Source organism: Cyprinodon tularosa, unplaced genomic scaffold (assembly GCF_016077235.1).
Source record: "Cyprinodon tularosa strain WSP-4 unplaced genomic scaffold, ASM1607723v1 ctg764, whole genome shotgun sequence".
Classification (NCBI taxonomy): domain Eukaryota; kingdom Metazoa; phylum Chordata; class Actinopteri; order Cyprinodontiformes; family Cyprinodontidae; genus Cyprinodon; species Cyprinodon tularosa.
Genome location: NW_024039523.1, coordinates 1 through 70,338, shown reverse-complemented (window position 1 = coordinate 70,338; position 70,338 = coordinate 1). Strand labels below are relative to the sequence as shown.

Sequence of the window (70,338 nt, the reverse complement as noted above, 5' to 3'; positions counted from 1 at the left end):
TCCTCCTATAGAAATGGCCACCATGATCCACGGGCCAATAAGATCCTAAATGTTATGAGCGCTGCAAATTGTTTGCGTAATTTCAGCCTTGAGAGCTGTACTATTGGTGACCATCCATAGGAGACGAGGAATCGTGCCAGCATGGTTTGAAAATGGTCGCAAGAACAAAGCTCAGTACGGTTAACTGGTCCAAGCTCGGTCCGAACCTGCGCGGATCGGACTCAGATGACGGCGTGGATCAGTTGGGCGGCGCGGATTGGTTTAAGATGGGTGATGGAAATGGGGCACAAGGTGGAGAATCAGGAACCAAAAAGCTAAAGAACTGCAAACGGCAATAAACGGAGCTCAGGGAAAATGAACTATGAACTACTGGATATGCTGGATAGCTCTCACTGAGATAGAGTCCAGGTCTATTGTAGTCAGACTATGCAGCCATTCAGCAGCAATTCCCTGGGTCTGACAGGAAGAGAGACGCCGTTACAAAGTAAAACACTTTGGGGAAAATACTAAATAAAATCTGTTAATCAGTTTGGAGTCACACAGAGCGAATATAGCAGGAAGGACAGACTGGACAGAAACAATCAATGAAACATTTTAAAAAGCAGAATAGTGGACCTATAATAGGAGCTCAGGAGGACAGGAAATAGTTACAATAGAGAGTGTCCTTTAAAACAAGGAGGGACAGCAGAGAGAGCAGCTTATCACTCTCCTCCAGGAAAAAAAAAAACCTTTGGAAAACTTCAGGAGAACAGAAAACAGATCTATAGTGAAACAGTGATCCTCCAAAAAGCAGCTCATCATTTTCCCCTTTCTGGTAAACAGAAAAAGGAAAGCTCAAGCTCAAGCTTAAGCTCAGGAGGATTTAGAGAAACCAATGAACCTAACAGTCATGTTTTTGTACTGTGGGAGGAAGGAGGAGTTCCGGGAGAGAACCCACACCTGCTCAGGGAGAACATGCAGACCCCATGCAGGAAGACCGCGGGCAGGTACACAAACCCAGAACCTTCTTCTTGCATTATATCCTACTCCCTATTTATACACCAATAACTGCCTCTGCTACAGATAGCAGAGGCGTAGCCGCCATGTTTCCCCGCCGTGTGTTTTCTAGCAGAGCTGCTGCAGTCATATAAGCATCACCCTCAGAGGTTCCCGCTGGATGGTTCTGTCCTGGAAGCTGTGATGCCCGTTGGTCCCTCAGCAACACTACCCACTCCTAAGCTGATGCTTCCAACCACGCACAACAATTCTTGTCCCCTCCATCTCCAGCAGGGTTCTGTTGTCATGGTTTTACTAGCTGCTCATCAGAGTGCCGCTGGGAGCTGCTAAATGCCCCTTATTATGGTTTCTGACACACATGGAGAAATGCTCCCACTTTATGTCATACAATGGCGGATAAAACTGAAGAGTGGCCAAATAGAGCTAGAGAATGCCCTTATCTGGATTTACCAATTAGTTCAGAGGCGTTCAATTCCTGAACCACCTGCTTGAAGAGCTGCACGCTGATGAGAGTCGCTTCCAGACTAATTTTCTTCTTAAGTGAGCCGAGTTTGATGACTCACATAGCCCACAGGACACCAGGACAAGGTGGAACCTCTCACTGATTGGCTGCTGTCAAGCAGGAACAGTTCAGATTTTCCAGCTGAATAATCATAATTGAACTTTATTGATCTCATTTTGGAGAAATTAACTCTCTGCATTTAACTCATCTTGGGGAGCAGTGGGCTACCATCGTGCAGCGCCCAGGGAGCAGTGTGGGGTTATGGGTTTTGCCCAGAGTGCAGGCTGTGGGGATTGAACCGGGTGTTTGGAACCTTCCCAGAGACCCAGCACACTGCTCAACCCACTAGGCCAACTCATAGGCTGTATAACAAGTATGGACCTCCCAGCCTCTCCAGGAGGGGAGAAAGTGCTGAGGAGGAGAGTCTGGCTACTATCCCAGCCTAGCCTCAGGAGGAGCAGCGCTGTTTGGGTCGTGGATCAGAGGACCGGCTCTGCATGCTGCTTCACATGAGTTCTATAGACTAGGGAAAGGCCTTGAGCCAACATGACACCCTTCCCGTCTAGGCCTACAGCCTGCAATGACTGGCAGCTCCTCCGAGTCTGAGAACATGGTTCTGGATCTGAAAAAGGAGGCTGGTCCCTTAAGGTTGGAGGAGACTCTCTGCCTGAAGTGGAGGAGTTCAACCACTGGGTTCATCAGTGAGGGGAGTTAAACAGATGGACCGGTGTTCTGTCAGACCAGCATACCTATAGTCAATACTCAAGAAGTCAGATTTGCATTTATCCCTTTACCTCAATGGGATTGTTTCCCTTTAGTCACATAGGGGAAAAAAAACAATTTAAGGTCAGATTGCCATACGCTTCAAAAAACACTAAACAGGCAGTCACTTTTTGTATGTGACTAAAGGGATACACACCTGTTGATGTAATATAAAGTCTATTTTTTGTACAAATCTAAAGGGATAAAATAAAGGATTAAATTAAAGAGATGAACAGGTACTGAATATGAGTATGCTGGTCTGACAGAGCAGCGGTCCAACCACAGCATCCCAACCCTGGCTGTATTTCAAAGATGTCATAGAATGCATGCCTAGTTTCCATTGTCATAGATGAATAACGATAGTTCAGGGGGTCAAATGGACGTTCAGAGAAGTTTAAACCCTATCAACACCTCCTAAGGCCATCACAACTGCAAGCTGGAAGTAGGATTCTGTCACTGAGCTGTTGATAGCAATGTATGCTAGCAATGCTAGCATATCTAGCAATGCTAGCATACCTAGGGTGAACAGACTACTACTGGGTCGCTGACTAGACAGGACCAGGCATCTGCTCCGGGGCTGGTCCAAACCCGACCCGGTGACGGTATGCAGAAGCACGGAGTCCAGGCTACCTTCGTCAGGTCGGGTTCGGTCGCTCCGTCCCCCGCTGCCCCCGTCCACCGGGGTTCCCAGACCAGCTGATGGCTCGGTCCTGCTGCGCTTTATTCGACCAAAATCCTGGATGATTTTGAAATTAGGTCTGAAAAGCAGGACATGTCCGGGAAAAAGAGGACATCTGATCACCCTTATCAACAATTTGATGTTTCAGTGAGTGAGTGCTTGTTGCTGTGATGCGTCTTTGCTCAGCAGCTTTGCTTGCTTTAAAAATCAGCACACAGAATAAATCATCTAAATATTCATGAGCATACCATAAAAGAAAGGAAACCTGTCGTTTCATTCTAGTGCTTTTAACCAGGCTTGCATTAGTGCTCATAGAACAGCATATATGCCATTTTCAGCCCAACCAATGTTACACACCCTATTCCCCCTGAAGCTCTAGGCTCCGTGGTACCCCCTGAAGCTCTGAGGCTCCGTGGTACCCCCTGAAGCTCTAGGCTCCGTGGTACCCCCTGAAGCTCTGAGGCTCCGTGGTACCCCCTGAAGCTCTGAGGCTCCGTGGTACCCCCTGAAGCTCTGAGGCTCCGTGGTACCCCCTGAAGCTCTGAGGCTCCGTGGTACCCCCTGAAGCTCTGAGGCTCCGTGGTACCCCCTGAAGCTCTGAGGCTCCGTGGTCCCCCCTGAAGCTCTGAGGCTCCTTGGTCCCCCCTGAAGCTCTGAGGCTCCGTGGTCCCCCCTGAAGCTCTGAGGCTCCGTGGTCCCCCTGAAGCTCTGAGGTCCCCCTGAAGCTCAGAGTCTCCGTGGTCCCCCTGAAGCTCTGTTGTCCCTCTGAAGCTCAGAGTCTCCGTAGTCACCCTGAAGCTCTGAGGCTCCGTGGTCCCCCTGAAGCTCTGAGGCTCCGTGGTCCCCCTGAAGCTCTGAGGCTCCGTTGTCCCCCCTGAAGCTCTGAGGCTCCGTGGTCCCCCTGAAGCTCTGAGGCTCCGTGGTCCCCCTGAAGCTCCGTGGCCCCCCTGAAGCTCCGTGGCCCCCCCTGAAGCTCCGTGGCCCCCCTGAAGCTCCGTGGCCCCTCTGAAGCTCCGTGGCCCCCCTGAAGCACCGTGGCCCCCCTGAAGCACCGTGGCCCCCCTGAAGCTCTGTGGCCCCCCTGAAGCTCTGTGGCCGTGGAATCACCTCCATCTTGTCATCATCACATGTTTTCATTCACTTTTAACTCAGCATCATCCTTCAGATTTTAAATGCGGTTCCTCATAGTGAACAGTAGTAGTATTACCGTGGTGATCGTACACGCTGACGTAGGACACGCCGATGGCCATACACCACACCACTATGTTAGCGACGTCCGTGTAGCTGAGCTCCTCCTCCGCCACTAGGAAGCCGATGTGAGCCGGTAGTTTGTCCAGCGACTTCCCGTCAGAGATCCACCGGGACAGACGCTTTGCTCTGCCGCCATCGGTACCAGCGGCCTGCGGGTAGACCGGGAGCTCCGACATGGGGACCGGCAGCAGCAGAGCTGCCATCGTCCGCTGCCAGAAGCGCTCTCTCCATGAACGGATACTGAGTCGGAACCAGGAAGCTGTGGCTCTCTTGATACGGACCACCGCTAAGAGAAGCCGCCATATTAACCCGTAAAGCAGCGCCATGACAGCTGGAGGAGGACCGCTGGGTCTGCTGCAGCTGATTCTTCTTCTATGGTGTTTACAGATTATTACCGCCACCAACAGGACGGAAATGTAATTCAGAAAAAAAAAGAAATTCCTATACATCTTTAAATCTAAAAAAAAAAAAAAACTAAATTAAATACATACCTATACACTCACTCACACACACATAAATACTAAATCGTCTCATCTAATATTGTGTTTTTTAAATTCTTAATAAATTACTTAATAAGTGCTTTAACTATATCATGTGATTGATGCTTCCCTAATAAATTGACCATATTTACTTACATATTCCCCTTTCCAGTTATTTCCTCTCTTTTATTTATTTTCTATAATAAATGAACACATGATCTACTCCTTCTGTTTCCCCACAATAAGAATAATCACCTGATGGATGTTTCCCTATCATTTTTAAACCACTATTTAAACTAGTGTGCCCAATCCTCAACCTGTTTATCCTTACTTCCTCTCTCCTATTCATTATACTATGATTTCTTATCATTACGTCCTTCTGTATTTTATGTAAATGCCTTCCTCTTTCTTCTACATTCCATCTCTCCTGCCATATATTATTTATTTTAATCTTTAATTATTACTTTTATTTCTGCTCCACTTAATGGGACATCTACGGAAGAGGATTAGGGCCACTGAAAAAAAGGAAAAAGTTAACTGATTTTTAAAAACATTTTTCAGTTTAGTATGGGAAAAAAGTCAGATTTCTGACTTTTTTTCTCAGAATTCTGACAACAAAAAAGTCAGAATTCTGAGATTAAAGTCAGAATTCTGAGAAAAAAGTCAGAATTCTGAGAAAAAAGTCAGAATTCTGACTTTTTTCCCATACTATACTGAAATAAAAAAAAAAAAAAAATCAGTTAACTTTTTTTTTTTTTTCCAGTGGCCCTAATCCTCTTCCGTAGACATCATATTCAGGTTCTCTTGCTTTAACTGCTTCTTTTCCCAACTTATCTACTTTTTCATTACCTACAATTCCTTTATGTGCTGGAACCCATGTGAATTAAATACTTATTTTTTGTTGCTTTATACCATATAACAAATAACTAACTTCATCTAAAAGATCTTGATGGATTTCAGATTTTCACCTATAATACTTGTAAAGCAAGACATTGAATCTGAACAGATAACTACCTTATGAGGCTTCACCTCCAGCACCCATTGCAATGCCAAAATAATTACCAACATCTTTGCTGAAAAAATTGATAAATGATCTGTTGTTCTTCTTTTTATAAAAACTTTTTGTTTCAGAATATAAACTGCTACTCCTGTTTTACCATTTTCCTCTTTTGATGCATCTTCATATATTTGCATCATATTTTCATACAAAATATCTAAATACTGTGGAATAATTTGATACAAACCTCCACAGGACTGTTCTATTTTTTTTGGTTTCTAAATTTGCTATTGGCTTTTCGAATAACCACAGAGCAGTTTTAGATTTAATTACAGTTTTGCAGCATGCTATATTATTTATACCCAAATAATCTGCATAAATAATTCCTTCCCATCCAAAACTCCTTATGTTATGGACATATTCCCAACAACCTTTTTAGTAGGATGATTTTCCTCATGCCCTTTTAAATTTAACCAATAATTTATTGATAGCTTTATCCACCTTAAGTCCAGTGGCATTTCTCCAGTAATCACCTGAAGAGCAGAAATAGGAGAGGTTCTAAAAGCACCACAACATATCCTCTATTCTATTCTATTCTATTCTATTCTATTCTATTCTATTCTATTCTATTCTATTCTATTCAAATTTAATAACAAAGAATTTGCAGCTGACTTTTAAACGATACTGTACATCCATAGTTCAACACAGATCTAATTAAAACATTATATATTCTTTCTAAAGATGTGCTTGTTGCCCCTAGTCATTCCCTGACAAACATCTTAAAATATTAATTCCTGTTTTACATTTATCATTAATCTTCTGAATATGTATCCTAAATGAAAGCTTCACATTAAACCATCTGCCGAGGTACCTTACGATATTTACCTGCTTCAATTTATTTCCATATAATCTAAGATCTACTGTAGGATGAACCCTTTTTCTTTAAAGAACATATTACTTGTGTCTTCTCAACAGACAAATGAAACCCCCAGTCTTGTGACCATCTTTTAACCGTTTTAATTGCTGATTGCATTTTATTTGTTAAATGACTAATATTTCCTCCTCTCATCCATAATGCTCCATCATCTGCATATAATGCTGTACTGATTCTAAAATCTATATTATCTAAAATATCATTATATTAAAAATCAGTGGACTACATGCACTTCCTTGTGGGGTTCCATTTTGTATAGCATAAATATTAAATGTTTAGAAAAGATTAAGTGTGGTCTGTTTAACATAAGATCTCTTTCCTCTAAAATTCTGCTTGTTAATGACTTGATTTGTGATAATGACATTGACTTATTTTGTCTTACAGAAACCTGGCTGCAGCAAGAGGATTATGTGAGCATAAATGAGGCAACTCCTTCAAGCTATTTAAATTTTCACATACCCAGAAGTTCTGGGCGAGGAGGAGGAGTAGCAATAATCTTCCAGTCTGACTTACTGATTACTCCCAAAACAGTTAATACCTACAACTCTTTTGAACATTTAACCCCTAATTTCCCTGATCCAAATTTCAAAGCAAGAAAACCTCTTCTTTTTGTAACTTTGTATCGTCCACCAGGTCCTTACTCTGAATTTTTAGATGAGTTTTCAGAGTTCCTTTCTGATTTGGTATTAAATACTGACAGGGTCATCATAGTGGGAGATTTTAACATCCATGCTGACATTGAAGGCGATAGCTTAAGAGCAGCCTTTAATGCTATCTTAGACACTATTGGCTTTGTTCAAAATGTGAATAGTCCCACGCATTCTCATCTTCATACTTTGGATCTTGTGCTGACATACGGCATAGAATGTGAAGAAATAACAGTATTTCCTCACAACCCTGTCCTCTCTGACCACTTTCTAATAACCTTCAGGATTACTTTAACAGAGTTCTCCTCCCCCAAAATAAGGTTCAATTTTAGTAGATCTTTATCAGATAGCGCAGTTATACATTTTAAAGAATCTGCTTCACTTTCTCTCTCCTCTGTGTCGCTGAGCAGTGCTGCAGAGTGCAAAAGCATAGCTTATTCCCCTTCACAGGTTGATGATTTTGTTGATGGGGTTGCTAGTTCTCTGCATATTGCCTTAGACAACGCAGCTCCTTTGAAAATGAAAACCATTAAAAATAGAAAGCTTGCTCCTTGGTTTAATGCAGAGCTGCACACTTTGAAGCAAAATGCTAGGAAACTGGAGAGAAAATATCGCTCCACAGGCCTGCGAGAGTCCTTCCAAGTCTGGAAAAATAGTTTACTGCTGTACAAGAGGACCCTTTGTAAAGCAAGAGCAGCATACTTCTCCTCATTAATAGAGGAGAATAAGAATAATCCTAGATTTCTTTTTAATACAGTTGCCAAACTCACCCAGAGCCATAGCTTAGTTGAACCGTCCATTCCACCTGCTCTTAGCAGAAATTATTTTAAGGGATTCTTTATAAATAAGATTGATCTTATTAAAAATAAGATCATAAGCACTCCTCTATCCGCGATTGTACCTGAGGTAGTCATGGAATCTGAACCGGGTTTAGACTGCTTTGATCCAGTTGAACTTTCAGAGTTAGCAAAATTATTGTCCTCATCTACTGTAAGCCTTCAACTTGTATGTTAGATCCAGTTCCAACCAGGTTATTTAAGGAGGTATTCCCTTTGATCTCCTCCTCCATTTTAGATGTGATTAATCTATCTCTGTTACAGGGATATGTACCTAAAGCTTTTAAGGTTGCTGTAATTAAACCTCTGCTTAAGAAACCGTCTCTTGACCCAGATGACTTGGTCAATTATAGACCTATATCCAATCTTCCTTTCTTATCTAAAACTCTTGAGAAAGTAGTTGCCAAACAAGCTTGCGATCACTTACACCATAATGAACTTTTTGAAGAGTTTCAGTCTGGCTTTAGAGCTCATTATAGCACTGAAACAGCTCTGGTGAAAGTCACTAATGATATTCTCATGGCCTCAGATAATGGACTTGTATCTGTGCTCATCCTGTTGGATCTCAGTGCTGCATTTGATCCAGTTAATCATAATGTTATTTAAGAAAGACTTGAATATTTTGTTGGAATTAAAGAAACAGCACTAGACTGGTTTAAATCTTATCTATCTGATCGAATTCAGTTTGTTCACGTTAATGAGAATTCTTCCTCATGCTCAAAGGTTACCTGTGGAGTACCACAGGGATGGGTGCTAGGACCAATTCTCTTTACTTTATACATGCTCCCAATTGGTAGAATTATTAGACAGCATGGGATTAATTTCCACTGTTATGCTGATGATACCCAGCTATATCTGTCTATAATCCAGATGAAGCTAAGCCATTACATAGATTACAGGCATGTCTGAAGACATAAAAACCTGGATGACTCTTAACTTTCTGCTTCTGAATGCAGACAAAACAGAAGTTATAGTCTTTGGACCAGAGTCTCTGAAAAAGAAGCTGATTAGTCAGTCACTTCATTTGGATGGGATTAAACTGATTTCAGATAATAAAGTAAAAAATCTTGGTGTTATTTTTGATCAGGACCTGTCATTTAAATCCCATATCAAAGAGGTTTCTAGAATCCTTCTTTCATCTGAGGAACATTGCAAAAATGAGAAATCTCCTGTCCAGGGGTGATGCTGAGAAACTAGTCCATGCATTTGTTACTTCAAGGCTGGACTATTGTAATTCTTAACTATCAGGAAGTCCACAAACTGTAGTTAAAAGCCTTCAGCTGATCCAAAATGCTGCAGCCAGAGTTCTAATGAAAATTAAAAAGAGAGATCATATCTCGCCTATCCTGGCTTCTCTTCATTGGCTTCCTGTTAAATCCAGAATAGAATTTAAAATCCTCCTTCTCACATATAAAGCCTTAAATGGCCAAGCTCCATCTGATATCAGAGATCTGATTGTTCCTTATGTTCCTAACAGAGCACTTCGCTCTCAATCTGCAGGTTTACTAGTGGTTCCTAGAATTTCTAAAAGTAGAATGGGAGGCAGATCTTTTAGTTATCAGGCTCCTCTCCTGTGGAACCAACTACCAGTTTTAGTCCGTGAGGCAGACACCCTGTCTACTTTTAAGGCTAGGCGTAAAGGAATAGTACACCCAAAACATGATTAGCCTTCATTTTCTACTCACCCCCATGCTGAACAACACTCTGGAGTACTTTTTTGATATCTCAAATGCATCTGGAGATCTGGGAGGCTTCTTGCTGTCTGCTGACATTCAAATAATGGAGGTCTATGGCGCCCGGTGGCCCCCTCCTGACTGCTTCAGCTCTGCTTGAGTTTTTCCTCTCCACTGTCGCTACAAGCATGCTTAGTGTGAGGAATTGCATCTGAGTCAATGAGTCCGATGCAATCAGCTGGTTTTCCTTAGATAGAAAACTTTGAATGAATCTGACTGGGTGATCTGATGAACTGTAAAGTGCCTTGAGATGACTTGTGTTGTAAATTGGTGCTATAGAAATAAACTGAATTGAAAGATCAGTTTATGTTTCTTTTGGATGACAAGAGTCATCACACCACTGAACAAAGGTTTTAATCTGCTGTGTGTAACCAATTAGGTCTGATGTGCCTGAAATGAGGCAGAGAACATTTGTCTCATCTGAAAATATGAACACATAGTTGTTTGGTGTATTACAACTGCATTATTGGTGTATAAGAACCGGTGATGTGATACACCCCTGGGACGTGCCAGTAGTGATGTGGAGAATATCAGATCAGGTCCTTTTCACCCTGACTTGCTGGGAACAATTAATAATTAATAGTGAAACCATCTGATAATATACAGTATGGATTAAGATTAATTTTTTTCATTGTAGACAGAAGAACATGAGGCTGGAGTGTATTAAAGGCTGAACTAAAATCAACAAAAAGCAGTCTAACCTATTATTGGACCAAAGTGGGACAAAATCAGAGCGAGGAAACACAGCCCGATTTTAAACAACGAATTCTGGACTAAATGGAGACTGTGACAGACCGACCAGATTTAGACTAAAAACCAACGTCTAAATGAAGTCTGGAGTTTGTTCTGAAAATTCCAAAGGAAATTTGAATATTTTATTGCAAAACTTCTGCAGTCATTGTGTTTATGTCTGAAAATAAACAGGGAGGAATACTGGGGCAAATAGAGGCAAAGTAAACGAGAACAAACAATAACTTCCCTCTATCTAAACATAACAGGTAAAAGCATAGGTCCCTTAAGAACCGGCCCTGGCCCCCGTTACGGCCCCTGGCCGAACCGAAGACACAATTCATTTTGAAAAGTGATATTTAATGCACGGATAAGGAAGCTGGAACTAATATGCCCCAAAGTTTCACAGGGAATCTTTAGAGCAGTGCAAGCTCACTTAGGATTCTGCTTCTGAATGCAGACAAAACAGAAGTTATAGTCTTTGGACCAGAGTCTCTGAAAAAGAAGCTGATTAGCCAGTCACTTCATTTGGATGGGATTAAACTGATTTCAGATAATAAAGTAAAAAATCTTGGTGTTATTTTTGATCAGGACCTGTCATTTAAATCCCATATCAAAGAGATTTCTAGAATTTCCTTCTTTCATCTGAGGAACATTGCAAAAATGATAAATCTCCTGTCCAGGGGTGATGCTGAGAAACTAGTCCATGCATTTGTTACTTCAAGGCTGGACTATTGTAATGCTTTACTATCAGGAAGTCCACAAACTGTAGTTAAAAGCCTTCAGCTGATCCAAAATGCTGCAGCCAGAGTTCAAATGAAAATTAAAAAGAGAGATCATATCTCTTCTATCCTGACTTCTCTTCATTGGCTTCCTGTTAAATCCAGAATAGAATTTAAAATCCTCCTTCTCACATATAAAGCCTTAAATGGCCAAGCTCCATCTGATATCAGAGATCTGATTGTTCCTTATGTTGCTAACAGAGCACTTCTCTCTCAATCTGCAGGTTTACTAGTGGTTCCTAGAATTACTAAAAGTAGAATGGGAGGCAGATCTTTTAGTTATCAGGCTCCTCTCCTGTGGAACCAACTACCAGTTTTAGTCCGTGAGGCAGACACCCTGTCTACTTTTACGGCTAGGCTTAAAACTTTCCTTTTTCATAAAGCTTCTAGTTAGAGTGGCTCAGGTTATCCTGAGCTATCTCTATAGTTATGCTGCTATAGGCTTAGACTTTTGGAGGACATCGGGACCCCCATTTCATCATTCTGCTTCATTCTCTCTCTATTCTCCTATTCTGCAGAATCTGTTAGTTCAATCTCTAACCTTCTGCTCTCTCTGCTTTTCCTCAGAGTAGCTTTGCCTCGTTTGTTCCTGTTTGGCTGTGACGTCATCCTGGAAAGAAACATCAGCTGTGCTGCTTCCATCAACACCTTTGTTTATAGATGTTGGAGATCGGCCTGTTTTCCAGTGTGGTCCTGTTTCTCTGACCGTGACTGAGTGGATGTGCTCTCTTCATCCTCTGGCATGGGAGCTGGCTTGGAGCTCGTCTGCCTGGCTGTGTGTTTCCTGGACGGGGCCGCCTTTTACAGCTGCTTTTTGTGTCTCTGCTTCTGTCTCCTTGAACCCCAGTGGGCCTCAGCAGATGGCCGCTCACACTGAGCCTGGTTCTGCTGGAGGTTTCTTCCTGTTTAAAGGGAGTTTTTCCTCTCCACTGTCGCTACAAGCATGCTTAGTGTGAGGGATTGTATTTGAGTCAATGAGTCAATGCAATCAACTGGTTTTCCTAAGATAGAAAACTTTGTATCAATTTGACTGTATGATCTGGTTGAACTGTAAAGTGCCTTGAGATGACATGTGTTGTGAATTTGGCGCTAAATAAACTGAATTGAAAATTGATTGTCTGAACAAGAACGAAGAAGGATAATGTTTATATAAGAGTCAGATGACTTACGGAAAATAGTGTAAAGAGACGGAGCTAAGCAAGAAATATGCATGTTTCTTGATGCACTGTTTGGGTCATCCTCGAGTGATACTGTCGTTTTAAACGCTGTTGCACTCCCAGTGATTTCTGCCACTTCTGTTTTTCCAAACTAAACTTAGTTTAGGGATCCCAAGCATTGATTCCAGAAGGTCTAAGGCTTTGGACCTTAATGCATTCGTGGACCATTTTGCAAGAAACAATAAACGCAGAATAACATTAATGTTACAGGAATTGGTCTTGCCACTGAGAAACCTGAGAAACTGCTGAACTGAAAATTGGACTGTAGGCTATGTGTGGTGCTATAAAACTCCATGTACAACAACATAAACATATAACTAAACAGCTAACTAATACAATCTTATTACATCCAAATGAAAGAAATGTTAGTGTACAAAATCTGTTTATGAAGTTTTATTGTTCTGATGAGCAGTAGGTGAAATATTTTGAATGGAGAGAATTTTTGTTTCAATGGTGCTCTAAATAAACAAAAATGCCGTGAAAAAAATGGTGGTGTCCTTTTTTCATTCTTGTTTCTGTGGCCCCCCTTGAAACGTTTTCCTAGAACCGGCCCTGGGTAAAAGTCTGATTGATGAACAAAACAGACCAGGACTACAGAGTGGAGGTGGAGCAGCTGGTGCAGAGATAACAGCCTGATCCTGCATGTGGAAAAGACGAAGAAGAACATGTTGAACTTCAGGAAGAACCGCCCTAACCACCCTCCACTGCAGACCCGGCTGCAGAAAGAAATTAAAGAGGGGGCGTTCCATTTTTTTTCACACTTTTCTGCAAACATTTGTTTTACTTCGAGATTAACATTGGCTTTGAGAACATTCAATCAGTTAAAGAAATCTCCAATCTCTATAAAAACATTTATTTGAATGATTGAAACATTTTCTAGAATAATTAGCTGAATTAGAAATCAGCTTTTATTTGATTGTTTGTGTTGTTAGAAAAATTTTTTTCCTGACAGGGTTTTCTGATGATCTAATGTCTCCCCCAGCGGTTGGTAGAAACTAGACTTACTACAATCATTCAGAAACTGGATACATGTTAGATATGTATTTAGGTCGAAAACATTAATAGAACCATGATTTTAGGTACAATTAGGTCCAGAGAAAGTAAAAAAGATCCACAAAATATAAAAATAAACAATCAGTTAATTAACGTTGATATTTCCTTATTTGTGTGAATTCGCCTTTCCTTATCCCTCCACATGGCACCATGCTTGATTAATTCTTTTCCAGCTTCCACTGCATGTTTCCAGTCCTGGAAACCAGTTACACAGAACGTTGCATCACCGTATCTGGGTCCCTGAAACATTCTACATGGGTAGCAGTATGCAGCATCTGCCTGTACTGAATACTCGACCAGGTCAAACTTTAATAACATGAACTGCAGAATGATCTTTTCTTCCCTGAGAAAAGTCGTGAAGGAAAGCTCTGCATCAGTGGTCTTTGGGGCTTTTCTGTGCCAAGGTCATTAGCAATAGGCTGAAATTGTCTGTTGTGGGTCCTCACACAAGTGTAATGTCACCATGAACTCCGGTGCTATTTGTGTTATTATTCTGCTCCTTAGCTGCTGGAGCTAACCATCCTAGCATGAATGTTTACTTCAGTCCTGGCTGTCGTGCTTACATTTCCAACAGAAACTGCTCCCTGGTCACTCTCATTTGCTCCATTGTCAGTACTTGTCCTTCTATTGCTTTGAAAATGCTACTTTGAAAGCCTGAATATCCCTACCGACGCGCACTGGATGGTGACCAGACGGATGTAAACAAAGTATGAAAGTATGACTCATTGACCCCCCCTGTAGTTTGACTGGATGTTGTATTTTGTTGTCGATTTGATTGTTTATGGTTGACAAACTGAGAGACAAATAATAGAATGCTGGCTACACTGATTTAAGAAAGGAAAACAAAAAAAACAAGAAACAACTTCCAATTTGGGGCGGGCACGGGCGCCTCCATGGTCGGGCGCAGCCCCCCAATGCCCGCCCATGCCGCCTGGCCTGCTCCACTGCTCATCAACAGCTCAGCTGTAGAGGTGGTCAACAGCACCAAATTCATCACAGACACCCTCACCTGGACTGGAAACACCACCTCACAGGTCAAAAGGGCACAGAAGTGCATGTACTTCCTGCGGGGGATGAGGAGAGCCCACCTGCCCCCCCCCCATCCTCCCCACCTTCTGCAGAAGCTCCATAGAGAGCGTTCTGAGCAGCTGTCTCACTGTGTGGTGTGGAGGCTGCAGCGCCTCAGACTGGAAGAAGCTGAGAACAGCAGAGAGGATCATGGGGGCTCCTCTTCCCTCCATTAAAGACATTTCATTCCAGCGCTGCGTGTCCCGAGCCCGTGACATCATCAATGACCCCTCACCCCCCCACCATGGACTGTTCTCCCTGCTGCCCTCTGGGAAGAGGCTTCGAAGCATTCAATGTAGGACCAGCAGGTTCTGAAACAGCTTCTTCCCCACTGCCATCAGACTGCTGAATGTTATATAAAATGGGTTATAGAAAAACAAAACTGAATGTTGGAACTGTAACTAGACAGTTGTATGTTTACATGAGTTTTTTTTAACACAGTGTTTATATTACTGTTGCTTACTTTTATCAAGCCTGCACTTTAAAAAATGAAAAAGACCTAGAGAGCTGTACTTAACGAAATGTCTTTTTGTTTACACTTGTGCGATAAAAAATGACAGAAGAAACTCCTTAGTTTCTCAGGGTGTCGTCCCCCTTCATACCAGCTGGGGGCGGTAGAGAGCTGTACTTTTACACCGGAAGAAGAAAGCTACATGGCGCCTGCTCACTGCTCCGTTGAACTCCTCTCACTTTGATGGCTGGGATGAAGCTTCTCCTGCTCACCCTCTATGAATACTCTCCTCTCTTCCACATCGTGGTGGTTTCTCTCTGTTTCCTCCTCACCGCCGCCATCGTGCTGGGCTGGTAAGCCTCCCTGTTAGGATGTGAGCTGCTCACCATTCCAGCTGATCCTCACTTGGATGTCACTTTACAGACCAGATTTAGTCTCTACCTCAGAGATTCTTTTAACATCAAATAAAAATCAGGCGGTCTGTAACTAGTTATGGTGGAACAGAGACCATTAGTCCTCCTATTCACTGGATAGGTTTGGATTAAATGCATCTAACAGTCCAAACACAGATGGGCTTCTACCTGTGCTGCTTTATTTACCAAGCAGCAGCAATCAGAGTGCTTATTTTGTTTCCTATAGCACCAGTTCCCATCAGGTTATTAGTGGTGATAATGAGGGATGATGATCTCTGTTAGATTTACTGATCTGAACCTTGGATTGATCCTAATCTTCTCTGTCAATGAAGCATACTGGCTACTCTGGCTGGCTCAGACTCCTTTGATTTTAAAGACTCACTTTAATCTCTGCTTTCTATCAGTTTTCTGTAGAAATGAAGCTGCTGCAGTTTGTTGTGAAACCAATAATTCAGTTTATTTCTATAGCGCCAATTCACAACACATGTCATATCAAAGCTCTTTCCAGTTCACCAGATCATCAGTCAGATTGATTCAAATTTTTCTATCTAAGGAAAACCAGCTGATTGCATTGACTCATTGACTCTTCAGCAATCCCTCACACTAAGCATCCTTGTAGCGACAGTGGAGAGGAAAAACTCCCTTTAAACAGGAAGAAACCTCCAGCAGAACCAGGCTCAGTGTGAGCGGCCATCTGCTGAGGCCCACTGGGGTTCAAGGAGACAGAAACAGACATAGAAAAAGAAGCATAGATACAAAAGGCAACTGTAAAAGGCTGCATCATCCAGGAAACACACAGCCAGGCAGACGAGCTCCGAGCCAGCTCCCATGCCAGAGGATGAAGAAAGCACATCCAGTTAGTCACAGTCAGAGAAACAGGACTACACTGAAAAACAGGCCGATCTCCAACATCAGCAGCACAGCTGATATTTCTATCCAGGATGGAGTCACAGCCAAACAGGAACAGACCAGATGAAGCTACTCTGAGAAAAAGCAGAGAGAGCAGAACGTTAGAGATTGCCTCAAATAAAACGGATCATCTTAATCTGTTGGCTCAACATGTATATATATATATATATTTTTTTTTATTATTTAGTATATGCAACTAGGCCTACAATGATATATATGTATGTCAATGAGCCCAACTCAGTTTAGGGGCTCTGTGATTGATTGATTGATTGATTGATTGATTGATCTCACAGTGGAGAAATTTACTCATTCCATCAGCTCAAATAGTCAAAGAAGAAGAAGAATGTTTCAGATGAAAAAAAGGGTTAATGGATATATACAGTATATGCAGTTTGTCCACATATGACAGTTTATTTATTTTTTTTTTTTTACGGTAGGATCGTTATTCAGGGTTAGTGCACAGGGTGTTTTGCCCCTCCCCTTTGACAAGCTTGGGCCCCAGAAGAACAAGAAGAACAAATCTTGTGACTATTATGGGATGCTGAAAGCTGCATAGTAGCCATCTGTTTTCTCTGCCTCACAGGTTTGGCTTCGATGTCCCAGTGATGCTTCTCAGCTCTGATGAGACGGAGCCAGTCACTCCAACCCCTGAGAGGCCGATGGTACAGGAGACCAATCCGTTTTCTCTGGCACTGGGCTCGGGGCCCGCAAGTGTCAGTGGTGAGTCTATAAACCAGGAGGGACAGATGATGATGCAAATGAAAGAAATGTTCATGGCATTTCAACTCCATTCTTTTTACTCTATCTCGCTGTTTTTTTGTCTAATTTGTAATAAATCTATCATGTCCATATCTATGTACAGTAGCTGAGTTTGCAGCAAAAAGGTCCTGGTCTGATTCCCAGCCTGGACATGAAATCAGCTAAAGTTTCAGAAAGGTCCTGCAGACCGGAGAGCTAAAAGCTAGAAATAGATATAACTTTTTTTCCCAAGGAATTAGGTTTGGTGATAATCTATACGTAGAACAATGTACGGCTGACTTAAATAATTGTTAAAAGCCTTTGAAGAGGAAAAAAACAAAACAAACTGCAAGTAGTTTAATAAGGAGGAGGAGAGGAATGGAAAGAGAAATACTCCAACATGTTGCAAAGAAAGAGCACCATGGCAGATGAGAAAAAATACAATAACAAAAAATGAAAGTAACTGACATAATATTGACAGCTTGCCTTAATTGGCATTAAAATTAATTAAATGTGATTATCATGACATTTAAAATGCTTTATAAAAAAAACAAAAATTTTGTCAAATATATCAGATTTAACTGGTTCCACGTGTTCCATGCGTGGAACTGCTCCTGGTTGATCTTAAAGCCATATGTTTCGGAAAAGAAGCTTGAGGCACAGAAAAAGCTAGAGAATGGGAAAATGCAAATTTTAACATAAGTGGCTGGAAAACTAGAAATTCGGGACATGGCTGCAGCCTTTCGATGGTAAAGATTACAAAGGATTTGGCCGTGTCTTATTTTTATATAGATTTTTTTACATCAAACTTTGCTTTCATCAAAGAATCCTCCATTTGCAGCAATTCCAGCATTGCAGACCTTTGGCATTCTAGCTGTTAATTTGTTGAGGTAATCTGGAGAAATTGCACCCCACGCTTCCAGAAGCAGCTCCCACAAGTTGGATTGGTTGGATGGGCACTTCTTGCCTACTATACGGTCAAGCTCCTCCCACAACAGCTCAATGAGGTTCAGATCTGGTGACTACGCTGGCCACTCCATTACCCATAGAATACCAGCTGCCTGCTTCTACTCTAAATAGTTTTTGCACAATTTGGAGGTGTGTTTAGGGTCATTGTCCTGTTGTAGGATGAAATTGGCTCCAATCAAGCGCTGTCCACTGGGTATGGCATGGCATTACAAAATGGAGTGATAGCCTTTCTTATTCAGAATCCCTTTTACCCTGTTCAAATCTCCCACCTTACCAGCACCAAAGCAACCCCAGACCATCACATTACCTCCACCATGCTTAACAGATGGCGTCAGGCATTCTTCCAGCATCTTTTCATTTGTTCTGCGTCTCACAAACGTTCTTTGTGATCCAAACACCTCAAACTTGGAATCATCCGTCCACAACACTGTTTTCCAGTCTTCCTCTGTCCAATGTCTGTGTTCTTTTGCCCATCTTAATCTTTTTCTTTTGGCCAGTCTCAGATATGGCTTTTTCTTTGCCACTCTGCCCTGAAGCCCAGAATCCCAGAATCCCGCAGCCGCCTCTTCACTGTAGATGTTGACACTGGTGTTTAGCGGGTACTATTTAATGAAGATGCCAGTTGGGGACCTGTGAGGCGTCTGTTTCTCAAACTAGAGACTCTAATGTACTCTTGCTCAGTTGTGCAACGCGGCCTCCCACTTCTTTTTCTACTCTGGTTAGAGCCTGTTTGTGCTGTCCTCTGAATGGAGTAGTACACACTGTTGTAGGTAATCTTCAATTTCTTAGCAATTTCTCATATGCAATAGTCTTCATTTCTAAGAACAAGAATAGACTGTAGAGTTTCAGATGAAAGTTCTCTTTTTCTGGACATTTTATGCGTTTAATTGACCCCACAAATGTGATGCTCCAGAAACTCAATCTACTCAAAGGAAGGTCAGTTTTGTAGCTTCTGTAACGAGCTAAACTGTTTTCAGATGTGTGACCATGATTGCACAAGGGTTTTCTAATCATCAATTAGCCTTCTGAGCCAATGAGCAAACACATTGTACCATTAGAACACTGGAGTGATATTGCTGGAAATGGGCCTCTATACACCTATGGAGATATTGCACCAAAAACCAGACATTTGCAGCTAGAATAGTCATTTACCACATTAGCAATGTATAGAGTGTATTTCTTTAAAGTTAAGACTAGTTTAAAGTTATCTTCATTGAAAAGTACAGCGCTTTACCTTCAAAAATAAGGACATTTCAATGTGACCCCAAACTTTTGAACGGTAGTGAGTATACTCTATATATATATACATATATATATGTATGTATGATAAAATCTTTTTTGTTTTTTTGTGTAAAATGTATTAGAAGAGAAAAATCATGTAAGGTTCACTGTTTTTAGTGAAATAAGCTCAAGAAGACTGTGAAAGTGTTTGTGCAAATTGGGCAATGAAACTGTAGGGTTGGAAGTTATTTGTTTAACCAGTCGTTTGTTTTAACCAGCCAATCAAATTTAGCAGTTTTTACCCAATTTATTTTAGTAAATAAACAAATCAATACACATTGGCCAAAATGCTTGTTTTTTTTTTTTGAGAATTATCACAGCTTTCAAAAGTTTAAGGTGGGTCTCGAACTAACAACCTTAGGAATGGATGATAATGTCTTACAGCTAAGGCCACTAGCAATAGTAACTGCATATTAGAAAGCAGTTATAATTAATACCAATGTCGCAACTGTTACCAGCGGCTTCCTCAAATTCTGATCATTACATTGTTTAATCTAACCAAACTAGTTTTAACCAACTAGATTGGTTGTTTTTCCAACCAATCTAGTCTTAGAATCTATCCAAACTCTATACAACTGACAGCAGCTCTCCTACAAACTCCTACATCTTGACTGAATACTGAGACTTTTAAGGGCCTGAAAAAGTTCCCTGATCTGAAATAAAGAATTAAGCCTCTAAAAACTAATTCTCTTCGCCCAGACAAAATGACCCGTTAAGGGTAAATTAGGAAGATTCTTAATTCGTGTCACGGTGGGGGAAGGTGGACTGTGGTCTGGTTCCTTTGAACGCAGTGGTACTGGTGAAGGTTTGACTCCAGCAGGGCCCTGGATCTTATGCTCACCTCGGCCACTCAGGAAACTCACTGTCAGGCCAGTAAACAGGACCACAGACTCGTGTCACAAGAGCGACATCACGGTTGCAGCTTAGCTCGGCTCAGCGGGGGTCCTGCTCACTCACAGGAGGTGACCCAGAATAGTTCATGGATCAGAAGCAGGTCTAGTCAGAATAGAACCGGGACTCATTGTTCCGGGACTTTAAAAATAAAGCAGAAATCTTGTCTTCCATCAAAGCTCTCCAGCTGCCAAGGAGTACAGTTACACAGCGCTGTGAAGCCATGGCTGAGGACTTAACGCAACAAATGTGGAAGGACTGCAATAACAATTATTTCCACAAAATAAAAGTATTACGAAAATAAAAAATGATTTTCGTCAACGAGACTAGGACTAGACAAAATTTACACACCATGGATGAATGGACATTAAGAAATGTAATTGTTTATAATGAATTTGTAAATGTTCATATAAGTGTTTCTTGAGCTTCATAGAAGATTCCGCATTGTTGAGCTGTTTGTCCCTACAGAGCGCCTGTCCCACAGTGCTTTGCGCCGGTCGGTCAGTAGTAGCAGACCAGTCACTGCGTGGGGCTCTGATACCGGTTCGAGGAGCTGGTGGAACTACTACACCAGGTCTTCAACCTTAGCCTGCAGCTAAGGAGAGTGCCTAGCCTATGGAAGACATCCTGTATCACACCGGTTCCCAAAAAAATCCCAGCCCAGTGAGCTGAATGGTTTCCAGCCTGTGGCACTCACTTCACATCTGATGAAGATGATGAAGCCAATCTTCCTCAATTTCCCCAGACCTTAAGTACCACACGCCCTGGACTGCCGGCTGTTTGCATATCAGCCAGGTGTAGAGTGGAGGATGCCATCCTCTACCTAGTGGGAGTCCACTCCCACCTGGATAAGGGAAGTGCCACAGCTAGGATTCTCTTCCTGGACTTCTCAAGTGCAGCATCCAGCCCTCCCTGCTCAGAGACAAACTGAATAGCATGGGAGCCGACCCCTGTCTGGTGGCCTAGATCCCCAGCTATCTCACAGACAGGCAACAGTATGTCAGGCTGAAAGACACCATCTCTGAAACACTGGTCAGCAGCCCCCGACGGCACAGTATTGGCCCCTGTCCTCCTCACCTTATACACCTCAGACTTCTGTTACATCTCTGAGCTGTGTCACATACAGAAGTATGCAGATTACACAGCCATTGTGGGGGTGTAACAGGGAGGAATAGGACAGGAGTCTGATGGGGGACTTGGCCACCTGGTGCCGTACCAACCATCTGGAGCTCAACATCTCTAAGATGGAGGAACTGGTCATAGACTTTGGGAGGAATGGACCAAAGACTAAGCCGCTACTACTGGAGGGGGCTGAGGTGGAGGCTGTGGATTCATACAAATACCTTGGGGTGTGGCTGGATAATAAACTGGACTGGCTAGCAAACACCAACCACCTGCACAGGAAGAGAGAGAGTAGGATGTATTTTCTGTGGAGACTGAAGTTGTTCAGCATCTGTAATAAGCTGCTGGAGATGTTCTACCAGTCTGTGGTTGCCAGTGTCCTCTTCTTCACCCTGGTGTGCTGGGAGAGTAGCAGATCCATGAAGGACACCTCCAGACTGGACAAACTGGTGAGGCCAGCCATTTGTGTGATTGGCAAGTAGCTGGACCCTCTGGAGATGGTAGTAGAGACAAGGACACTTAAACTGCTGGACATTATGAACAATGCCAGCCACCCTCTGCACAGTCTTCACCACTCAGAGGAGCCTGATCAGTGGGAGATTGCTCCTCCCCAAATGCAGGACCAACAGACTGCTGAGCTCCTTTGTTCCCCAGCTATCAAGCTGTACAACTCCTCACTTGGGGGAAGGAGGAGGTGATATGAAGCACCCTCCTTCCCTGGACATCTTATGCAAATCATTACCTATTGTCACTCATGTGCAATATTCTTCTCTCTCAATGTACAATAACACATGCCAACTACTGTGTCACCTGTTTAATATTTTACTTATTTATAAGGTTAGTACATCTCTGCAGTACAAGTGCAATAACCCAAGTCAGCTACTGTGTAATCTTCCCTTAGCTCTCTACTGTGCAAATATTTGTATATCTAAGGGAAACATATTCCAGGACATTACAACTTTTTTCTTTTTGTATGTTTTTTTTGTACCGTACTATATACACTCTTTTTATATTGTTTGTCGTATTGTTTATCTTTAATGGCACCTTGGTTTAACCCTTTGTATTCTATACAAGCTACTGGAACCAGAACTTTCCTGGTTCTATCCCAAGGGATAAATAAAGTTGATTCTAACTCTAATTATTACACACCACTTTTAAGAGGGGTTGTCTGTGTTGTAAAAAGGTTATAAATCAGGCTGTTAAACATCTTAAATGTTTGTTCCTAGAATCCTAATCTAGATCACTGAGATGCAACACCAGCATAACGTTTAATAAAAATCAGACTTGCATTAATCCTTCAGTTGCTTCCTCTCCTTGTATAGAACATCCATTTATCCAATGTCCTTTGTAGCATTAACTTCAGCATGCAATCCTTTGTAGATGGTGTGTCACTGAAACTGGGCTGTCTGGGGCCATGTGTTCTTAGCTGTTTCTGGGGCTGTGAAGTCAGTGCTCTACAGCGGGCTCTACATAACCATCAACAAAACCTGAAGCTCACCTGTCCACAACACTTCCTTGAGGCCCTGCACCTACACTTCCACTACCATCAAATGTTCCGGTATCCTTTAAAAATAAAAAGATAAAGGGACGGAAATGCATTTGTTGGAGGTAACTTATGGGTATGTAATTTGTTGCAGTATGGTTTGGACCTTAACAACAAAGAGCGGTCAAACAAACTTCCATCAGGATTAATCATAAAGTTATGTGATAGCTTGAATCAATCAGTGTGATTAATGCAGCCATGCTAAAAGTACTGTGAGAGTACCAAAACTTACACAGCTACCAAAAATGGAAAAACTCCCAATATTCATTTTGCGAAATATAAAACAAGAATTTTCATCCCTGAACTTTATTAGATCAAACATAAATGTACCATTTTATTCTAGAAAGCTATAGACACAATAACTTTGTTTTGTGTATTAGATGAATGTTGACTGAGATATTACTTACTGAGATTACTGAGATATTGCTTTCTCCTTTGCTTCTGCCTGTGACTCCTTTGACTTTATGCTGCCAGTATCAGCAGAGGAGATGAACACGAATGTCACACTTGCATCCCTCATGACCAGAGTATTACAGATTTTGGGCCTCTGCCAAGGAAACACTATCCCCTCGTGGCTGTACTGACTCTGGCAGAAACAGAGGCCAGGAACCTTTACAATATTGTGAGTTGCTTTTATTATTCTGTTATTATTAAATGTAATAAGCAGCACTTTTAAGGAAATAACTGGCTTTGGCACCATTATGTTCAGATGCCAGCAGATTTCCTGTGACACAGCTAACTGCTCTGTTCTCTTCCAGGTGGCAAGTGTGATCGTTATTCACATACCTGATGACATTTACAGACTTTCTGCACGAATTCTCTTTCAATATCTTCTCACATCACAAGGAGATGTGCATGAATTAAAAGTATGTCACATTTCACCTTGAAGTTTCCTGTTAACCAGAACAAGCTCCATGCTCTATCTACACAGAGTTCTTAGATAATAGGGCTTAAATGATCACTTTGTTGTCTTCTGGCTAGTCAATAATAGATCATGATTCACTTTCTTTCCATAGCACAGTGGTCCCTAACTGGTATGCAAAGAATAAATGATTATTTTTATTTACAATCTGAATCTGAATGAGGTTTTATTTTTTAAGGAGGTATTCTCCCCGTACGTCCATCTTTGTATCGACACATGTCCTGGTCACATGGTTTGTTGTTGCTAATATTAAATTCACAAGCCAGCAGAATAATCAAAGAAAGCGGAAGTGAAATGAGAGAGTAAAGAGGTCCCCATGTCTTCCAGCAGTCTAAGCCTATAGAAGTAGAACTATAGAGATAGCTCAGGATAACTTGAACCTCACTAACTATAAGCTTTATCAAAAAGGAAAGTTTAAAGCCTAGACTTAGGCATGGAAACGCTCTTTCCGTCCACACTAGGTCCACACTGAATGAGCAAAATTGGCACTGGGGGAATGCACATACTATCTTGGCTGTGCAGTTACACAAAGAGTTGGCTGCCTGTTTGAAACAATGGGTACTGACACCCATTGTTTCAATTAATTAGTTAATTAGTTTCAATAAAAATAAACAGCCAGATCTTTAAGATTGTGGGCTCTTTAAGCAAATCAAAACAAAAATAATTTTAGAGTAAAGATGGTATCAGCAGTTTGATTAATTGATCAGTTGTTGGTCTGGTCCAGTATCATTTGATCTATTATCATCAGGCCAAGTATCACCTGGTTTACTATAATATGGCCCAGTACCATTTGGCCCACTATTATCTGGTTTATTGTAATATGGCCCAGTACCATCTGGTCTATTATCATCTGGCCCAGTATAATCTGGTCTATTATCATCTGGCCCAGTATAATCTGGTCTATTATCATCTGGCCCAGTATCATCTGGTCTATTATCATCTGGCCCAGTATAATCTGGTCTATTACATATAGTATTGTTGGAAGCAACACTGAGCATTGCACAGTTTGGAGGTCAAAGAGACGGCAAATAAAAAGAATACTGCATGGCATGGAAATACACAACAAAAATAAAATGTGAACTTTTACTTTACCTGAACATAAAATATAAATGGTGGCTTTTTTAACAGGACGTTGAATGTTTGTGAACTGTTCTATTAGCTGGTTTTATTTGTCCTTGCATAGTGACTCTCCATCTTGAAACATCTCTATAGGAGAGTAATATCTTCAGGTGGTCATTTTTTTATTTTTTTTTTGCACTCTAACAAGTTACTCTTTTTGACTGCAGCCTCTCTTCATGTCAGCTGAGACGTCTGGGCCTCCTGATTTGGAGAGGAGCTGCCAGCCAGAAGAAACCCAGATGGAGGGAGATCCTTTGAGAGAAGAGACAGACTGGTCAGAGCATATTGGCAGGAACTGTGTAGTATGTCAGAATGCAGCAGTGAACAGGGTGCTTCTGCCCTGCAGGCATGCCTGTGTGTGTGACAGCTGTATGCTGCACTTTCAACACTGTCCCATTTGCAGGGCCTTTGTCATGGAGTCATTTGCACTTAGAGCAACACGGACATGATGGCTGCTGGCTTGTCGATAGGGGGCACTGGGGTGACATCCATGGTGGAAAATGTGTAGAGTTAGTAGATCACCACAACTATTCTTTTAAAATTCTATGTGCACAAGGACAATTTCTAATTTGTCAGGATTTCTGTTTCAGTTTTTGTTTATTGGCGCTTCATTTTTATGTAGGTTTAGAAACATGTTTTTAGTGAGCATGTATCTATGTTTTAGTTCCTAAGCTTCCATGTGTCTACCTGCTGGTTTTTGATTGGCTACTCTTGTTTCATTATTTTAATTTGATTTTAAATATGTATTAAATATTATGATGAAAATAATTATGCATTTCTCTAAAAGGATGAATATTGGTAACACTGGTCTTTAGACGATTGAACCATTGATCAAACCTTTGTTCAGTTCCAGCAGTCAAACCAGCAGCAGGTAGAGAAAAATAAAAAATTTGGTTCAGTTTAGAATGTGGAAACTAAAATGTGACACACAGCTTGTCAAAGTAGTAAGTGCTAGTGCTCAAAGACGATTGTTAGCATTCGTCCACCATGTCACTGGTGGACAAACAGTATTCCTTTGGAAATCCTCATCTTTTTTGCCCTTGGATAAAGCCTTCCTAAAGCCATTGTACAGAATTATGGCTTGGCAATTGGCTTTCTTCTTTGAAGGTTCATGTCCTCCAGCTGCCTAAATCTAGACCGCTGGAACATAGGACCACTATTCATCATTTGGACATGATTTTCAATTTTTTATTTTAACTTCAAACTGTTTTTTTTTTTTTTCCTGCTGTGCTTATCAATGTAGCTTCATCTGGCCTGGTTCTGTTTATCTATGACCCTATCCTGGGCAGAAGCCTGAACATCATCTGTTATAGATGATAGAGTCATCTGCTTAACGGTCTCTTTCCTAGACGGACCCACCTGTGGAGCTAGTTTACCTACTTTAACAGAGTATTTTTAGATCAGTGCTTGTGTTCCTCTTGAATGTCTGCTTCTGTCTCCTTGAACCTCAGTCGGCCTCAGCAGATGGCCGCTCACACTAAGCCTGGTTCTGCTGGAGGTTACAGGCGGTGGCCCCCTCCTGACCGCTCCAGCCTCTGGAACAGGCGGTGGCCCCCTCCTGACCGCTCCAGCCACTGGAACAGACGGTGGCCCCCTCCTGACCGCTCCAGCCTCTGGAACAGGCGGTGGCCCCCTCCTGACCGCTCCAGCCTCTGGAACAGGCGGTGGCCCCCTCCTGACCGCTCCAGCCTCTGGAACAGGCGGTGGCCCCCTCCTGACCGCTCCAGCCTCTGGAACAGACGGTGGCCCCCTCCTGACCGCTCCAGCCTCTGGAACAGACGGTGGCCCCCTCCTGACCGCTCCAGCCTCTGGAACAGGCGGTGGCCCCCTCCTGACCGCTCCAGCCACTGGAACAGACGGTGGCCCCCTCCTGACCGCTCCAGCCTCTGGAACAGGCGGTGGCCCCCTCCTGACCGCTTCAGCCTCTGGAACAGACGGTGGCCCCCTCCTGACCGCTCCAGCCTCTGGAACAGACGGTGGCCCCCTCCTGACCGCTCCAGCCTCTGGAACAGGCGGTGGCCCCCTCCTGACCGCTTCAGCCTCTGGAACAGGCGGTGGCCCCCTCCTGACCGCTCCAGCCTCTGGAACAGACGGTGGCCCCCTCCTGACCGCTCCAGCCTCTGGAACAGGCGGTGGCCCCCTCCTGACCGCTCCAGCCTCTGGAACAGGCGGTGGCCCCCTCCTGACCGCTCCAGCCTCTGGAACAGGCTGTGGCCCCCTCCTGACCGCTCCAGCCTCTGGAACAGACGGTGGCCCCCTCCTGACCGCTTCAGCCTCTGGAACAGGCGGTGGCCCCCTCCTGACCGCTCCAGCCTCTGGAACAGACGGTGGCCCCCTCCTGACCGCTCCAGCCTCTGGAACAGGCGGTGGCCCCCTCCTGACCGCTCCAGCCTCTGGAACAGGCGGTGGCCCCCTCCTGACCGCTCCAGCCTCTGGAACAGGCTGTGGCCCCCTCCTGACCGCTCCAGCCTCTGGAACAGGCGGTGGCCCCCTCCTGACCGCTTCAGCCTCTGGAACAGACGGTGGCCCCCTCCTGACCGCTCCAGCCACTGGAACAGGCGGTGGCCCCCTCCTGACCGCTCCAGCCTCTGGAACAGGCGGTGGCCCCCTCCTGACCGCTCCAGCCACTGGAACAGGCGGTGGCCCCCTCCTGACCGCTCCAGCCTCTGGAACAGACGGTGGCCCCCTCCTGACCGCTCCAGCCTCTGGAACAGGCGGTGGCCCCCTCCTGACCGCTTCAGCCTCTGGAACAGACGGTGGCCCCCTCCTGACCGCTCCAGCCTCTGGAACAGACGGTGGCCCCCTCCTGACCGCTCCAGCCTGTTCCTCACTGTCAGCTTGATCAGGATATATCAGAGATCTAGCGTTTCTTTGCGTGTTGAGGCATCCTTTTTGTCCCCAACATTGTTCATCAGTTTGGAAATCCATTTCCAGCTGAGATCTGATGTGCTTTCTGTTTTTTTTGTACATAAACAAAAGTGTTTAAGTAGATGTATGCACTGTAATGTTTATCAGGACTGGAATCCTTATTGTTAATATCAAAGCTTGTTAATAAAGGTTACTCCTAATACTTTAAACGTTCGTTATATTGCCTGCTCCCTAGGTATTCTCTTAAGAACAGCAGCCATAGCATCCTTTAATAACAAAACTGCATGTGACCCCAGCCAAAATGGCTGCCTTCCCTTATAGCAGAGGCCAGGTGACCTGCTGGAGCTGAATATTTTCAAAATATACACATCAATGAACACACGCATCAGTACTTTTTTTTTTGTCGAAATTGTGAAAGTATTTGTTCTCTGGTGTTTTGTTATCATAAAGTTGGAGTGCTTGCGACTTTTAAAAACTTTTAAAAACCAGATAATTTAAGAGTCTCCCATGAACACCAAACTCTAACCCTTGTTGCTCCTCAGAATGTAGATCTGCAAAGCCATGTACATCCTGGTTCAAAATAATGATTCAACCAGTTAGTCTGTATTAATGGTGATAAGCTGCTAATACTAAATTACTTCTATACGCTCTGACAGAAACCATATCTGTTTGGCCACTCAGAACACCTTTAGCTAAAAAGTTTTGATGCGCTCTTGGAAGTTTTGACTGGATTTGATGAAACTTTTAAGCCTCAGTATACAGGTGCTGGTCATAAAATTAGAATATCATGAAAAAGTAGATTGATTTCAGTAATTCCATTTAAAAAGTGAAACTTGTATATTATATTCATACATTACATACAAGCTCATATATTTCAGATGTTTATTTTGTTTAATTTTGATGATTACAAATGACAACAAATGAAAATCTCAAATTCATCATATCAGAAAATTAGAATATTGTGAAAAGGTTCAAAATTGATGGCCCCTGGTGCCACACTCTAATCAGCTAATTAACTCAAACCACCTGCAAAAGCCTTTAAATGGTCTTTCAGTCTAGTTCTATAGGCTACACAATCATGGGGAAGACTGCTGACTTGACAGTTGTCCAAAAGACGACCATCGACACCTTGTACAAGGAGGGCAAGACACAAAAGGTCATCGCTAAAGAGGCTGGCTGTTCACAGAGCTCAGTGTCCAAGCACATTAATAGAGAGGCGAAGGGAAGGAAAAGATGTGGTCGAAAAAAGTGTACAAGCAAGAGAGATAACCGCACCCTGGAGAGGATTGTGAAACAAAACCCATTCAAAAATGTGGGGGAGATTCACAAAGAGTGGACTGCAGCTGGAGTGAGTGCTTCAAGAACCACCACACACAGACGTATGAAAGACATGGGTTTCTGCTGTCGCATTCCTTGTGTCAAGCCACTCTTGAACCACAGACAGCGTCAGAAGCGTCTTGCCTGGGCTAAAGAGAAACAGGACTGGACTGCTGGTGAGTGGTCCAAAGTCATGTTCTCTGATGAAAGTAAATTTTGCATTTCCTTTGGAAATCAAGGTCCCAGAGTCTGGAGGAAAAGAAGAGAGGCACTTCATCCACGTTGCTTGAAGTCCAGTGTAAAGTTTCCACAGTCAGTGATGGTTTGGGGTGCCATGTCATCTGCTGGTGTTGGTCCATTGTGTTTTCTGAGGTCCAAGGTCAACGCAGCCACATACCAGGAAGTTTTAGAGCACTTCATGCTTCCTGCAGCTGACCAACTTTTTGGAGATGCAGATTTCATTTTCCAACAGGACTTGGCACCTGCACACTGTGCCAAAGCTACCAGTACCTGGTTGAAGGACCATGGTATCCCTGTTCTTAATTGGCCAGCAAACTCTCCTGACCTTAACCCCATAGAAAATCTATGGGGTATTGTGAAGAAGAAGATGCAATACACCAGACCCAACAATTCAGAAGAGCTAAAAGCCACTATTAGAGCAACCTGGGCTATCATAACACCTGAGCAGTGCCACAGACTGATCGACTCCATGCCACGCCGCATTGCTGCAGTAATACAGGCCAAAGGAGGCCCAACTAAATACTGAGTGCTGTACATGCTCATACTTTTCATGTTCATACTTTTCAGTTGGCCAACATTTCTATAAATCCTTTGTTTTTATTGGTCTTCAGTAATATTCTAATTTTCTGATATGATGAATTTGAGATTTTCATTTGTTGTCATTTGTAATCATCAAAATTAAACAAAATAAACATCTGAAATATATGAGTTTGTATGTAATGTATGAATATAATATACAAGTTTCACTTTTTAAATGGAATTACTGAAATCAATCTACTTTTTCATGATATTCTAATTTTATGACCAGCACCTGTAAAATAAATATTTTGATGGAGGTGACAATGCTGCTTTATTATAGGTATAGTTTAATAGTTTGAATCCAATCATTTAAACTGCTTTGTTTTGGGGAATATATAAGATGCCCTAATTTGTAATTCTCAATCCATCGTTATATATATTTAAATTTTCTCTTGGTGCGATTGCAATGGTGGATCTTGACCTGGCCAGACCGAAGCAAAAAAAAGCTCTGCTCTGTATTTTGATGGTGATGGACGGAGAAAACGTACAGAGGAATAGTTGTGGATGAGGAACAGTTCTCATTGATTAACATGAGGGAGAACTCAAGAGCTCCGGTCGACGTATGTGAGCGGAGCCTTAGGATGTTGAACCTGGGGGTAACAAAGTACTCAGTCAACTTTGCAGAGGAGCACTCGCCTCCGTTTCGTTTTACGTTTTCAAGCATCCATGTTAGCTTTGAGATCTCCAGCACCATTATTAAGAGATTTAAACATGTGGTCCATCTTTGCACACAGTGCACTCAGCCTCCCACTTGTCGAGAAGGTATGTGCAAAGATTTGTTTCGCAGTTCATCTATGAAGTTGCACTTTCCTTTTGGCATTTTGTTTCCACTGCTGGTTGCTCTTTTCCCTTTGTGTGTCTCTCTAGACCGTCCCACAAGGCAGTCCCTCAAGAATTACTTTGAGCAACAAAGTACCATAGTATTCTGTGCAAAGCGCCAGTCGGTTATAGTCTGGGGGCAGAAACAATCAGATTAATCAAGAATAATCGATTATTGAAAGAATCGTCAACTAATTCAGTAATCGGTTAATCGTTAACTAGAGTATAGAGACTCTGAAACAGCTGACAGAGCGACCCACAGAGGCTTCGTTTACACCACAGCCTGAAATGACCCAAAGCAGATTTTTTTGCCCACGTACAACCTCAATCTGATCTTTTCATGGCAACACACAGATTTTTTTTCAATCCGACCCGGGCCACTTGGCTCTGTGGTCCTGAATCCCATATATGATCTTTTCAAATGCGACCTTTGTCTGAAAGGCCAGGTGGCATTCATCCTACCTCAAAGCCATTAGTAACCGACATAGGTCACTATTCTGCTTCTTGCTACACAGAAGCGGCAAGAAAAACAACAACAATGGCGGACAATGATGCGGAGAGCAGTAATTGTTTTAACTATCTAGAAAAGATTGAAGTTTTAAGGTTTGGAAACATCGCTGGAAACATCACAGAGTAGCTTTGCCTCGTCTGTTCCTGTTTGGCTGTGACGTCATCCTGGAAAGAAACGTCAGCTGTGCTGCTTCCATCAACACCCTTGTTTATAAATGTTGGAGATCGTCCTGTTTTCCAGTGTGGTCCTGTTTCTCTGACCGTGACTGAGTGGATGTGCTCTCTTCGTCCTCTGGCATGGGAGCTGGCTCGGAGCTCGTCTGCCTGGCTGTGTGTTTCCTGGATGGGGTCGCCTTTTACAGCTGCTTTTTGTGTCTCTGCTTCTGTCTCCTTGAACCCCAGTCAGCCTCGGCAGATGGCCGCTCACACTGAGCCTGGTTCTGCTGGAGGTTTCTTCCTGTTCAAAGGGAGTTTTTCCTCTCCACTGTCGCTACAAGCATGCTTAGTGTGAGGGGTTGTATTTGAGTCAATGCAATCAACTGGTTTTCCTAAGATAGAAAACTTTGTATCAATTTGACTGTATGATCTGGTTGAACTGTAAAGTGCCTTGAGCCGACATGTGTTGTGAATTTGGCGCTATATGAATAAACTGAATTGAATTGAATCACGAGCTCCAGCACTACCATCCATGTTTACTTCCATAAACACGAAGCATGCTGGTGGCCTGTGACGTCATTGCGTCCTCTAGTGCGAATCTTAAGCTCCTCCTACTAGAGTCCACTAAAGCCTTTGTGGGACACTTAAGATGTATGACTGCAGTTCACGCAGATCACAAACGCAAAGTCGCATATATTTGGAAATGTGAACAGCAACGCAAAAAAATCTGATTTCACAAATAAATTGGAAGTGAGCATTAAAAGGGGAACGCTGTTTTTCTTTTTCTTTTTTACATTGGGCCCTTGATTTTACACGGATGACGTCACACACACTCAGCTATGTTTTTAAAAAAAAATAAATATAAAATGTATAACGGCGGATGTCTGGGGGACAGTGATTTGCCTACATGTTCTGAATACCATAAAGAATAAATTATGAACAGTTTAGTTTGTGCCTTCAATTGTTGCCCACAGGAAGACGTTACTTGGATATAACCTAACGGAATATCTTCAGAACGGCTCCAAATGACACAAAACTCATATGGGTGAGTAGAACATGATGGAATAATGTAAAATCAAGGGGCCAATGTAAAAAAAAAATAAAAGTATTCCCCTTTAAGGCCTGCAATGTGAACGTAGCCTTAGAGCATTATATATATATAAAAAACATTTTGGATATAGGATACATTTTTTTTTTTGTCTGTCAATGATCTATCCAGAAATACATAAGTGGAAACATTTTAGTTTCACCTGGTTTACTTTAGGAACCTGTTGCTATCCAATTATTAATCGAAAACATTATCGACAGATTATTCAAATTGCAAAATAATCTTTAGTTGCAGTCCTAGTATAGTCCCATGAAAAACAGTGAAAACCGGACTTTTTTAAATTTGCTTCACCTAGTAAATTTGGTCTAGAACCATCACTGCCCATACACAGAACAAGTCTGTTCCTTCACATCAGATAAATGTGAGAAGGTTTGGAAAGGAGAAGAAAATGTAGTTTTATAGTTGAATACAAAGAGCTTTAATACAATAGGTGGTCCTCACAAAGACATTGAAACATGCCGATGGGTTTAGCAGCAAAGCTTTAGATCATAAAAATAGGGGCCTTAAGATTAGAAAGTTCCAGAGTTTTGTATTGGCAAATTCTAAAGAATTAAAGATCAGCTGAGGAGGTATAAACAAGCCGGTTTTATTTCTGAGTCATATTAGCATGCCACGTTCACTGAGTAACAACAAAGAAAGCAGAAGATTGAGATAAACATTGTTGATGAAAAAAACCCAGAAAGAGTTTAAACAGGTTTGTAATCCAGCTTGGACTCCAGCTTCTTTGAGTCAGCCACTTTACGGACAGCTTTCATGAAGTCTTCTTGAGTGACGTACTCCCGGTCAGAGCGGATCGCAAACAGTCCTGAAAAAAAACAGACAATTGGGCGTCAACCCCCTGATGAAGCAGCTGACTCAGCCGAGGGCGTCGGCCATGAATGTTACCTGCTTCAGTGCAGACGTTACGCAGGTCAGCTCCATTGAAACCATCAGACAGCTTCACGATGGCTTCAAAATCTGGGAACAAAAGACTCAAATCAAGACACAAGGACAGCGTTCAGACTGCCAAAGGGAACAAAAAAGAAAACAGTGAACAGATCAGACTCTACACCATTTGTTTAACTACAACCAATCACCTGTTTGGATTTTTAACCTTCTGTTTCTGTTTAAGGTAATTAACAACTTTTCTTTCCTAAATCCCTTAAAAAAAAAAAAGAGGCTTTGAAGTTTCTAAATCAAGTCAAAAATTTATTATTATTATTTTTTTTACTTTTACAGCACCATAAACACAGATGATGCCATTTCAATGTCAGTCAAAAATGTTTTACTCTTTCTCATAAAAGTCCTTCACTCCGTCTCCCCATGGCTGGTATTAATGAAAATAAGACTCATAAGCTTCTTTCCAACTGAAAATGGTGCATTAATTACAGGTGCTTGGCTCCAGGTACTTAGAGATTCACTTCCATACAGAAACCCCACATTCATATCTTCAGGTAACTCAGAGTACATGTCAGACTTAATAATATTACTTTAGCCATAGTTTTAAGGTGTTGCTTTATTGTATATCTCGTACCGTGTCTTTCGGTTGTGCTGTTCTTTTTTCATCTCGTTACAGGTGATGAAGCAGACTGAAAATGTTTTGTCATTATCTCCTTTCTGTCTCTTCTTTCTTTCATCTTTTATTTTTCTTTTTTCCTTTTCTTCTTCTGTTTTTCTGATCTATTTACATTGCAGTGTCCATATGAACTGTAAAACTCCCTGCATAATTATAATAAAATAATTTATATGCATGAAACAATTGTAGCTATATGGCAATTGCCATACTGCTACACTTGTGAAAGTAAAATCTGTTGGGCTATTTTTGGCATCAAGACAATTATTCTTATTGCCACATTGCCAGACGGGACACTGTAAAAAAAAAAAGAAAAAAAAAGAAAATGGTGCATTAACCAGGATTTTCAAACATGGCTGCACCCGCTAACAATCTGCATTTAGCTCCCCTCCCATGGGTAAAAAAGCTGCTCTAACCCCTGGCTGGCAGCTGCGTGGCCTCTGTCCCCGACCGCTGCATGTCTGGTGACATCACCACGCTGCGTTAGCGTTGATGATGTCACAGGGCGACAGAAATCAGGAAAATAAACAATTGAGAGCAACATGGAAGGAAGCCAGGCGTAGTCAGTGTGTTTTATTGTTTCGCTCTATTATCTGTCTGAATCCCTCTCACCAGAGCTGCTCCATGTTTATCCAATGGAACCAGAGTGTGCTGACGTTCGTACGTTGTGTTGAGTACGATGCTTGCTACCATTATATTTTTGTTTGGCACTACTTTGTGGAGTGGAGGGCTACATGTTTATAAGTGCAAAAAGGCAGAGCCTCCTTGTTCTCTGTGTTCAGCGAGAGCGGGCAGCGTGTCTACCAGTCAACTTAAAAGTAATGTCTCCAGTCTCTTATTTATCTCATAAGTGAGTTAACATCTACACAAAAGATGCGTTCAGACGGTGCAGATGATGGTGAAGTGTCCAGTGGCTCCCATGGGAGCGGTAGGAGATCCACTGCTGAAGAATCAACATGTTGCATTTAATGACATCATGTAATTTAGCGGGTCTGGTGCTCCCACAGCATGCCGATCAGAGCCGAGGCGATTTTTAACACGGCTGGCTTGCTGAATTGTTGCCGGTTTTAAATGGTTTTTACTGCCAGTGGGAAAGGGGCAGTTTTCCAACATGTCTTTCTCCAATGTGTCCTTGTGACATCATTTCCGTGCATATCAGAGACTACAAATACCTGAGAGCTCTACTCGAAGCAGGCGACATGTTGATTTGTTCGGCGCTGTTTAGTTTTTAGAAAACAGCTGTAGTCGTAATAGCACAGAATAAAAAACGTTCCATCATTTTCTACCATTTTTTTTGTTATTCTTGATATTTTTGGAGAGCTGTAGCCAGATTCTGTTGCCCAATGATCCATTCTGTTTGTCCTGTTTAAAAAATTCACTTTTCAATGACAATGTTGGCTTTACAACTGTGTTGTTTTATGTCACTGATAGTTTTGTAGGGCTAAAGTCTCTACATGTAACGGCTTAGGAGAGACAGCGGTTTGAAAATATGTGGGTTAGGATTCGCAGATGATTTTAGAAAACTCTCCCATTGCATGTGAGGGTATGAGGACTTAAATTGCTCTGGGGCTCAAAAGCTACAAATCCCAAACCAATGGGGGTGAAACTTCCTGCATCCAGACAAAAATTCCTGTTTTGATGTATAGTTTGCCTGGATTGAGTATAAATTGATTAAGAATAATTAGTTTGGCATGTGTAAAAGGTTACGCCAGAGAGGCAGACTGTAGCCCAGCTGTGCGACCAGCAGGAACGCGTTCCTCACTATCAGACTCACTGTATGGCCATGAGATATTATGCAATCAGCAGCTTGATGTAGACCGCCAGGGATGCAGAGCCACTTGCCTGAACACTGTCAATAAAAGAAGGATTTTATGCCATCCCAGGTGAGTCAATACCTGGATTTCTGGGAAATTAAAATTTTCATTGCATTGTAAAAATCAGGCTGTTAAACATACAAGTTGGCCAATATATACAGATATATTTATTGTTTGCTGTAACAGTGCGAACGAGGAAGATAATGTTAAACCAAGGTTGCTCTGAAAAAAAAGAGGTTCTGACAGCTCAGATATTTGACATTTACGTTAACACAGCAGACTGAAGTCACCCAATTCTGAGTTTTTTTACCCATATGTGATCTGGATCTGCTCTTTTCATGAAAGTCTGAACAACACAGATCTGATTCTTGCCAATGCGCTGCAGGCCACTTGGCTCTGTGGTCCTGAATTCGATACGCATCTGATCATTTCAAATGTGACCCGTGTCTGAACAGCCAGGTCGTTTTTAGCCGACCTATACCCCATTAACACTCAACAAAGGTCCTAATTCTGAGTCTCGCTATGCAGAAGCAGGGAGAAAAGCAACTATGGCAGAGTTCATGGTGTTCTGCAGTGTTTATTTTTGAAAAAAGCTTTAAAACTTTCATCTAAGTTTGCTCACGTATAAATCAGAGGTAATAACATTTACGATCACGGTTCCACTTGAAAATATTCTGTAATAAATTTGTATCAAACAAATATTTATTTTCTAATGAAATGGCTCCTAAAACCCTCTGGGCTTCAGAGGTTTAACAATTCTAAAGCTCAAAGGTACCAACCTATTTCGCCGTGCTTGGTGATGGGACTGGAGTGGATTTTAAGGATGTCCAGTCGAGCCTGTTCATTAGGCAGCTCAATGTCTAAAGAGAAGAAAAGCCTGAATGCTGAAAATGTAACAGACATAGAAATGTGAGACAAAGAGAAGAGGAGATGCTCACGAATTTTCCGATCCAGTCTACCAGGTCGCAGCAGGGCGGGGTCTAGGGTGTCTGGCCTGTTGGTGGCCATGATCATCTTGACTCTGTGGAGGGTGTCAAAGCCGTCCATCTGGTTCAGCAGCTGAATCAACAAATGACAGAGGTCATCATCTGCATAAAGCTACAATAATCACCATTTTAAATGAAAAACAGAAACATCCGTCTCTATGCTAAAAACATGTGGGCTCTAAATGGGTCAAATGATTCCAAACATCCTCAGGGCTTAAAGCAAATCATTAAAATAAATCAAACCCTGTTCCTGAACTTTCTTAGAGAAGGCTGGGGTTGTTAAAGGGGAGCTAAAGGGAAAGTTTGGCCATTCTTCTGTTAAATAAAGGATAGTCATTTATTCATTATCATAAAACTATTTGTACAGCAGTTCTATTTACAAATAGCAATGTATGCTGCTGATAATAAAGGGCTGGGTATTAGCAAAGACTTCAGAGTATACAGTGATACTGGGACACTGCAATGTACTGCCATATTCTAAGCACTTTGAAAAAATGTAAATTGCAGCTTGAAATAAAAGTTGTACCATGTTCCTAGATAGGATGGCTGAAATGCTCTTCCTCCATGTCCCATTTGTTAAACTTGGCCAGGTTTCGATTATAAAACAATTTACAATTATCTCCAAAACAGATATTTCTCAATTGTGAAATAAGAATTGCTGTGCAAATAATAATAATGTTCTTAAAAACAAGTTCTTCAGTTCACGCCCATCGCCCTATGCAGTTTCTGCAGGCTTTATAAATGTTGCTACTCTTGCTAATGTTTACAAGCAATTATTCACGGCCATCTTGGTTGCATCCTGTAACCAGTCACCCTGCAACCAGTAATCACATAACACCCCTTTCTGTGGAAGCAGAAACAATCAAGTTAAATTTTATATTTCATTGCTCTGGTGACCAGAACATATTTAACTGCATATTAGAAAGTACCTCCATCAGAGTTCTCTGGATCTCTCTGTCAGCAGAGGTTCCTTCAGAGAAACGTCGACCACCTACAGAACATGGAAGAACAACAATTATTCAACGGTACTTCATCGAATAGAGACAGAGTGAGATGAAAAACTTTAGAAGTCCTCTGAAGCATTCTGAAATCTACACAAGAACAGAAGCTTCTCCACTAAAATAAAGAGATCTAAAATTACAGAGGTAACTCTACAGAATAAACTACAAACTAAAATGGAGAGAAAAATGTCAGCAATTGTCATTTTAGACAGTGACATGAAAAATAACAATGTATTACAGAGTTCTATATTTTTTTCAGCTTTTTGTCATTTCCTGTCTGTCTGGATTACTGAGGACATTTCAGTGCCTCAGTAATCACAGGTCGTTAAACATCACAGGAGAACGTTGAGCTGGGTTTGCTTAGTCACAAACTTCACTGGTCAGACTCCCTAACAAACATGATGCTCTGGTGCCTCCCATCTTCCTCCTCTCTGGGTTTCCTGTCATTAAAGCGCGGTACCACCGCGGTTACTGAAGCAGACTATAGCATCTCAGCATCAGCAGGGATAAAGTGCCACTTCATTAAACTATTGTACTGATGAAGCGTTTCCATGGGAATTTGTTGGGAAATCCTTTAGCTGTGATGTTTTAAGAGCAGCTTGGTCAAAGCGCTACTGCAGCTCGGCTCGTCGCATTTTGTAAATTTTCTTTAAACCTTTTTTTTTTATCTACTTAAAAGGAAGGCACCTTTTATTTTTTGGGCAGAGTTTCGATGTGTCTTACACTGGGTGGCATACAAAGGGTGACAAGGGGCAATCAGGAATCGTATGGCTTGAAATTTATTCGACCCTCACCAGGACATTCTGAGAGTATCCTGCAATTGAAGCAGAGCCTGTGGAAACAAGGGAATAATTCTTCTTCTCTGAACTGACTTACAGCACCATCTCCCTACGTCTGATTTGCGGATCTTAGTTTTACAATGGGAGCAGTTAGTTTGCATCTGAACATAGGGTGATAGAGAGAAGGTGAGCCGTGAAAGCTGTGGCTTCATCGTACAGTTAGACCTCCAGCTGAGTGCAGCGATTGAACCTCATGGTCCATGAGAAGCTGATGAACCCAGCTATTGTGATGCCAGTGGTTTTGTTTTGCTTTCAAAAGTAAATAAAAGACCTACAGTTGCTCCATAGAATCCATGTCCTCCATATTTTCTAGGAAATTGTCTCTCAGTTTCTACTCTGCGGATCTGAGATCGGTCTGAAGGGCTTTAATTATCCTCCTCCCCCTTATTATGTCCCCTACCCTACATGCAACAGGGATTTGGACATCACTACCCGCACAGAAACAAGCAAAATGCAGGGATTGGGATTAACCAAGACATTCAAATTTGTAAAGAAGAACATGTTTCAGATCTGTGATGTCACCTCCAGGGCTTGTTGGATTGAGCTTTATTACTCACCGATGGCATCAATCTCATCCATAAAGATGATGCATGGCTGGTGGTCTCTGGCATAGTTGAACATCTCTCTAATGAGCCTTGCACTCTCACCGATGTACTTGTCCACAATGGAGCTAGACACGACCTGCAGGGGGCGCAAACATGTTGAAATGACAAAGAATGACGATTCACTGCAGGAAGAACTGACCCCCACCTTCAGAAAGTTACAGTCCAGCTGACTGGCCACCGCTCTGGCAAGAAGAGTCTTCCCTGTGCCTGTTTGACAATAAAACAGCCATCATTATCAAGACTCATTTATAAAACAGTCTATACCATACAGCGCAATGATTAATCCATCCAAGAGGATCCCTAATCCTACAGATTTTCCACCCAATAAATTAGGAAGTATGAGGAATGAATGTTTCTACCTGGAGGCCCATACAGCAGGCAACCTTTGGGGGGAATAATGCCAACTCTCTGGAAGAGTTCAGGGTTCGTCAGAGGAAGTTCAATCACCTGCCATTCAAAAATAAGAGTAAATGTGTGATTAGTCTATGAAACCACCCTTTGGCTCCTTATGCTATGTTCACACCTAAAGCAACGGGAGCAGCCAAAACGTGCGTGCTGCTTCATTTTTGATGATTGTACAAGTTTAGTTCTGTGTAAAAGTGGGTCTGATGCGCTTTGGGCGGGGCTACCCTATTCTTTCTTTGCCTGCAACAATGGCTGCTATATTTGCTGTGATCAGCGGGTAAAAGCTTGTGTTAATATGTTTTGAACTGAGAAGGTCCACCTAAAAAACGTAATCTATGCAGTCAGTTAATCCAGATTACCCTCCTGCATTCAAATATTATTTCGCCGTCAGAGCCGCTCCGTCCCCCACATACCGGCGGCGGGTCACTATGGGAAACCCATTCAACAGCAGCCTCTGGCCCGGTCGCCTCTTTGCGGTTGGCCGTGGCGGCTGGAAGGTGTTTTTCATGTACGTAATCCAAACTCCAGGAACCAGGATAATAAAAGCGAGCATGTTTTGCCGGCAGTTTAGGCATTAATCTGTTTCAGAGGAGTAATCATGGCGCTCTGCATCAGCAGTGTGTCTCCCTGCCAGCTCCTAGATCAGCTTCTCTGATTGGCAGTGATGGGAGTAACGGCATTGAAAGTAATGGGGTTACTAACGCCGCTACCTTTTTTTAGTAACGAGTAATCTAACTAATTACTCTGACTGTAACTATAACGCAGTTACCATTGCCGACACCCTGTTACTGCGCGTTACTCAGGTCGCACAATGAACCTTTTTATTGATAGGACTCTTGGGGGCCTTGTCATGAGAGAGGGTAGGATGGAGAGTGAGGAGGACTCCAGCAGCAAAACAGCTTTTTCTAGATGGAAATACTGGTGTTACGTCGAGCTGCGTTTCCCCGTCACATACGGTTTCCCCTGCATCTCCGCACAGCGCAGGCGGCATGATTCACCGTGCAAGCGACAGGAAACGCGCATGCTTGCTAAAGGCACGTAACAGCCGCCCTGTGCTCGCGCCACAGGAGAACTATGGAGGTGTGAAGGATCAAATGTTAGTCTTTGTGTACAAAGGGAGAGAAATATGGATGAATGGATGTTGCAGTATCTATAACAATCCAAACACACAGGCTTTCAGAATTAGACATCCCCAGTTATTCATTTCATACACTCACCAGATCTCCGCCCTGTTAAAAAACTTCACACCTATGAGTAGAGGTAATGCAGCCTGATGATATTTACAACGCATCAGATACCGTTCCCCCCATGTTAAGCAGGGGAACGCTATCTGACGGGGTTTATAGGCCCGTCAGATAGCGTTCCCCCCTGATGTCATTTACGTTGAGTGGCAATAAATGCTAAACTCTCTGCAGGTTCTTGTCTTTGTCGTCCGCTCCATTCAACTGGCTTTAGAAACACGGCGAGAAGGTGGGGGCTGGGTGGTGAGGGTTACAGGGGCGAGAAACGCAAAAGTAAAACAATAGTTACTTTTGCTAGTAACTAGTTACTTTTATTGTGGAGCAACTCAGTTACTTTTTGGGAGAAGTAACTAGTAACTATAATTACTTTTTCAAAGTAACGTGCCCAACAGTGTTGATTGGTTGATGTGGCGCGTCCAGCAGCAAAAGTTTAATATTTCCAACTGCTTTGGCAGCGCATCAGTTGCTCAGCTGCTCAAAACGCGCTGCGGGACGTTTTGCTGCGCCTTGATGCACGTCAACCGTTGATTTTGCAAGTAAATTAGCTGCCCCTGCTGCTTTAGGTCTGAACGTAGCATTACAGCTTCTTTTCAGTTTAAAGTAGTAATATAGAATTTCAAAACGCAATCCAGCAACAGTCTACAAAAAACCAATCAGCAGGGCACAGATTTTACCAAGGTGATTTTTATTTATTTTACCCAATGTTTGATTTTCTTAACACCTACCCTGTTGATCCTGGATAGCTGTCCTGGTTTATACCTTAGAAACAGAAGGACGGCTGCAACTAATGATTATGTCACCAATCGATTAGTTGCAGGAGAAATAAAGGAGAATTTTTACAGAATCAAACCAGGTGAAGCTATAATTTTCTGGGTAGAGAATATTGAAGGACAATTTCTTTTTTATTTTAAATACAAAATGATAATTTTCTATATTTTTTAAATATTGCTATAATTCATGCTCTAAATGGGTGGTTCTGTCAGTTAAAGGCCTGTTTTACAGTCTCTAAGCTCCAGCTAATTAATCGATTACTGAATTTTTGGATGATTATTTCAGTAATTGATTAATCCGATGAATTGTTTATGCCCTACTCTCGGTTAATCGTTAACTGGAGTAAAGAGACTAAATTGTGCTGACAGTGCGACAGAGCAGGAACTATACCAAGATTTTAAAGAAATGTATAAACATTTTTCATTTAAAGATAAAAAAAACATTTTTGTCCGTCAATATGCTCTATCCAGAACTCCTCAAGAAGAAAGGTTTTAAGTTTCACCTGATTTTATCTTTTCATTGCAACCGCCTGTTCACCAAGCAACCCCTCTACTATTAATGTCTTAAATCTGGATTTCAAGTTTTAATACCCCACAGTGATCGATAAGGAGAGAAAAATAAGAGGATTTATTTTTTTTCTGTGGCAGATCCTTTCAGACATCTTTTCATCTGCTTAAACTTCAGAGACAATTTTTTACAAAGAGTAAAATGTATATCCGATGCTCAGTCAGAGGTATCCTCTACCATCAAAGGGACATCAGAGCGGATGAAGGGAAGAGATGACAGAAAGCAGATCCCACCTCTCTCAGCTCCCGGATTTGTTCAGACAACCCTCCGATTTCAGAGTAGGAGACGCTGCCTGGATCCTCGTGGGACATGTTGTAGACTAGAGGATCCACTTCTCTGGGAAGGTACCTGACATGGTAGACCAATCCATTACAAAATGACAGAGGCAGTTAAAGGGAGGAAAAACATTACCTTCCAAATACATAAGATATCAAAGTCATTCTAAGACTGAACAATAATTATGGTAGAGACTTCATTGACAAAAGATAGTCAAAAAGCAGCAAAAACCCCTTACAGAAAATGATGAGTATATTAACACTAGAAATCCCACAGATACGAGAATTTTCGTCAGCCTCCAGTCCCCCTAACAGTACTCCACAACTCATGAATCCCTTCTCAGATGTAAATGACCCATTAGCGCTGTGGCTGGAGAAACATTCCACCCCTTCATTTTGGGTTTCAGCTAAAGGCCCCGTCCACACGAAGTCAAAACGAACACGAAAGCTAATATTTTCCAGAACGTTTGTCGTAAAGACGGAGACGTAAAATAAATGTGAGCGTCCACACGAATGCATGAAAACGCTGCAAAATGTATGCCAGGCCTGTAAGTGGCGCTGTGGTGCCAAAGCAAAAATAGGCGACGAAATGTTGGGCATGCACACTAATATTTATACATGGTTGCCCTGCGGGTCTATTTTCGTGGTTCAGTCAAATTCAGGTGCTGAACTATGTCGTGGATATTGCTCTGTTCTTCCTGGAGATATTCCAGAAGAAGAAGATTCTGTTGTAAGCCCAACAGCAGGGTGAGTAGCATGAGCAGCAACCATTCAACACAGTACGGCGCCATTGTTGTTGTGATACTGTGTCGCGCATGCGTGTTTAGAGGCGACGCTATGACTCATGCCTGTAAAAAAAAAAAAAAAATGCGGTTAGAGCTTAAAGATGCAAACGCGAAAACGGCGTTTCAAAATCTTCCCACTCTGAAGGCTGAATTAAAAAAAGATCGTTTACAGACCCCCGAAACGCCGGCTTCGTATGGATGAGAGGCTGGTTTGGTGAAAAATTTGTGCGTTTAGGCCAGGGTTTGACTTCGTGTGGACGGGGCCTAAGTCTCTCTGTTTTAGACTGGAGGGGTGGGGGGGAATTCATATTTGTAATTAAATAACTAGGTCTACGTCATCAATGTCGCCAACACTGCAATGATTTCAGCGCAGCCGCCAGCGCAGCGATCAGACGATAACTGATCTGTACAATGAAAATAGCTGCATGAGCAGGAACGCTGTAGAAGGCAACAATGTTTATACAATATTGACCATTTATGCAATAATGACCATTATTTATTTGCAATCTCTCCTCCTCTGCAGACAGCATCGTGAAACTGCAGTAAAGTTGGCAATATATGCACAGATTCGGCTTTTCCGGATAAATAACTCATCTGCAGATTATTTACTACTACACTAAGTGATGGAGCCGATCAAGGGAGCCCAGAGAAATCGGTCTGATGGGGATGCAGATGCTGTCCCAAGATAAATATGATCCAACAAAAGATCTTTAAACTGATTGATGCTGAGTTTATCCTTACTTTTCCAATTCATGAGGATAGTTTTCTTTGCGATACATAATGCAGTGAAAGCCATGAAAACTGTTTTTTTTTTTCCAGAGAGCTTCCCTCAAAGTCACCCAGCTAGCAAACTGAAGGGGAAAGTGAGATTTTACAACCTGTGGCACAGGCAGTGATAGGTCCTTACACACATGTACCCAGAACCTCTGAACCGGCGTGCATAACCATAACGCGTGAATATAATTATCAAGTTGATTTTACTTCTTACGGAGGATGACCTGCCCCCAAACCGTCTAGAACTGTAAATTTACAGTCATATGTTTATATATATATTTTTAAAACATGAGTGCCACTTGATATTAGAGCTAATAAACGGCAAATCTGAAATTATGATATTACTGCACATTTCCTGTTCTGTGTCTATCCAGGGCTCATCTAAGGGATTATGTTTTATCCATTTAGAGATGTATTGTAATCTATTTGCTAAGTAGTAGTGTTGGAAGTTAGGTAAATCTAGTCCCCCTGTCTTTAGTTTTCTGTCATGTCTTTAAGCTGATATGAGGGGGTTTGTCCTTCCAAAGAAATTTAGAGATAGAAGAATCTAGAGATGTAAACCAGTCAGATGATGGTTTATTTGGGGTCATTGAAAATAGGTAGTTAATTGTAGGTGAGACCATCATCTTAATTGAGGCTACCCTACCCATAAGGGAGATCGGAAGCAATTTCCATCTTTCTAGGTCCTCTTCTATTTTTTTTTTTTTTTTTTTTAAAGAGGGATGTGGTTGAGTTTTGGTAACTCAGCTAGTTTAGATGACACAGTAATTCCCAAATATTTGATATTTCCTGATTGCAATTGTAGACCTGAGGAAGCAATTAATGGGCACTACTATAGATTTAGACCAATTTATGGAGTAATCTGAGACTTTTGGGAAAGATTCTAGTAATCTACCGTATTTTCACGACTATAAGGCGCATATAAACGTCTTTTTCTCCCTCAAAATGTGCGGCGCGCTCTGTGTGTGTTGTTACTGCAGACGTTGAGAACGCCATGAGAACGTTAAAGGGGGAGGTGTGGGCGTGGATTGGCTGCCACGCAAATGGACAGAAACTGCCGCCTATGGGGATTTTAAAGAGAAAGACTTTGCCTAAAGAGACTTTTCCAGCTGGAGTCGTTATTAAGGCAAATGAAAAGGGCTGGATGGATGAGATGATGAAAGAGTGGCTGAGGCAGGTGTATGTAAGGAGACCAGGTGTTTTTTTCCACGCATCACCATCGCTGTTAATCTGTGACTCCATGCGTGCCCATCTCACAGCCGATGTGAAAAACATGGTGAAACAAATGAACACTGTGCTTGCCGTTATCCCGTCTAACAAAGGAACTTCACCGCTCGACATCGGTGTGAACCAGCCGTTCAAAGTAAGGCTGCGAGCGGCGTAGGAGTGATGGATGACAGACGGAGACCACAGTTTCACGAAAAGTAGAAGGCAGCAAGTTACACCACCGTTTGCAGATGGATTGTAGATGCTTGGGCTAACGTGTCTGCCGGCACTGTTGTTCGAGCTTTCGCAAAAGCCGGCATTATTTCTGAGGAGCCGCACGGCACGGAAAGTGACTCTGAAAGCGAAGAAGGGGAAATTGGCATGTCTGATTTAGCGCAGCTGTTTAATTCAGAAACAGAGGATGATGACTTTGATGGGTTTGATTAATACTTTGCAATAAATAAATGAATAAAGCACAATCATACTCAGTTTTGCCCCCGCTCTATTTTTAAATACGCAGTAGAGGTATTTAAACGTAGTACAGGACATGTACCGGTATATAAAACCCGCGCCCTATAGTCCGGTGCACCTTATGTGTGTGTTAAATATAGTAATGGCACACATACCTGAGACTGCGCCTTTTAGTACGGTGCGCCTTATGGTCATGAAAATACGGTAATCACTTGAGAGAGGCAAGTGTTTGAGTGCTGGAGATAAAGTAATACGTCATCTGCGTAAAGACTAATTTTATGCTCTATTTTCATGCCTTTTATACGTTTAATCACATTCGTTTGTCTGATTGTAGGAGCTAGAGGCTCAATAAAAATAGCAAAAAGTGAGGGGGAAAGCGGGCATCCCTGTCTGGTGCCCATCTGCAGACACAAGCTGGAAAATGTTTGATCATTTGTCCTGACACAGGCTGTTGGGAAGCTGTATAAGATTTTTAACCAATTTATAAAGGAATTGCCAAAACCAAAGTTATGTAGAGTAGCAAATAATAGTTTCCAGTTTACTCTATTGAATGCTTTTTCTGAGACTAAAGACAATATGTAGGATTTAAGAATTTTACTGTAGGAATAATTTATCAAATTAAGCAGTCTGCGTATGTTAGCAGCTGACTGCCTTCCTTTAATGAAACCAGTTTGATCTGGGTGGGTTACGAGAGGAGTGACTTTATCTAATCCTTTTGCTAAAGCTTTACAGATTATTTTAATATCCACATTAATTAAGGATATGGGACGATAGCTGGTCGGAAACATAGGATCTTTACCTGGCTTAAGCAGGAGACTAATGGTGGCAGAATTGGAAACTGGAAATTTGCCATTATCTTGAGTTTCCTGCAGCATTCTGTGGATTGTTGGGGCCAGAATGTTCCAGAACTCTTTATAGAACTCAGTAGGGAACCCGTCTGGACCTGGCGCTTTATTGTTTGGCATGCTTTGTAATGCTTCCTGAACTTCAGCTGATGGCAGCGGTGAGTCCAGGTTTAATCTTTGACTCTCTGATAATTAAGGAAATTTTATTTTATCCAGAAGTCGCTTGATATAATTATCTGATGGATTTAACTGTGATGTGTGTAAAGATTTAAAGAAATCTCTGAAGGCATTGTTAATACTCTCCGGATCCTGTAATGTATTACCAATTGAGTATGTACAATCTAACCAATTGATCTTTAGCTTCACTAAACTTTATAGTTTGATGGCTTGGATCAGACGTAGGGATTTGGTTTTTGTTTGACTAAAAATGAGCCAACCTGTTCTGGTTCAGGGCCCTAAAGGTGAAGGTTACCCTCTCTACATTAGGAAAATAATGAAATAATCTGATAAAAATCTAATAATCTGTGAAATATTCAGAGTTTTTGCTTTATAAGGGACCCCCAGTAAAAAGCAATCACCAAACGATGTCTTATACAGATAACAGGGATACAGATATATGGTCCAGTTTGAACACATCCCTGTGAGCACTACATGTCCCTGACACTGAGCCTACCTGATTATACCTACCTCATTATAGTGAGAGTCGTCATGTCCAAAGCCACTCTGGTTCCTGGCTTCAGCTGGGATTTGTCCAACTGGAAAGAGATTAAAGGAGTAATTTTTCAATCATGGTTCATTGAGCCTTCCACAGGATGTCTAGACCATCCCATTACCTTATTTAATGTCCTGGGTGGGACTGTTACATTTGGACCTACTTGCTAAGAAGTTTTTCACATGTTAAACTATCATCAATGGGATTAAAGGTTATTTTACCCAACTACTCACCTAATGTTATCTAAACTGATTAAAGATCTTACAGCCTCTACTGGAGAGCAGCCAACCTCTCTCCATCCACCATGATGAGGGGTTAAATTGGTCACATTTAGCATGACATAAATAGGACTAACATTAAGCTACGTTTAGACCGCAAGCAGCAGAGGCAGCTGGTTTAAATGCAAAGTCAATGGTTGACGTACATAAAGGCGCAGCAAAAGGTACCGCACGCTCATCTTGTTGCATCTGAGCATATATGTATCAGAACTGAAAAGAAAAATCTAGAAGCCTGTCAGTTGAAGAAAGGCAATAAAAAAAAAAAGGTCTGCCAGGACTTTATACAGATCGCATCCAGTAACACCATTTGTCTTTTTGTTCTTTAGAATTGCTGGGATTTAAATGAGAATGATCCATTCTGGTCAGAGCGTAGCGCCACAGGGCTAAGCTAAGCGTTCAGTACTCAATATAGCGGTGGTAATGCAGAAAGCTTAATGACGTCACGCTCTATAGACTCATGCTGAGTTCACGCTAAAGGCGTTATGACCGTCAAAAATACTGAAACGCAGAAATCTGGACTTAGGATCAAACTGTGGTCAGGTTGCTTTGATGATTCGGCGCTCTGGTTGTTTATCTGATCTGTTCTGTAGCTTCAAGCTATTGAGCAGCTTGGCTTTATCTGCTTTATGATGTGGAAATATAGTTTTAAAACGTTTTTAAGTGAGAAAGTCCACCTCCAAACACCCTCTGTTTATCAGGATTTTTATCCCACTAAAATCTGCAGTTCTTGTTGGGAGTGCCAGACCTCCAGCATATCGCTGGTGTTCTGTCAGATGACCATACCCCGTCAGACCAGCATACCTATAGTCAATACACATGCGCAAGACGTCAGATTTGCGTTTATCCCTTAAGTTTTGTAGGAAAAATAGTCACATACAAAAAAAAACAATTTAAGGTCAGATCACCATACACTTCAAAAAAACACCAAAAACTAATTAATTAAATTGTTTTTTAATTACTTAGGAATATTAAAGTTTATTTTTCTCTCTGCTGCAGCCAGCCTGTGGGGGATTTCCTGCTGCCGTTCATAACGGCTGGAAGCGAATAGCAAGATTTTAAAGTTTGTGCTAAAACCTGCAAGAAACAGAATATACAATCCAATACATTTCATCTGCAGATTTTTTAACTTTTCTAGTTAACTTTGGTATTCATAATCTGTTTCTCTGTAGTTCATAAAATATTTTGGTGCAGCATTAATGATCAGAGCTTCTCTCTGTTCCTTCTAGATAAAAATCCATTCAACCTGCATTTTTAACCTTTGGGGTTTAACTCCTAAATAATTTATTTTTCATATGCAGAGTGTTTGCAAAATCAATGGCAGCTTGCAGGGGTAGTGACCCCCAAAAAACTCCTGGATCAGCTTTTCTGATTGGTCGATGCCCCCGCGTCCAGAGGCAATAGTTACATTTTCTGAACTGGAACCCTCGCCGCTATCCCCTCTGCATGTAGAACAGACGCTTTGACGGCCAGAACACGCCTGGTCTGAACACACAGTTTGTTCTGAAAATCTAAGTAATTCAGTCCTTTTGTTTGGTCAAGACCAGAGTTTGCTTGGTCTATTCACATCTTAACTAAAGGACCAGACCAAAGGGGAAATCAACTCTGATCCATTTAAAGCTGACAAAGTTTGTCGGTTGTGAATACACCAAGTCAATCGTAACTCGACCTAGGCCCCGTCCACACGAAGTCAAAACGAACACGAAACGCTGATATTTTCCAAAACGTTTGCCGTAAAGACGGAGACGTAAAATAAATGTGAGCGTCCACACGAATGCATGAAAACGCTGCAAAATGTATGCCAGGCCTGTAAGTGGCGCTGTGGTGCCAAAGCAAAAATAAGCGACGAAATGTTGGGCATGCGCACTAATATTTATACATGGTTGCCCTGCGTGTCCATTTTCGTGGTTCAGTCAAATTCAGGTGCTGAACTATGTCGTCGATATTGCTCTGTTCTTCCTGGAGATATTCCAGAAGAAGAAGATTCTGTTGTAAGCCCGACAGCAGGGTGAGTAGCATTAGCAGCAACGGCGCCATTGTTGTTGTGATACTGTGTCGCGCATGCGTGTTTAGAGGCGACGCTATGACGCATGCGTGTAAAAGAAAATATGCGGTTAGAGCGTAAAGATGGAAACGCGAAAACGACGTTTCAGAATCTTCCCACTCTGAAGGCTGAATAAAAAAAAGATCGTTTACAGACCCCCGAAACGCCGGCTTCGTGTGGATGAGAGGCTGGTTTGGTGAAAAATTTGTGCGTTTAGGCCAGGGTTCGTCTTCGTGTGGACGGGGCCCTAGTCTGAAACTCCTGATATCTTCATATAAAATTTTCTTTGTGCTCTTACCTGTCTACGGCATCCAACCACATATCTGGGGCCATTGGTTGCCTTTACAATGACTAGTTAGAAGAGAAAAAACAACAACAACAAGAACAGTATTAGATGCCAAACTTCCTGTGTTCATGTAAAAGAGTCAGTTTCCACATTTATAACATCCATTTGCCGACAGTCTCATGTGCTCGTCAAACAGTCAGCCTCTGCCCTGTCCCATATCACAAGAACAGCAGACAGAAAACGGAATAACTACCCGGATGCTGTTCTTGGCCCTCCCTATTTACCCAGCATGCATCAGAGCAGACTTGTTCATTCTTGAGATTGACAGCTGTCCCAGCATGCACTGCAGCAGCTTCCAGGTTAGCGCTCACAGAGCGCTGAGTATTAGGTTAAAAGTTCTCCTTTCTGTTGTAGTTGTTCAATAAAAGTATGTTTTAAGAACATTTGAGTTCCATTTACTGATTTACTATTAAAAAAAAAAAAAAGTTCAGACGTTGAGAGGACCGCAGCAACCAGCGGAGCTCCGAGGCTAACCGCAGCCTGGGCTAACGTCAGCCCATCCACAGCAGCTCCCTCTCTGCATAGTCATGGATGAAGCACCGCTGGCTCTAATGGAGGTTTTTTGTTTTATTTGATAAAATGTTCATTGGATTTGAATTTATCTGTCAATCATTATTCCCCCACTAAATGAAAAAATATATGATCATAATTATTATTACTATCTCGAGCCTGGTGACATAACAAGTACACTTCTGTTCCAATTAACCCATATGTTTTTTCCCACTAAAAATTGCAAGTTAAGACGCGTCTTTCAAACATGGGTTGACCAGCTAACAAATGTCTCCCATCCCACTAGCGAAATTAAACTGGTCTAACCCCTAGCTGGCAGCTGCATGGCCTCCATCCCCTGCAACTACGTGTCTGGTGACACCATCACCATGGGTTACCTTTGATGTCACCAGTGCAACAGAAATCAGGAAAGTAAACAATGGAGACAACAATGGCAACAGGGAAGGAAGCCAGGTCGTAGTCAGTGTGCTTTATTTTTTCTATTATCTGTCTGAATCCCTCTCACCAGAGCTGCTCCACGTTTATCAAATATAAACTGATGTTTCAGCTTGTTAGATCAGAAGCGACTGGCACGGCATGTTGATGCCCGTACGTTGCATTCAATGGTTTCACCTAAAGTAGCAGGTCAACCAACTCAGCTCTAGAGTTCCCACAGCATGCCGATCAGAGGCGAGGTGATTTTAACATGGGTCGCTTGCCGAGTCGTTTCACCCGAGTAGGAAATTCAGGGAAACAGGCTGATAGATACATCGACCCTGAATTACTCAGGTATCAGCGTCAGTCTGATCATGAAACAATGTTTTAGTCATAAAAAGTGATATAGGCTATTTCAAAAATATTTTTAGTAAATGCTTGCAAAATGTCTCGTTAAGAGTAACTCCAACAGTTCATTTATAGTGTTGGAAGACACCAAACTTACATTTCTCCTCCGTAAGCTGCTTAAGCACCTCTCCAACAATCTGCAAGGAGGAAATATCATTGGTTGGAGAAAAGCACGATACAAACATGAAGCGCAGGACTTCATTTAGACAATTTAACCACATAGACGCACAGAAGCAAGGGAACCTCCAATAACAACAATACAAGTGAATAAATAACAGAACTTTCAAAAAATTCCTGAGTTTTTTTTTCCTTCAATTCATTCTCTAATATTGCAGCTGATGTTTGATGGTTCCCAATAAAGTAACAATTATAAACCAATTATTTTAAAAGTCTATGTATTCTGACTCACATGACAGACAGAGGAGCTCATTTAACACCTTTAGTGTGCAGCACACTTATCTGAACCTGGTTTATTCCAAACCCACAGCTGTGCACATCATCTTCTAAATCATCTTCATTAATGTAGAGACAGGGTTTGTTTATATTTAAGTATACCTATTCTAACAACAGAAGCAGTTTTACATTCACATGGCAACCATGGAAGTCCGAGTACCTAGATCAAGTGAAAAAAGAATACCTGGGTGAATAAAAGATCAGAATGTTATTAAGGCTTCAACAAACTATTATTTTATGAATGTTTTTGTTGATTTTGGGCAGAAACAATCAGATTAATCGATTATTGAAATAACGGTCAACTAAATAAGTAATCGATTGTTAACTGGAGCATAGAGACAATAAAACATGTCATTAGCTGACAAAGGAACCCACAGAGCAGGAGTTATACCAAAATTGCAAAATAAAAATAAAGTAAATATTTTGCATTTTAGATTTTAAAAAAAATTTTCGTCTCTCAAAACGCTCTATAACCCAGAACTCAAGTGGGAATGATTTAGATTTACATGGATTAGTTTTGTAAAAAGTCTTCTTTGAGGAACTCTTGGCTATAAATAGTCAAATCAATTGATTTTCAAAAAATAAGTTTCAGCTCTACTGATGATTTTTAATCAGGGAGCTGTGTATATGTGTATATATATATATATATATATATATATATTTGATTTTTCTTTTTGCAACAAGAGTTAAACTACATTTATCAAATAACTTAACCTGATAAGGTTTTCAAAACTGAGCGTTTAAAGGTGTCATAGAATGCAAACTGAGTTTCCATCGCCATAGATGAAAAACGATAGTTCAGTGGGTGAAATGGACGTGCAGAGAGGTTCTAACCCCATCTACATCTCCTTTCTCTGCAAATCTCACAATTCTAAACTTCCACCATAAAGCGTGTGAAACCAAACGAAGCCCCAAGTTTATGTAAACTCATGGATGTTGCCTTATGTGGTTCTGGCTAGAGACTGACACGGGAGTGGATTTTCACTCCTGTCCTGTCCCACTCCCACAGAAAAAAATAGTGTCCCGTCCCGATCCCGGGCCAGAGTAGAAATCGAAATCCTGTCCCGTCCCACTCCTGGTGAAATTACTCCCACTCCCATCCCGCTCCCATTCAGAATGACTCCCGCTCCTGCACCACTCCCATTCTTGTTGATTTTGAGCGTGGGTGAAAAACTCAGAGCGGAAGTTACTATTGGTTTGCTCCCGCTCCCGTCTGCTCCCGTTAATGTTTAATCCTGTACCGTCCCAATCCCGTGATTGTTACTAATACTGACTCCCATCCCACGGGAATCCCGTGACCCGTGGGATTCCCGAAAAAATGTCAGTCTCTAGTTCTGGCCTATACTTTTGTCACGCCTCAAAATTGACATCCAGACCAGCCCACTGGTTCACGGCCCCAGAACATGAATAGAAGTAGATGGAAGACACCAGTTTAGCTGTTTAGTCTACAGATGAGTTTACTTCTACAAGAATTACAACGCAGGCAGTTATTCTATTGAAAATGAGCCAGAACCACGGGCGTAAATGCAGCGTTCCAGGCTGCACGGAGAAAGGAGAACATTTTCAGTCTTCCCAAGGACCCAAAGACTCGACAGCCATGGATTATTTTTGTCTATCAGAAGATCCCAGCAAAGTTTGATGCTCAGCTGTTCATTTGCTCGAAGCATTTTACCGAAGACAGCTTTCTAAACCTTGGACAGTTCAAAGCAGGATTTGCTAAATTTCTTTTACTGAAACGAGGGGCTGTTCCCACCGTAAGGCCATCACAACCGCAAGCTGGAAGATTCTGTCATTGAGCTGTTATAAGGCAGGTGGGGGGAAGCACAGGGCCGCCGTGGATGTCTGGTCACCCTATCATACACTATATTGCCAAAAGTATTTGCTCACCCATCCAAATTATTGGAATCAGGTGTTCCAATCACTTCCATGGCCACAGGTGTATAAATTCAAGCACCTAGGCATGCAGACTGTCTTTACAAACATTTGTGAAAGAATGGGTCGCTCTCAGGAGCTCAGTGAATTCCAGCGTGGAACTGTGATAGGATGCCACCTGTGCAACAAATCCAGTCGTGAAATTTCCTCGCTCCTAAATATTCCACAGTCAACTGTCAGCTGTATTATAAGAAAATGGAAGTGTTTGGGAACGACAGCAACTCAGCCACGAAGTGGTAGGCCACGTAAACTGACGGAGCGGGGTCAGCGGATGCTGACGCGCATAGTGCGAAGAGGTCGCCAACTTTCTGCAGAGTCAATCACTACAGACCTCCAAACTTCATGTGGCCTTCAGATTAGCTCAAGAACAGTGCGCAGAGAGCTTCATGGAATGGGTTTCCATGGTCGAGCAGCTGCATCCAAGCCATACATCACCAAGTGCAATGCAAAGCGTCGGATGCGGTGGTGTAAAGCACGCCGCCACTGGACTCTAGAGCAGTGGAGACGCGTTCTCTGGAGTGACGAATCGCGCTTCTCCATCTGGCAATCTGATGGACGGGTCTGGGTTTGGCGGTTGCCAGGAGAACGGTACTTGTCTGACTGCATTGTGCCAAGTGTAAAGTTTGGTGGAGGGGGGATTATGGTGTGGGGTTGTTTTTCAGGAGCTGGGCTTGGCCCCTTAGTTCCAGTGAAAGGAACTCTGAATGCTTCAGCATACCAAGACATTTTGGACAATTCCATGCTCCCAACTTTGTGGGAACAGTTTGGAGCTGGCCCCTTCCTCTTCCAACATGACTGTGCACCAGTGCACAAAGCAAGGTCCATAAAGACATGGATGACAGAGTCTGGTGTGGATGAACTTGACTGGCCTGCACAGAGTCCTGACCTCAACCCGATAGAACACCTTTGGGATGAATTAGAGCGGAGACTGAGAGCCAGGCCTTCTCGTCCAACATCAGTGTGCGACCTCACAAATGCGCTTCTGGAAGAATGGTCAAAAATTCCCATAAACACACTCCTAAACCTTGTGGACAGCCTTCCCAGAAGAGTTGAAGCTGTTCTAGCTGCAAAGGGTGGACCGACGTCATATTGAACCCTATGGATTAGGAACGGGATGTCACTTAAGCTCATATGTGAGTCAAGGCAGGTGAGCAAATACTTTTGGCAATATAGTGTATCAACAATTTGATGTTTCAGTGAGTGAGTGCTTGTTGCTATGGTCTTTGCTCAGCAGCTTCGCTTGTTGTAAACCAACCAATCAGCGCACAGCTCATCTAAATATTCATGATCATACCATAAAAGGAAAAAACCTGTCGTTTCATTAACCAGGCAGCAAATATGCCATTTTCAGCCCAGCCAATGTTACACACCCTATTCAGAGACCTTAAAGACCAGATACCCTGTAGAATCATTCTATGAACCCTTTAAGAATTTCCCGGGATTAGACATCGACTGCCATTCATTGCGTATTTGTAACTTTTGTTTCTGTAGTGAAGCGTAAAATGCCCGGTTTTATGAAGCCACACAGAAAGATACATGAAACTTTCAATGTGGCAGATGTGAGAAAACACAATGACTTCCTTAAAGCATCAGCTGAAAACATGCAGGCTTTAATCTTACCTGACCAACACTTTGAAGGGCCTTCAGGTCATTCTCTGATTTTTCGTACTGCTTAGTTTGTTCCCTCAGCTGTTCTCTCACTAGTGATTAAATGAGAAGCAGACAGGACAGAAGACGTTTAACAAGTTGGATAAAAACCAGACTATATGCTCACCCTGTGTTAGTGGTCCATTTTAATCTGGACCATTTCATTATTATGTATAAACGGATAAAAGCAATGCTAAGAAACAAACATGCTGCTAAAGAGCTGATGGATTAGTGCTATCCGCTACTGCATTGTTGCTAAACAGAAAGAAGAAAACAGTAGTTTGGCTTTGAAGAGGAATTAAAGTAAAACGCATAACTGCATGACAAAGCAAAAGCTAGCCGCGAAGCTAACTGCTAGCAATTCAAAATATACATTCTGCCGGAAACAATTTACAAACTGTTCATCTTAAGAAATGGCGAGTTTCCTTTTAATTACATTCTTTCAATCGTCCGTCAATCTCTTTGTGTTCTAACAGTTTTTTCCTATAATCTTGTAACGCTTTATCTCTGAGATCCGCCATGACGCGCTACTATCCTTCTTCTTCTTTTCTATTCTTCTTCTTCTTCTTCTTCTTATTGAGTTTTATTGGCGGTTGGCAAAAAACGTTAGGTGAGCATTACCGCCACCAACTGGTATGGAGTGTGGACTACATGGCAAAAAAAAAAAAAAAAATTAAAACTATACCCTATTATACAACCTAATCTGTTTCAAAAATTCAAATATAACCTGATATCCTCTGCTTCCTGATTCCTTCTGCAATAAATCGACAATGTCAAGTTTCATTTTCATGTCACTAAGTTTCCTTATTAACCTGTTTCTCTGTATCGAATATTTACTACAATTTAAAATGACATGTTCCACAGTCTCATCTTCCCCACAGTCACATTTCCCTGTCTGATGTTTCCCTATCAAAAATAACGATCTATTCAATCCAGTGTGTCCTATTCTAAGTCGAGAAATAATAATCTCTTCTCTCCTGTTCCTTTCTGATCTTCTCATTGGTCCAATTCTCTTTTGTATTTTATAAAGCCACCTTCCTTTCTTTTCTTCATTCCATAACTTTTGCCACCTCTCTTTTGCTTTTTGTTTAATTATACCCTTTATTTCTGTTATACCAAAACTAACATTAATGTCTACCCTTAACTTATTGGTACTCTCCTTAGCCAACCTGTCTGCCCTTTCATTTCCTTTTATCTCGTTATGTGCCGGAACCCAAACAAAATTTACCACTAGCCCCATCATATTTATTCTGTAAAGTGTTTGTTGTATTTCAAGTAATATATCTGGTCTACTGACTGACTGATTATTTTGCAAACTGACTAATGACGAACTGGAATCTGAGCAAATGATAGATTTTAATGGTCTTACCTCTTCCACCCATTGAACTGCTAAAAGCAAAGCTAGCATTTCACCGGTATATACTGAAACTCCATCACTAATCCTTTTTCCAACATTAATATGAAACTGTGGTATAATAAATGCTATCCCTACCTTATTAGCAGTATTTTTTGATGCATCTGTATATATTTGTATATAATTATAATAGTTATTTAAGTGTTCTTGTACTATATATTTATTCATAATATGATATTTATCTTTTTCCTTCTTTTCTAATAATGAGAGATCAACTTTAGCATCAGGAAGTATCCAAGGTGGAATTGCTGTTATTGGAACTGTCTGACATATATCTAACTGATTTAATTTAATTTCATTAACTTTAGTGTTTATTACCCATCCAAAGCTCTTTAATTGTTTCTTTTCCTTTTCCCATCCAGGTTTAAGCACCTCTAATGTTGGATGATCCTTCCTTTGTCCCTGTAAATTTGACCAGTATGTTAAAGATAATTGATCTCTTCTAACTTTAAGTGGCATTTCTCCCATTTCAACCTGTAATGCTGCTGTTGAAGAAGTTCTAAAAGCGCCAGTACATATTCTTAAAGCCTGATGTTGAATGCTATTTAACTTATGGAGGTTTGTATCTGCTGCTGAGTTATAAACTATACATCCATAGTCAAGAACGGACCTGATTAACCCAGTATAAATAGCTTTTAATGATTTTCTATCAGCTCCCCACTCTGTTCCAACTAAACACCTCATTATATTTATTACCTTCCTACATTTATCGATTATATTCTTAATGTGCACACCCCATGTCATTCTTTCATCAAACCACATCCCGAGAAATTTAAATTGTTTAACTCTTTCCAAATCCTGACCATATAATTTTAAGTTAGTTTTTTCATCAACTCTTTTCCTTGTAAAAAACATTATTTTAGTTTTCTCTACTGAAAATTTAAAACCCCATTTATATGACCATTTTTCTACCACTGAAATTGCTTCCTGAAGTTTCTTTACAATAAATTCAAAATTTCTTCCTCTTTTCCACATTGCTCCATCATCTGCAAATAATGAGAATCCCATTCCACCCTCTATTTCTTTAAACATATCATTAACTATCACTGAAAATAATAACGGACTTACTATACTTCCCTGTGGTGTTCCATTTTCAATTTTCCAACTCTCAGAATAATCCTCCCCTATCCTCACTTGTATTCGTCGATCTTCTAGAAAATTTTTAATCCATCGAAACATATGACCATTTATACCCATTCTTCTAATTTTAATTAATAACCCTTCCCTCCACATCATGTCATATGCTCTCTCAATGTCAAAAAATACTGCCACAACACTTTCTTTATTCACCTGTGCCTTTCTAATTTCATGCTCTAAACACAAAACTGGATCCATTGTACCTCTACCTCTTCTAAAACCACTCTGATAAGATGATATAAGTCCCTTCTTTTCAATATAATATATTAATCTTTCATTTATCATTCTCTCCATTATTTTACATAAGTTGGATGTTAACGCTATTGGCCGATAATTTCCTGGTTTTGATTCATCTTTCCCTGGTTTTCTGATTGGAACAATCACGGCCTCCTTCCAACTCTTTGGCAATTCCCCATCTTCCCATATCCTATTATACATTTCTAATAAAATATTTTTAGAAGATTCACTTAAGTTGCTAATCATAACATAATAAATTTGATCTTTTCCTGGAGCTGATAATTTATATTTTTTAAAAGCCCTATTCAGTTCTGTTATTGTAAACAACATGTTTAACGGTTCATTTGTATCTTCTATTTGCTGTAATAAATACTTGTTCTCCAAAATAGTCTTTTCTCTCCCTTTTTTCCCTTCTTGACTAATATTTTCAGAACTATGAATTTTAACAAAAGTATTTACCAACATTTTTGCCTTTTCTCTGTCAGTAACTGCTGTTATTTCTCCTTCATTTAATATTGGATATCCACTCGTTCTTTTAATCCCATTCATCCTTTTAATTGTTGCCCACACCTTAGAAATATCTGTCTCCCTCCCTACTGAATTACAGAAACTCCTCCAATAATCTCTTTTTGCATTTTTAATAATTCTTCTTACATTTGCTTGTAATTTCTTGTAGTTGGTCAGATTTTGAAAATTGTGATTTCTTTTTAATAATTTGAAAGCTTTATTTCGTTTCTTGATAATCTCCTTACATTCTGATGTCCACCAGGGCACCAACCTTCTTTCCCTTCCCCCACCTTTCTTCCTTATAGCCTGATTAGCAGCTTCTAAGATAGCATTACATATAGAAACATTTATTTCATCAATACTACTACTCATATCCACTTTTAACATTTTCATTTCACTACTATTCCTAAAGGTTTTCCAATCTGTTGACCTAAAACACCATTTCTTTATCCCTTTTATACAATACCTTTCTATATTTAACTTTATTTCAATCAAAATAGGATAATGATCACTTCCTATAGTTGTTTTATTGATTACTTGCCATAAACAAACACCTGCTATAGAATTTGAAACTAATGTTAAATCAATTGCTGACTCTGTATTATCTCTAAAATTGATTCTAGTTCCACTTCCATTCTTTTCTATTATGGTGGATCGGAAGCAACTTTAAGGTGTATACCGCCACCTACTGTACATGAGTGTGTCTTCTTCTTCTTCTTCTTGAACGAGTGTCCTTTCTGCGGTGTGGCTGCAGAAAGGACACTCATTAGGCTCCACGTGAACATGTCAGCACCTACTGGTAGAAAGCAGAACTACAGCTAGTAATAAAATCTGTGATTTTTATTATGTTATATTGTTTTTTCCCATTTTAAGTTTCTTTGAAATTGTTAATTGTTAGTGTGTATGATAAAATCTTTTGTAATTTGGTTAAGAGTAAAAATTTCTTAGAACAATCATTTAAGGTGCACAGTTTTTCTGCCATTTTAGTGAACTAAACTCAACTCAACTCGCAGACAGTGAAAGTGTTTGTGAAAATTGGGAAATGATGAGCTAAATAAAAGGTGTTAGTAATTTTTATTCAAACATAGTAGTTTTACAACAGTTTTGGGTTTTAATCGGGTTGGAAGTTCTGTTTAACCAATCTTTTGGCTAAACCGACCTTATTCTGCAGCGTTTTACCCAATCTATATTTTTACCAGGATAAACCAATGCAAATTAGTCTCATCAGCCAAAATAATTTAGTGTAATCTTAACTTTCAAAAGTCAAAAGGCAGGTCTTGAACCATCAACCTCTAGACTGATAGCCTGTGTCTTACAGAAAAATTGGCTCTGTTTGAATTCATGGGCTGCATCCTCCAAGGACACGGTCTACCTAGACTGGATCCTTCCAAGTCCGAGAAAATAAAGAGATAGGAAGAGTTTTGGCTGTGAATTCAAACAGGTCTACCCTTCGGCGGGTTTTACCGCCGTAGGTTATGTTGCTTAGAAACCGTGACCGTGACACATAAAGCAGGAAAAGAATGAAAACTGAAGTTTTGAAAAAAAACTGTTTGTTTATTTATTTCTGTTTTATTGAATGGAATAAAGGTTCCAACCACCGGGAGCAGGAACAAATAAAATCAAATGTAATGATAGAAACCTTAGTCAGTTAAATAACCTGCTGCTGTCATTCTGCACATCTCTGATGTTGCTGCTATTTTCAAATAACCATTACTGTAAAAATGTCCATAGATGGATATTGGTTATTTATTCTCTAGGTGAGCAGTTTTATATTGTTAAAACACTTTACAGTATTTTATTGTTTATATTTTCACTCGTCCCTTTTAATGTTATTCTTATACATTTTTCTAAGGTCTTCATTTGTGTGACCATTTTCAGTAATCTTTCTGCTGCTGTAAATTTGCCCATTGTGGGACAATAAAGAGATTTTCTATTCTATAAAAGGGGTAGAAATATATAAGTAAATTTAAACAATGTATGTTACCTCTTAATACTGACGTGTTAACACTAACTGTGTCCGGTGGCTTGCTCAGATTTTAAACAACACATTGTTTATTCTCACCAAAATAGTTTTAAACAACTACATTGGTTGAAAAAAAACAACCAATCTATTCTTAGAAGCTATCCAAACTCTTTCCAGCTGACAGCAGCTCTCCTCCAATCTCCCACATCTGGCTGCGTTGTCTGAACCACTTCCCGAAGCGGTCACGTGGTATCACGGTTGCGAGGCCTCGGACGTCGTCAGTTTTGGCCCCTCTCCTAAATGAATCACGCCTCGACACACGCTTCGGGGAAACGCCCACTCCATTACTCGACAGACGCCTCGGCTCATCTCATAACATCACTAGTTTTTAGTCTTTTTGGGATGGTTTTTACGAGCGCTGCTTTTATAGAGCCAAAGGCCCAACTTTAATTTTTTTGAAACAGTGAATCAAAGATGGTCGTTTATTGTCCTGCAGAGACTGCAGCAGGGAGCTCACCTAGATGCCGCGGCTCTGTGGAAGTGCAACGATTAAGCCAGAACTGGAGTTTCACTTCCACAGAGCCACACACAGCATGGAGGATTTTATACAGTTGTGGGGTTTTAACAACCTTTTATGTACTGTGTCAGATGATGGAGATCTTCATTTTAAGAAGCTCATCATTGAATGATTTTAACTGACACTTGTTTTGATCTCAATAGTGATTTTTAACTCACACTTGTTTTACGTCAATTGTTTATATGTTTGAATTGTGTAAATAAAGTTTTGTGCCTACGGGGAGCAGATGCTCTCGGTTCCAATGTTCCAATCTGGTTCTAAAATGAGAACCAATCAGAGCGCCCGGTCTCCATATCAACCAATCAGGTACCGGAGCGTTCGTCAGGCTTCGTCAAATCAGAGGCTTCCTCTGGTTCCGAAATCGAAATCAGACCTGTGTCGCGCCAATCAGATGGCTTCGGTAGTTCCAATCTGAGAAGGCCTTTCGGCTGCGCTCGTTCTTTATCGGAAACTGGTTGTTTTTAGCTTGTTATCAGCAGCAGCGGTAACTAATAAAAGCTGTCCGCTTTTATTGCGCATGGTAATAAGGATCCGATCGGTAAACTGACCTGATCGCAGGGCATGAATTATAAAAGAAATGATGGGGTTGTAATTCCAAATCATTTTAAATGATGTTTTAAGAGTGAATAAATTTAGTTATAAATAAAGGTGTAAATTTAGGTATAATTAAACATTTCTGTAATCAGAGTAGTTTAACAGCATTGTACCTTTTACTTTCAGTGAAGTTAAAATAAAATGAAATTGTACTCCTGTTATTTAGATTAGAATAGATTAAAATAGATTCGAATAGAATAGAATAGAAAAGAATAGAAAAGAAAATCCTGTTATTGTCCAATGGGGAAATTCTGGTGTTTACAGCAGAAAAAAAACATTATTTACTTTCAGTGAAGTTAAATAATATGAAATTGTACTCCTGTTATTTAGAATAGAATAGAAAAGAAAATGATGTTATTGTCCAATGGGGAAATTCTGGTGTTTACAGCAGAAAAAAAACATTATTTACTTTCAGTGAAGTTAAATAATATGAAATTGTACTCCTGTTATTTAGAATAGAATAGAAAAGAAAATCCTGTTATTGTCCAATGTGGAAATCCTGGTGTTTACAGCAGAAAAAAACATTATTTAAAAAAGGAGTGTGTAAAATAACATAATAGTGAAGTTTAAAAAAAATAAAATTAAATCCTGTACTGTAAAGTGTTTTAATGATATCAAACTGTGCACCTGGAGAATAAATAACCAATATCCAGCTATGGGCATTTTTACAGTAATAGATATTTGAAAATAGCAGCATCATCAGAGAAGTGCAAAATGACAGCAGCATGTTATTTAACTGACTGAAGGTAGAAACTGTGAAAAAGGAGGTTGTTAGGAACAGTGATGGTCCTATAGTTTTATAGCTGCCTAGTTCAAATGCTTTGGTACTCTACCCACCTCTGGTTAAATAAAATCTCATCCCTATAGTTTCTGTCACAAAGTTTGATTTTGTTGCTGATCAGTTTTCCTGTCTTTTTTTTCTCCAGATTAACATTGTTCAACAGTTTAAATGGCTGTAAGTAAATCTTTATTGCTATGATGCTCTGAGAACTGAAATGACTGCTGTATTAATGCATCTATAATTCTATTTCCCATATTGTGAATGTTTGAATGTAATATTTTTAGTCAGAGCATCCTAAATTCAGGAGGTTCCCCAGCGGGAGCCTCATCCTGAAGGCCACCACTGCTGCCCTGGCTCTGGGGTCCCAGAACGCAGCCCAGAGGGGGGCCCTGAGGGCCAAACCCGCCGAGGAGGTGGAGGTGGAGGCACGGGCCCGTGTCGTCCAAGAGGGTGGGGACGTCCTCAACGCCACCCTCGTCCTCAGCCGGTGGACACTGCAGTTCGGCAAGTATGTATTTAATTCACTTTTTAATTTATCTGTTTTCCCTTTGGGATGATTAAAGTAGTTATGATTTGAATAGAGGTACGCCGGACAAACGTTCCACTGGCTGCTGGAGAACGACGTGGGCTACGCCGTCCTCCTGGTGGACTCCCACAAGAAGGAGCGTGAGAGGATGAGGATGAGGAGCTGGTCCAGGCTGCTGGTGACATGGAGGAATGTAAGTAATGAGCATCTAATTTATCAGACTTTTGTTTACAAAAAAGTTATGACTGATGCTGATAGTTTTCTCCCATTTTATTTCACAAATGATAAAATAAACCAGATGAACCTGAAGTGAAACAGTAAGTTGGAGTCAATAAATAATTTGCTTTTGGCAATTAGCTGTAGCTCACTCATCACTAACTGGGCCGGTGCTTTTCACCCGTAGATTCCTCATCATGGCACCCGTTTCTTCTTCTTGTTTTCACCCAATCACACTCCTTCCCTGTCTTATCCTTTGTAGCCATTAATCATTACTAGCATCCTGCTGCTGCTTCTGCTGCTTCTTTTTGTGCTTACTGTGGGAGCTGCAGATGGAACTTGTGTTTTACTAAGACGTGTGTTTTGTTCAACATCAGATGAACAGGCGGGTCCTTCCACCGCCTCTCTACCTCAGAGGGTGTCCCCTGCTGGACAGGGGGAACCCACCGACGAGGAGCTGCTGGAGGCCACGCAGGAGCAGGGAGAACCTCTGCAGCCGCAGGATCCTCCAGAGCCACCCTCCACGCAGGAGACCCCGTCCAGACGAGACCCTGTACCCCCTGCTGCTGAGGTGTGTGTTGGAAACTTTTATCGTCGTTTCATCAGAAACTACAGCCAGACCGCCCTTCCATTAACTTCTCTGACCTCTGTCAAACGCATCTGTCAGTGGACTCCTGAGGCTCAAGCTGCGTTTGATAAATTAAAGTCCTTGTTTTCCAGAGCACCTGTGCTTATGCAACCTGACCCAGCGAAGCAGTTTATTCTCGAGGTGGATGCTTCAGATTCAGGTGTTGGAGCAGTCCTATCCCAGAGACTTGATTCAGAACAAAAGATCCACCCTTGTGCATTCTTCTCCTGTAGACTTTCTTCCGCAGAGCAAAATTACGATGTGGGTGACCGAGAGCTTCTGGCCATCAAACTGGCGTTGGAGGAATGGAGACATTGGCTGGAGGGAGCTGAGCATCCGGTTCTTGTATGGACTGACCACAAGAACCTGGCTTACATCCAGTCAACCAAGCAAGCTAATCCCCGCCAATCCAGGTGGTCAATTTTCTTCTCTCGGTTTAATCTCATCATCTCCTACAGACCCGGATCCAAGAATGTCAAACCCGATTCTCTCTCACGTCTCTACTCCGTCGATCATCCCGAGACGTCCGAACCTGTTCCTGCACAGTGGGGGTGGTCAACTGGGAAATAACTGACCTCATCAACTCAGCCCTGGCCACTGAACCCGATCCAGGTAACGGTCCCACTAACCGAACCTATGTTCCATCTTCCGTCAGGTCCCGTCTCATCCATTGGATGCATGCCGCCAAGTTCTTTGCTCATCCAGGAGTCAGCAGAACAGTAGCCCTTATCTCAAGACGCTTCTGGTGGCCCACCCTCCATAGGGACGTCAAGGAGTATGTGTTGGCTTGCCCCACATGTGCCCGTAATAAAGCCTCACACCAACCTCCTTCTGGTCTGCTTCAGCCGCTTCCTGTTCCCTCGCGTCCTTGGTCCCATATCGCCATTGATTTCGTCACCGGTCTCCCCATCTCTCGAGGTATGTCCACCATATTCACCATTGTAGACCGTTTCTCGAAGTCCTGCCATCTTGTTCCCCTTAGAAAACTTCCCACGGCCTTCCAGACAGCCCAGCTCCTCATCAAGCATGTTTTCCGTTTACATGGCATTCCCCAAGAGATCCTCTCGGACCGGGGTCCTCAGTTCATTTCCCAGGTCTGGAAGGCTTTCTGTTCTGCTCTCGGCTGCAAACCCTCTCTCACCTCTGGTTACCATCCCCAATCTAATGGTCAGACTGAGAGGATGAACCAGCAGTTGGAATCAACCCTTCGTTGCCTCACATCGAACAACCCCGTGGACTGGAGCCAATTTCTCCCCTGGATCGAATACGCACACAACTCCCTCAGATCTGCATCCACTGGTCAATCCCCGTTTCAGGTTAGTCTCGGCTATCAACCTCCACTTTTCCCCGCAGACGAGAGAGAGATTTCGGTCCAGTCCGTTAACCAGCACATCCGCCGTTGCCAGAAAATCTGGAGGGAAACCATCGCCACCCTCAACCAGTCCTCTCAGTCAATCAAACGCTTCGCCGACTCCAGGAGACGTCCCGCCCCCGAGTACACTGTGGGCCAGGAGGTATGGCTATCCACTCGAGACACCCCCCTCAAGGGGATCATTCTGGCATCAGTGGATGCTCAGCGAGGTTCGCCCTGCCACCGCCCTTGCCAGCTGTACCGTCCCCGGCCTGGCTCCTCACCGTTTACGGTTATGATGTGGCGGTGCGGCTGGAGGAGTACAAGGCCCGCATAACGTCCACCTTCGGGTCCATCCTGAAGATGGATTCGACTAAGAAGGTATTAGAAGGTTCAGTCGGCCGACCGTAGAGGTGTCTACACATCGCTTGCTTTCTTTTTCTGCCGCTTACACAAACGCATCTCTATCCAGGTGACGAAGAAGCTCGCCGGTGCCGCCGCCGACACAGCCGCCTGGGTTACAAATGTGGGTAACGAGCATGGCCAGGTCCTCATGAGCGTCCTCACCTGCTCTGAGGGGTCCGAGGGCCTGAGCTCCATGGCGGCTGGACTGATGCGGCGGTACCGAGACGCAGAGGTACCTCCCCCGCAGCTCATGTAAGTCGACCGGGACTGCTGCAGCAGAGACGGCGTGTCGAAGACAGCTGCCTTGTTTCATGTGAGAGTTGAGATGATTGAAGCTTTTAATATTCCTGCAGCCTCTTCATCTAACTCACCCTGATTTCTGTCGGGTAGGAGTGGGGGAACCTCGTGGTCCGTCTGGACATCTGGCACTACATGCGACGTATCGCATGTGGTGTCACGACGGAGAGCCACGAGCTATACCCCACCTTCATGAGGCAGCTGTCTCATTGCATCTTCGAGGTGGACCCTGAAGATGCCCGCCGTCTCACCGACGCCAAGCGGTCGGAGCTGGGGAGGGAGCACAGGATGTTCGACCTGAGCGACACCGAGGTGATCCAGAGGATCTCCAAGGAGGAGCGGAGATTGCACTGTCGCCCCAGGACGCGTGGGGCAGAGCAAACCACTATCCTCATCCAGAACCTCCTGGACACCTTCCGCGGACCTGCAGGGAGAAACACCCTGAACATCCCGCTGCTGGACGATCTCCGCATCCAGGACATCTGGAACACGCAGATGCGCCACCTCAGCTGCATCCAGGACCCGCCCGGCGTGCAGCTTTACACCCAGACTGGGACGCTGACTAAGGGTGGAGTTCGACTCCCCATGTATCGCTGTGCCAGGGGTTCCACCTCCCTGGAATCGTTCCACCTCCACCTGAACCGTTTCATCCCAGGTAACTGCAGCTCTTTATAGACAAGTCTATGTTTCTGTTTCATAAATGTGAATCCAGTTTGCTCTGATCCACCTGTTTCCTCAGGGACGTCTGCGAGTGCCAGATACTTTCAGGTGTTCCTGGTAGATGGAGTGGTGAGGTGGAACGAGGATCGAGCAGCTGCTGCAGCGCCGGCGAGGGCGGCTGAGGTTTAGGTGCGTCTGCATTCCTACAGTGGCCACCTCAAACACGCCCTCAACCAGAAGTGCCACAGGTTGCGTGGACACGATCTGGTTGAGGATTTCACCAAGCCCGCTGCGTACACAGGTAACCAGCAGAACGTAATGAGAGAGAGTTGTTTTTTTTTTGTTTCCTTTTTTTTTTTTACTGGCTCACCGTTCCTCACAGGGGAGCTCATCGGGGTGGAGTACCTGTTCCAGCAGACGGGCAGCGTGTTTGAGGATATAAGTGAGGATCCTGACACTCCGGATGAGACGGCTGCTGTCTCCACCGTTGAGGAAGAGGATGAGGGGAAACAGGTGGATGAGGAGGACCCCACCATCTTCCCACCAGACTCCCCCTCTTTCTCCTCTACAGCAGCCTCTCAGTCAGGAGCAACCAGGTCTGAGCCACGCCCATCCTCTCCTGGAAGCCAGGCTCACTCTCCTCCTCCTCAGGAACCCTCCTCAGACTCTGAGGTGAACACCACAACACACGCCTAATACGACTTTTCAAAGCCATCTGATTATCTTAGTTAAAAAAAGTTTTCGTTAGGTGGTTGACTTTTTGCTGTGGTTTGCTTTTAGGACGAGGTCAAAGGTCCTGATGGCCAGCCGGGATATCAGCACGTCCTGAAGCTGGCCCAGGCCTTGGTGGAGGTGAGGAGCCTGAACGGGCTCAGCGAGTCCAGGATAGACTGCCTCATTGCGCTCTGGCAGCGCCTGCCGGGGCCAGACAAGGAGAGACTGGTCTATCCTTCCATGTACCAGGGGAGGAAAGTCAAGGGGTGCTTCAAGCCAGCAAAGGGGAAAACCGTCCCCCATCCTGGCAGGCAAAGCCTCCAGCGGTTAGTTGGACACTTAGAAGCTTCTTTTATTCCCTCGATGTCTGCTATTTTGTTTAAATTTTCTAAACACTTTGCTTTCCCGGTTTTGCAGCTGCATTCTTGGAGTCAATTCGGGCCCCGCAAACTGGCCGGACACCAGCCGCCTGGTGGAGGCCATTTGCAGCCAGCTCTGTCGGCTGCATCCTGCAGCCACCCGTATCAGGGGGAACATGAGGAGCAGATGGTCCCTCATCCACGGTGACTACGTGGCGATACGGGAGACAGTGCTGGCATGCCCGAGACTGATGGCTCAGACCACCATGTAGCTCTTTGAGCTCAACCAAAGGACCATCTCCCAGTGGTGAGTGCCGTTTGACTGACAAAGTATTTTCACACGCGGGACACGTCCTCGGGCTCTGACGTCAGTCTGTGTTTGCTTCTGCAGGTTCAACCAGCGACAGAAGCAGTGGGAGAAGTCCATGCTGGAGCAGGGAGTTGGCCCTGTCCCGGCTCCAGCTGCTGCAGAAGGCCCACTGCTTCCATCAAAGGAGCTGTCCTTGGTGCTGGTGGGAGCGCTACAGCCCTTTGACTTTCAGCTCGCTGAGGAGCAGCCAGGGCCATCCAGCAGGAGTCTCCCTCCTGCTCCACCACCTCCACTAGCTCCACTTCCTCTGGCTCCCCGTCTGCCTGTGCTGCCCAACCTTGCGCCCCTCCCCTCTGCTCCACATCCACCCCCTCCTCCTCCTGTTGTGCCCAAAACAACACTTTACAGGAGGAGGAAATTGGCGGAGGCTGGGGAGGGGCCACCGAGACAAAACAAGGTGTACCTCTGCAGCAAGTGCGGGCAGCCAAAAAGACTGGACACCGGACACACCAGGGTGGGTGGTGTTTCTTACTGCGCCACAATTGGGGGTAAGAGCGTGGAGGAGTGGAAAAAAGAGTTCAAAAAATTATTTTTTCAAAAGGACCCCCCCCCCCCAAAAAAAAGAAAAAAAAAAGACATTTAATATCACATGTAAATAGTTTGTAGTTCATTTTATAGTGTTTCTTGTTATTGTGTTCCTTTGCAGGTTTTATTCTTAAATTGTTCATATCCATTGTTTATCTATAGCTCCAGTTCAACAACTTGTTTCATGGAGGAAACTCAATTCAGTCTGATTACAGGCAGGTGATACTCATCACCACTCAGTCACCATCAAACCAGAGGTTCTTCCATCAGCCTATTTTGGTAATGCTTGGTTACTGCAGCGACAAGTGGCTGTGGGCATCTAACTTCAGGACTCATCAGGCCTGCTGCAAAACAGAGCAGGTAAAGCAAAACAGAACACTCCTGCACTTTATTCTGTTTCATTTCATGGCTGTTTGTGTATTTAATGGCTATCTTTGGGACGCAAAATCAGTGGTCTTGTAAATAACTTGAAAGCACTTGCTGCAGCTTTGTGTAATACATGTGTTATGAACATTCCTGCACTTTATTCTTTTTCATTTCATGGCTGCTTGTTTATTTAATTGCTATCTTTGGGATGCAAAATCAGTGGTGTTGTAAATAACTTGAAAGCACTGCTGCAGCTTTGTTTAATACATGTGTTATGAACATTCCTGCACTTTATTCTTTTTCATTTCATGGCTGCTTGTTTATTTAATGGCTATCTTTGGGATGCAAAATCAGTGGTGTTGTAAATAACTTGAAAGCACTGCTGCACCTTTGTGTAATGCATGTGTTATGAATACTCCTGCACTTTGTTCTGTTTCATTTCATGGCTGTCTTTTGGATGCAAAGTTCTGTTGTGAATTACTGCTGCCAGTTTGTTTAATAAACGTCTTCTTTCTATGTATTTCACCACATCTATGCTTTATTTTAATATATATTTTTAATCAGCAAAAGACTGGAAGGTGATGGTTTGCCTTTGTCAGATGGACAGAGGAGCGTTTTTGCATCACTTTTGGCTCCTTTGCCGCCACCTGGTGGCGGGTAAGGGGAAGAACGGGATGCAAACGTCCCTCTCCCCCTCCCCTTTGCACAGAGAAGAACGACCTGCAGCCTTCAAAAACATCTGCTCAAATCTACTTTATATTGTTAGTTTTCAGCTCTAGGTGATTGCCAGAAAAGATCATGGCTGTATCATTAATGGTTTGTCTGTTACAACTCCAGAGGCCAAAATGGCTTTATCTCACTGTGAAAAGAGCATTTTGGCCTCAACTTCTGATTTGAAGCTTGGAACCAAAAACATCTGCTCAAATCTACTTTATATTGTTAGTTTTCAGCTCTAGATGATTGCCAGAAAAGATCATGGCTGTATCATTAATGGTTTGTCTGTTACAACTCCAGAGGCCAAAATGGCTTTATCTCACTGTGAAAAGAGCATTTTGGCCTCAACTTCTGATTTGAAGCTTGGAACCAAAAACATCTGCTCAAATCTACTTTATATTGTTAGTTTTCAGCTCTAGGTGATTGCCAGAAAAGATCATGGCTGTATCATTAACGGTTTGTCTGTTACAACTCCACAGGCCAAAATGGCTTTATTTCA

General features: G+C 42.3%; 5 protein-coding genes and 1 long non-coding RNA gene across 8 annotated transcripts in view; 4 read left to right on the top strand and 2 right to left on the bottom strand.

Moving 5' to 3' along the window:
• nus1 (NUS1 dehydrodolichyl diphosphate synthase subunit) overlaps nt 1-4,559 on the bottom strand; it is a 12,506-nt gene extending 7,947 nt beyond the window's left edge. The window contains exon 1 of the mRNA XM_038270523.1: nt 4,147-4,559. Coding sequence (XP_038126451.1) covers nt 4,147-4,516 — 370 coding nt within the window. The 5' untranslated portion in view covers nt 4,517-4,559. The remainder of the gene's footprint in view (nt 1-4,146) is intronic.
• Nucleotides 4,560-15,298: 10,739 nt separating this feature from the next.
• On the top strand, nt 15,299-25,932 carry cgrrf1 (cell growth regulator with ring finger domain 1). Its single transcript, XM_038270538.1, has 6 exons — nt 15,299-15,469; nt 17,022-17,158; nt 22,820-22,997; nt 23,457-23,604; nt 23,741-23,848; nt 25,191-25,932. The coding sequence occupies exons 1-6, from the start codon at nt 15,360-15,362 to the stop codon at nt 25,470-25,472; spliced, it is 963 nt and encodes a 320-aa protein (XP_038126466.1). The 5' UTR covers nt 15,299-15,359; the 3' UTR covers nt 25,473-25,932.
• Nucleotides 25,933-33,022: 7,090 nt separating this feature from the next.
• Nucleotides 33,023-56,058, bottom strand: psmc6 (proteasome 26S subunit, ATPase 6). Its single transcript, XM_038270520.1, has 14 exons — nt 55,935-56,058; nt 55,472-55,551; nt 51,564-51,603; nt 50,087-50,139; nt 47,445-47,512; nt 42,635-42,749; nt 39,777-39,864; nt 39,563-39,624; nt 39,370-39,493; nt 37,902-37,963; nt 36,925-37,045; nt 36,766-36,846; nt 33,506-33,577; nt 33,023-33,425 (listed from the first exon to the last, which is right to left on the bottom strand). Exons 1-14 carry the CDS (start codon nt 56,017-56,019, stop codon nt 33,307-33,309), a joined length of 1,170 nt encoding a protein of 389 aa, XP_038126448.1. The 5' UTR covers nt 56,020-56,058; the 3' UTR covers nt 33,023-33,306.
• A 7,329-nt stretch (nt 56,059-63,387) lies between these two features.
• On the top strand, nt 63,388-64,005 carry LOC119773523. The gene is made up of 3 exons (XR_005279423.1): nt 63,388-63,427; nt 63,533-63,551; nt 63,828-64,005. It is a non-coding gene; the product is annotated as an uncharacterized LOC119773523 (long non-coding RNA).
• A 1,658-nt stretch (nt 64,006-65,663) lies between these two features.
• Nucleotides 65,664-67,308, top strand: LOC119773545. Of its 3 annotated transcripts, XM_038270536.1 has the most exons (6): nt 65,664-65,810; nt 65,902-66,147; nt 66,225-66,626; nt 66,669-66,786; nt 66,871-67,092; nt 67,174-67,308. In XM_038270536.1, the coding sequence occupies exons 3-5, from the start codon at nt 66,267-66,269 to the stop codon at nt 66,978-66,980; spliced, it is 588 nt and encodes a 195-aa protein (XP_038126464.1). In that variant the 5' UTR covers nt 65,664-65,810; nt 65,902-66,147; nt 66,225-66,266; the 3' UTR covers nt 66,981-67,092; nt 67,174-67,308. The 3 variants fall into 3 exon arrangements, with proteins under 3 accessions (XP_038126464.1, XP_038126463.1, XP_038126462.1); XM_038270535.1 differs by having other exon boundaries at nt 65,902-66,086; nt 66,225-66,786; XM_038270534.1 differs by having other exon boundaries at nt 66,225-66,786.
• LOC119773525 lies at nt 67,110-68,740 on the top strand. Its single transcript, XM_038270511.1, has 5 exons — nt 67,110-67,119; nt 67,174-67,463; nt 67,572-67,831; nt 67,923-68,171; nt 68,256-68,740. Exons 1-4 carry the CDS (start codon nt 67,110-67,112, stop codon nt 68,134-68,136), a joined length of 774 nt encoding a protein of 257 aa, XP_038126439.1. The 3' UTR covers nt 68,137-68,171; nt 68,256-68,740.
• The last annotated feature ends 1,598 nt before the right edge of the window (nt 68,741-70,338 follow it).

Excerpts from the sequence above, each read along its gene's own strand:
- psmc6 (XM_038270520.1), bottom strand. The coding sequence starts at position 56,019 with ATGGCGGATCTCAGAGATAAAGCGTTACAAGATTATAGGAAAAAACTG. Across the intron at positions 55,552-55,934 it reads TGACGGACGATTGAAAGAAT|TGAGAGAACAGCTGAGGGAA; the intron begins GTAATTAAAAGG and ends TTTAATCACTAG. Across the intron at positions 42,750-47,444 it reads ACGACTCTCACTATAATGAG|GTACCTTCCCAGAGAAGTGG; the intron begins GTAGGTATAATC and ends CTACCATGTCAG.
- LOC119773545 (XM_038270535.1), top strand. The coding sequence starts at position 66,267 with ATGCGACGTATCGCATGTGGTGTCACGACGGAGAGCCACGAGCTATAC. Across the intron at positions 66,787-66,870 it reads CCTGAACCGTTTCATCCCAG|GGACGTCTGCGAGTGCCAGA; the intron begins GTAACTGCAGCT and ends CTGTTTCCTCAG.
- cgrrf1 (XM_038270538.1), top strand. The coding sequence starts at position 15,360 with ATGGCTGGGATGAAGCTTCTCCTGCTCACCCTCTATGAATACTCTCCT. Across the intron at positions 23,605-23,740 it reads CCAGGAACCTTTACAATATT|GTGGCAAGTGTGATCGTTAT; the intron begins GTGAGTTGCTTT and ends GTTCTCTTCCAG. Across the intron at positions 23,849-25,190 it reads GAGATGTGCATGAATTAAAA|CCTCTCTTCATGTCAGCTGA; the intron begins GTATGTCACATT and ends TTTTGACTGCAG.
- LOC119773525 (XM_038270511.1), top strand. Across the intron at positions 67,464-67,571 it reads AACCCTCCTCAGACTCTGAG|GACGAGGTCAAAGGTCCTGA; the intron begins GTGAACACCACA and ends GTTTGCTTTTAG. Across the intron at positions 67,832-67,922 it reads GGCAGGCAAAGCCTCCAGCG|CTGCATTCTTGGAGTCAATT; the intron begins GTTAGTTGGACA and ends CCGGTTTTGCAG.